The sequence below is a fragment of the Spea bombifrons genome, chromosome 4, assembly GCF_027358695.1.
Source record: "Spea bombifrons isolate aSpeBom1 chromosome 4, aSpeBom1.2.pri, whole genome shotgun sequence".
Classification (NCBI taxonomy): domain Eukaryota; kingdom Metazoa; phylum Chordata; class Amphibia; order Anura; family Pelobatidae; genus Spea; species Spea bombifrons.
Window position 1 is genome coordinate 106,492,534 of NC_071090.1, and position 59,076 is coordinate 106,551,609.

At 42.0% G+C, this 59,076-nt stretch overlaps 2 protein-coding genes across 2 annotated transcripts; both read left to right on the forward strand.

The window, feature by feature from the left end:
* The first annotated feature begins 203 nt into the window (after window positions 1-203).
* Window positions 204-20,059, forward strand: LOC128492693 (venom factor). The gene is made up of 41 exons (XM_053465348.1): window positions 204-305; window positions 1,908-2,100; window positions 2,461-2,623; window positions 2,727-2,797; window positions 3,226-3,317; window positions 3,640-3,722; window positions 4,135-4,222; window positions 4,674-4,776; window positions 4,883-5,003; window positions 5,449-5,564; window positions 6,041-6,187; window positions 6,440-6,652; window positions 6,926-7,129; window positions 7,793-7,954; window positions 8,152-8,281; window positions 8,644-8,718; window positions 8,836-9,036; window positions 9,321-9,432; window positions 9,774-9,859; window positions 9,951-10,090; window positions 10,242-10,454; window positions 10,703-10,769; window positions 10,888-10,974; window positions 11,368-11,571; window positions 11,835-11,910; window positions 12,476-12,635; window positions 13,004-13,102; window positions 13,335-13,485; window positions 13,663-13,826; window positions 14,405-14,563; window positions 15,295-15,354; window positions 15,458-15,548; window positions 15,792-15,849; window positions 16,151-16,238; window positions 16,397-16,486; window positions 16,921-17,026; window positions 17,159-17,248; window positions 17,844-17,930; window positions 18,383-18,466; window positions 19,513-19,648; window positions 19,799-20,059. Exons 1-41 carry the CDS (start codon window positions 214-216, stop codon window positions 19,938-19,940), a joined length of 5,004 nt encoding a protein of 1,667 aa, XP_053321323.1. The 5' UTR covers window positions 204-213; the 3' UTR covers window positions 19,941-20,059.
* Window positions 20,060-27,136: 7,077 nt separating this feature from the next.
* Window positions 27,137-57,163, forward strand: LOC128492694 (venom factor-like). The gene is made up of 41 exons (XM_053465349.1): window positions 27,137-27,240; window positions 28,336-28,528; window positions 28,742-28,904; window positions 29,333-29,403; window positions 29,657-29,751; window positions 30,149-30,231; window positions 30,777-30,864; window positions 31,240-31,342; window positions 31,438-31,558; window positions 32,251-32,366; window positions 33,150-33,296; window positions 33,678-33,890; window positions 34,302-34,505; window positions 35,832-35,993; window positions 36,128-36,257; window positions 36,445-36,519; window positions 36,688-36,888; window positions 37,253-37,364; window positions 37,857-37,942; window positions 38,571-38,710; window positions 39,946-40,158; window positions 40,810-40,876; window positions 41,089-41,175; window positions 46,499-46,702; window positions 47,402-47,477; window positions 48,064-48,223; window positions 48,765-48,863; window positions 48,956-49,106; window positions 49,281-49,444; window positions 50,132-50,290; window positions 51,094-51,153; window positions 51,441-51,531; window positions 52,031-52,082; window positions 52,352-52,439; window positions 52,668-52,757; window positions 53,314-53,419; window positions 53,511-53,600; window positions 54,484-54,570; window positions 55,317-55,400; window positions 55,656-55,791; window positions 56,652-57,163. Exons 1-41 carry the CDS (start codon window positions 27,176-27,178, stop codon window positions 56,791-56,793), a joined length of 4,974 nt encoding a protein of 1,657 aa, XP_053321324.1. The 5' UTR covers window positions 27,137-27,175; the 3' UTR covers window positions 56,794-57,163.
* Window positions 57,164-59,076: the final 1,913 nt, after the last annotated feature.

The following is a 59,076-nucleotide window of genomic DNA, read 5'->3' on the forward strand; positions in this document are numbered from 1 at the left end:
GTATCGGGTTCCCGGTTACTCGTCAGACGCCGTGTATCTTGTGCAACGTGTGTGTCTTTGTGAAGGCCACCATCGCTATGTACCCAGGAGCTGTTTACTGGAAATCAGTAGGGTTTGGAAATCCCATCAGCTCCTCCCGGTTACTGATAAGGAGGATTATTTGCAGATCGCTGCAACCCTCCCAGAGGAATCCATATAAAAACCCCATCCAACATGTGCTCAGAGCATCCTGACGGCATCATGGGGTGCAGAGTGCTGTGTGTGACTCTGCTCGCCCTCCTCGCAGGCTCCTACGCCCAGCCACAGTGAGTATCAACCGCCCAGCATGGGCTTAATCATATTTCTAAAATGCCATTCCGTTGTAGGGTTTCGTCGGTTCATTCTGTGGGTTTTCATGAAAATCCACAAAATTGACTCTTTTTTTTTTTTTTCTTTTCTAAATCTGCGGCAACGGACAAACAGCCTTTTGTGGCTATAGCACATGATTGTAAGCTCTGTAGATCAGAGCTTCATAGCGGTGATAATATTATTTGTTTTATATAGCACCATCGTATTCCGCGACATAGCAATTTGCAGAAGCAACGGGGCCTCTGAGCAAAGGAGCTTACAATCTAGATATATATATAATATATAATCAATGTCATAGATATAGCTATAGAGGAGAAGCATTGGAATTATCATCATGATAATATTCATTTGCGTATCCACCATACAAGGACTTTTAAGAGCTGGTTAGGACCCCCTATTAATCTGTAAAGATATGTATATATTACTTTACTGAGGAAGTGGGAGATACGTGGAACAGCCTCCCAGCAGAAATGGTAGAGGCTAACACAGTGAGGGAAAGTAAACATGCATGGGATAGACGAACGGCCCCTGAATCTAAGACGAGGCCAATGACTGATTAAGGTCCGAGTCTTTACAGCAGGAGAAACGGGCGACTAGGCGGGACAAATAGGTCTAAATAATATGTTTCTATAAATCTATTACTTGTGATGCATGCCGGTCTCCCTATTATCTTTTTTTTTTCCCATTCATTTTACTGGAAGGCATTTCCATGTATCCACCACATACAAATGAAATGGCATTTAAAGAATATAAATTCTGAGCCTGATAATCCCATTATTATATTATATGTTATTATATTATGTTATATGTTATTATATTATATGTTATTATATTATATGTTTCTATGTGTTATGCCAAACTTGATTGAAAACTTGTGTTCGGCCCTATAATTAGCGTGTGTTTTAGTCCAATGCTCTCAGTGTGCTAATGGAGCCGCCGTTATAACTAACTAGTATAACTAGTATAACTAATTGCATTTATTAACGCTACCTGTAATTCACTCTATTAATCTTAATCAGTGTAATTGCTTTGAAGAAATAAAAGGGACTATTTTTCTAAAGATGTCAATTAAAGGAACAGTAATGCCATTTTTTTGTACATAAGCTCAACAGCGGCTCTACCTCCCGATGCACTGCACAGCTTTTCCATGCGAAACAGTAACCTATTCGCGATATTCGGTCAAACCCCCCCAGTTGCCCCCCCCCGCTGTCCTCTTTGCAGACTGCTGCATTATGACATCATATCCCAGCACGCTATGTCTTAAAGATGCATGTCCTCCATAGGGTGTCAATGGGCAGGTCGGGTAGATTAGAGACCCCCGTTGTAAGCAGGCCATTCGGCAGCAGCGCGGCTGCTGACTCCCTCAACCTGCCACCCTACGCCAGAATTAAATGCCCTCCAGAGCCCCTGAGCTATACCTGCTCCAAGTTGGTAGCTTTAGAGCATACTCATCATAACCCTAATGCGTTTTATTACCAGTAATAAATATGGCTGAACAGGGGTGTATTAAGAAACATTTATCTATCTCTTTCATGCGGTCTGTTCTTGTCTCCTGCTAGATGTGTCTTAATCCTGCCCAACGTTCTCCGCGTGGAAAGCGAGGAGACCATCATTATAGACGCACAAGGACACAATTCTGCGTTTGAAGCCGATATCGAGATCCAAGACTTTCCTCAGAGAAAATTCATGCTAGCCAAAGCCAAAGTTTCCATCAACAGTGCCAACAATTACCTGGGGAGCGTCAAGATGACGGTGAGGTGATAGAGTAGCACCAAACGAATGCCCCACACCTTGTTAGCCATGTTGAATTTCACTTTACTTATGTAAATGGGTAGTTCTGAACAATGTGCAAGCAGATTTTCGGCCTGATAAGTAACCCCCGCGGCTGTCCTTTCTTATTTTATATCCATGGATCAATCTTGGAGGGTTTAGGTCTTTGTGGGCCTCGAGGACCATATTTAAGAAGCTCCAAATCTTGCTGTTTGATGCATCAATGTTCTCTTTGTACACAGGATTCCTATGCTGGAATGTTCTTGGTGTTTTATTGAATATGTATCATTGTTGCTTTGGTTTCTCTGTGATGAATATGAACGAATGACTCAATCCTCTCAGGTTCCTAGCAAAGATTTGCTGAAGGACACAAAGAAGAAACAGTTTGTCTTTGTCAATGTGAAGTCCCCCGTGTGTCCTCTGGAGAAAGTTGTCCTCTTGAAATTTCAGAGTGGATACAGTTTCGTACAAACCGATAAAACCATCTACACCCCGGGATCCACAGGTAATCCGCTTGGCTCTAAATAAACACATGGTAATGATCATTCTGTCAGGATCTACAGAATAGAACGCTACTACATTGTCATCTTTTCTCCATGTTCCTCTAGTCCTGTTTCGGATCTTCTCCATGAACTACAAGCTACAGCCGCTGCCCAGGGTCGTAATCTACGAATTCTTGGTAAGTCTTTGCAAAGCAAAACCTTATAGGCGGCTTCAACGAATTAATGTAGTTATGATAAAGGCTAGTCTAGCCTATTCAGGTCATCTGTGACATACTATAACATAGACGTAGGTCTAGAAGTACGCACCCCAGGGCGAGTGTTCGTGTGTGATGGGTTGGCCCGATCCATGTACCAAATGTGGTTTTGGTGTTACATGTTACTAAGACTTTAGCTAGATTTTGGCAGACATTGCATGTGACGCTAAGTTACTCTCTCTCTCTCAGTCTGTTTTTCATGATGTGGAGACCTAGACCTTAATCAGTCCTTGTCTTAAAGTTTAAAGGATAGCTTTATGTCTGTCCCATGCATGTTTTTATCCCCTCACGTTGTTAGCCTTTACCCCATCTGATGGGAGGCTGTCTCATTTATATTTTTTCTTTCTCAGACTCCAGATGGGATTATTGTAATGAGAGATAACCTACGTGTAACAGATTCAGGTATCATCTCTGATTCCTACAAACTACCGGAACTCGTGAGGTGAGAACTGGTGAAAAATAAATTTTTAAGAGATGCAAACTCACAGATATATTGAAAACATACATTCGTTTTCCGACAGACAGAAACGCAGATCAAACTGGGCCGCGGTGACACATGCCTTTTATAGCTACAATAATATTACCAATAAAGATGGAAAACACATAACACACGCAAAGCCATACAAGCACTGATATACAACATATACAAACCCACTACATGTGTGTACATGTAAGCGGTGTACTATCCATGTACACTTTCTATACATATTTCATGAGATCACTAAAAGGCAAGTATCTTCATCATTGGCTTATTACATTTTCAGTTTAGGGGTATGGACACTCTCTGTGAAATATGAAGAGTCCCCAGACCAGAATTATACCACAAACTTTGAGGTCAAGGAATACGGTAAGAGGAACATGTCTGTGTCTTGTAGGTATGTTACAAGCACAAGTTGATATATGTCAAGAAGGAGCTATGGGGCATGGAGTCTATCCCTCCCATCACATCTGTCCCTCCCATCACATCTGTCCCTCCCATCGCATCTATCCCTCCCATCGCATCTATCCCTCCCATCGCATCTATCCCTCCCATCGCATCTATCCCTCCCATCGCATCTATCCCTCCCATCGCATCTATCCCTCCCATCGCATCTATCCCTCCCATCGCATCTATCCCTCCCATCACATCTATCCCTCCCATCACAGGGTGACATAAGACAACAGTAGACAACCACAGCCCATTCGTTCATTACGCTTAAAACGTAACATCAGGTAGACCAGTACGATCTCCTTACGTTCTCTCAATATCTCTCCTCCAGTTTTACCCAGCTTTGAAGTTACCTTGTTGCCAGAGCAGAGTTTTTTTTACTTTAACGATGAAACTTTCAAAGTGGACATCAAAGCCGAGTAAGTAGCGTGTTTCTTTTCAATATTTTTTTCGTGACAGACCATCTACATGTTTCAGAATGCCGTACAATGGATACTTATTTTATCTACATATATATATTTACATATATTTTATATTTATTAGAAGGCTTCACCATAAGTATGCAAATAATGGTTATTAACTTAGTGGGTCAATTTGGTGGATGGGGTACAGTTTAATTACTGCTGCCGTGCAGTGGTATGGTCCAGCTCTGAGTCTGTGAACATACCTTCAGCCTGAGTATATTAATAAGGAAAAGCAAACCGGGTAAAGTACTATGGAGCCCGCAGGAATGGCTGGCCCTTCTCAGGATAGTGACTTCAGCATGACTATGCTCTATTAAATGATCTGCAACTGGACTCCACTATTATACTGTGTCCTCATGTGTGATCCTAACAATCCTGTCTTTTAACTATGATGTCTTCTCTTCAGGTTCCTCTATGGAAAGCCAGTGCAAGGCAAAGCCTTTGTACTCTTTGGTGTGATGAAGGATGGAGTGAAGAAAGGCCTCCCGGATACTTTGAAACTCGTATCGGTAATACGTCACCTCCTTATTGTCTTCTGTGCACGCCTCGCGCTCCCACGTTTTCCCGTCATTCTCAGGTGTCGGTGACATCTCCATCCATTTTTGTGTCCCTCAGATTTCTAACGGGATTGGCGAGTGTGAGCTGAAGAGGAGCAACCTTGTGAAATATTTTAAAAATGAAAACGACATGCTTGAGTATAGTTTGTACGTGTCAGCCACCGTCATCACAGACTCCGGTACGTACCTGGGGGTCACCTGCTCTTAATACTTTGTACATAGTGAGGTTAAAATCAGAAGGTCACCTTAGAACCATGTATTGTTCAAACTAGCCTGAACAGTCCATTTGTCTGATAAGACCACTTATGACCACGACGAAACCAGAGTCCCTTTGTAGACATAACCGTTGTACTTTTGGGCAACGACGATATATCAAATTTGTAGGCTGCCGTTATACTGGCTTTTTTGGATTTTTAGACATATTTTAGGATATTTTTTTAATAACACTTCATTTCCGGTGGGACCAACGCTAACTAAAAGCCCAAACGAACATAAATTAAATAGCGAAAACAGGTAATGTCCTTGTGTGATACAAAATAATGTATCAGACCTGTCTGTATGCCGGCCTGCCTATAATGCGTGTCTGTTTTTCCATCTATGATATGTCTGTCTGTCTTTTTGCAGGCAGCGACATGGTGGAGGCTGAGCTGGAAAATATTCACATTGTGACATCTCCTTATAAAATCCTGTTCACGAAAACCTCAAAATATTTCAAGCCTGGGATGCCCTTTGACCTCATGGTAATTATCGTATATTCATTAGGCTTCTCCTGCAGGAAGGGCTGCACAGGCCCTGTACAATGTATAGTTCAATGAAGGAGCGGTGACTTTCTCCTAATACCAAATATTGCAAGAGAAGCTCTCTGGAGTTGTCCTTTAAAATCCGTGAGCTGCAACCTCACAGCTTAGTGAATACAACCCCAGACACTTGATTTGCAATAAAGGGCATGAACAATAAGGGCAGTTGTATGGTCTTACAGCCAAGGTAGCTGGACATACAATCTGTGCTGATCTTTGTGTGGCGTCAGTCGCCTAAATGGTATACCTAATGAAGCTGTCAGTATTCTACCAATTATACATACCATGGGACATCACTTCATCCACTAATCGGATCGTCAGTGGGGTAGGAGCAACAGAATTCTTCGGCCAAACCCAAATCAGCTGAAACGAAATAGAGAGAGCTTTTCTCATGATGTCACTTTATATTTGTTCTGCAGGTGTTCGTGACAAATCCTGATGGTTCTCCTGCACGCCGTATCCCTGTGGTTGCTACCCCAGGAAAAGTTGAAGGAATCACTCAGGCAGATGGTACCACGAGGCTGACACTTAACACCGAAGCAAAAATAAACTCTCTTTCAATAACTGTGAGTCACTCCTGTTCACCTTTTACACTTTGGCGGAACTCAGAGTTGCTGGTGTTCCATGTAGAACCCTCAAAACAGCTTATTTAAGAAGGTCACTCTAGAACTTACCTCTCTTTGCATGTACAATGGGTCCAGAAGACCTGACCCATCACGGTTTTTATTGTATATATTTTATGCTGTCGGCTAGCTATTTTTAGAAGCGGTAACTTGTCTTGGAAAGCTGCCACACTTTGTCCTTTTCTTTACTCTTAGGTGAAAACGGCGCACCCTGCTTTGTTGCCCGACCGCCAGGCTTCAGAGACAATGACGGCCATAGCTTACAGACCGCTGGGTGGGCTCGAGAATTACCTCCATATCGGTATCGCCGCAGCCGAACTGAAACCTGGACAAAATCTCGCTGTGAACTTTAACATCAGGAACAGCGACATGGCCACGCAAAACCAGATTGCGCATTTCACGTACTTGGTAATGAACAACACACTCTGACCGAGGGCCTTCTATAACAAATATAAAATGCAACTAGCTAAGGAATATTATCACAGATGTAATCTTCGAGTATAAGACTCCAAAACTGATTAAAATTCCACCTGGGCTCCTGGGAAATGACCACTTGCCATTCAGAGTGTTTTATCCCCAGCTGTTACTTTGTTAATTATGATCCAATCTGCAGCTTACCGATACACGATGAAGATGTTTTTCTTGCAATTCGACAGAACATTTAATACTCTCTCCCCGTAGATCATGTCCAAGGGAAGAATATTAACCGTAGGCAGAGAATTACGCCGGCCAGGTCAGTCCCTCGTCACCATGTCGCTACCAATCACTGAAAACCTCATCCCGTCCTTCCGTATTGTGGCGTATTACAGCATTCCGACTAGCGCAGGACGTGAGATCGTGTCAGACTCCGTCTGGGTGGACGTGACCGATACCTGCGTAGGGACTGTAAGTAGACCTGTGCCAATTTCTAACAGGTTGGCATTTACTCTTCAAGCCGTTTTCCCTGTATCCTCGCCCATATTGAGCCAATGTGCCATCAGACAGCCCTGTTAATAGCTGCCGGTTAAGCCAACTGAGATGACTAGCACTTTATTAATATTATCATAGTCTGTAGAACTTAGTGGGCTAATGTATTCTTCGAGATCCGTTCTTCAGGCCTTTTAACCATGAATACTGATATCTTACATATTTAATACGACATATGTAGACGCTTGGTAACATGGCTCGCTCGGCAGGCTATAGTGTGGTCATGCAACAAATTTATAATGAAGTGACAATGTTTCTATCTCCTGGGAACCTACGTAGTGGAAGTAGAGGTTGGGATTCAGGCCACTCTGAAAGCTGGATGAGTATTTTATAGAGAAGGATAAGGTGTTTCTGATGACAAAAAGGCATTATCTGTCATTGCAACATATGCCGTAACTGTTCTTTTTGACGCTTGTCGAAGATGACACCTCTACCTAGAACCCAGTGGAGGATCTAGATTAAGGGATGTTACTTCTAAACAAACTGATAGATGTGTCCACAGATATTAACAACTTAGAAAATGTTGCGTATGCATGCGTTAATGTCTTTTGTGAGACTAATAAGCTATTCACATACACGCAGTTGGTGGTGACTGGTGATAAAGACAAAGACAATAAACCTCAGAAACCTGGCACCCAGATGAAGCTAAAACTGAGAGCAGACCATGGAGCCAACGTGGGACTGGTCGCTGTGGATAAAGGAGTCTACGTACTGAACAAGAAGTTCAAGATCTCCCAAAGCAAGGTGAGAAAACAACTAGGCTTGGAAGGACTGGTTCTATAATAAGAAAAGTGTGACGTTGCGGTCAAAATATGACATCTATATTTTGTACATCAAGTCAAGCCATTCCATGACGTTTACGTATTGTCGGACTTCAAGGACAATGGGCTATAACCATCCACCCTGTATAAATCGAGTGTTTCTGTGCCCCTTCTCTAAAGGTTTGGGACTCCGTTGAAAAGTCTGACATCGGCTGTACTCCTGGCGGTGGTGCTGACAGTGTGGGGGTATTCTTTGATGCTGGGCTAGCTGTACATACAAACTTTAAGATTTCCACAACTCAGAGATCAGGTATGTCTCAGTTGGGTTCAGGTCATGTATGTCTCAGTTGGGTTCAGGTCATGTATGTCTCAGTTGAGTTCAGGTCATGTATGTCTCAGTTGAGTTCAGGTCATGTATGTCTCAGTTGGGTTCAGGTCATGTATGTTTCAGTTGGGTTCAGGTCATGAGCTGAAAAACCCACAGCAATTGGAATACTAATTCCCCAGCCTCTTCTTCTTGATATGACTGAACTCCATGGACCATATGTGGCAAGAAGCTCTTAATCCCATCTGTCTCTATGTAGCCTAATTCTCAAATATGCTACTGTCTCAAAGTGGGGGGAACACTTTATTTTTCCTCTTTTTCATTTTAAAATAACATCTCATTCTTAGAACCAGAATGCCAGGCACCTCGTTTGAGGAAACGTCGATCATCAGCGGTGTTGCTCGAGTTCAAAGCCACTAAAGGTCTGTGTTTTAAAACTTGCTGTCTTCCCTTTCTTTACTTTCATAACCACTTAATGTGACCATTTCCATCACTCTTGCTGGTCACCGGGTTTCTTACCGCGCCATTCTGTCTTATAGCATCAAACTACAAAGGCTTACCCAAGAAATGCTGTGAAGATGGAATGAAGGAGAATCCGATGGGACACAACTGTGAGCGAAGATCACGCATGATCCTTGATGGGAAAGAATGCGTGGACGCCTTCCTGGAATGCTGCAATTACTTTACAAAAAAGAGAGACGAAGAGAGACACTTGAAAGTAACAGATGATCAGGGAAGAAGTAAGGAGCCTGACATAATGCACTAAGACTAACCAACATGACGCTATAGGGGGTGACCAAAGCGGGAAGAACACTGTAGACCTTACTGAACCGATCAAGCAAGAAATTATTATACAAAAACACGCTTTTTGACATTCACTGAAAAAGAGAGCCCTCAGACGGCATTGATGGTCTTCATTTTATTGCTTAGAAGATTTTAATAAGCAATCACATAGACAATTCTAAAGGAGATGACATTGTGACATCTGGAGAGCTTAACAAATGTTTTCCATTTTGTGTTCCAGGTGATGAGGATGATGAGTACTTGCCTGATGCCGAAATTGTGTCTAGGACTGAATTTCCAGAAAGCTGGTTCTGGAAAGTAGAGACCATGAATGAGAAGCCAGACCCTAATGGGTAGGTGACCTTCTCTGTGGGGTTGAGGCATTGAAAAGGTATTCGCGTTTAAATCAATTCACTAGACCTGTGAGTTTGCCTATTTATGAGCCAATCGAGAGTAAATCAGTTGCTGATTTGAAACATTTAAGTGCGGCCAGTTGGAGCAGTCACCGTTTTATAAGGAGGTCACAAAAGCGTTTGTAAATGGATGTTCAATCAGGATAATCAATTTTTTACATCATTCAAAAAAAAAATACAGAATTTTTTCTCCCATTTTAAAAGATGGGAAAGACTCTCCAACCTCAACCTACTACTACTGCAGCTCTCGAGACCTAAAAATACAAATGTTCTTTTCTCAGAATTTCCACAAAAGTCATGAATGTCTTCCTGAAAGATTCGATCACCACGTGGGAGGTCTTGGCCGTGAGTCTTTCCAAAGACAAAGGTGAGCGCTGGATACCATTAATGTTTAGACTAGTGGAAATCAAGCTCTCTATTTGGTTACAGTCTAAACAGAGACCCTCTAATATACGTAGGGATCTGCGTTGGTCAGCCATATGAGATCCAGGTCGTAAAGGAATTCTTCATTGACTTGCGGCTGCCGTATTCGGTGGTGAGGAACGAGCAGGTGGAGATCCGAGCCGTCCTCTACAACTATGGCGAGGATGCTATTAAGGTAACTTAACGTTTCACAAAGTAGATCTCCTGATTTCTGGTGATAACTGTAAATTGCCCAGTATCCCAATATTAGGGCCAGAATTACACCCCCCTAAGGGATGAACGCGTATACGTCAGCCCTGATAACACCACTTCGGCACATGTCACAGGTACGTGTGGAGCTGACCCACAACCCAGAGTTCTGCAGTCTTTCCTCATCGAAGAAGAAGTTCCGCCAGGAAGTAAGAATCGGCCCTCACTCTTCCACCGTTGTCCCATTCACCATCGTGCCACTCAACTTGGGACAGCATGACGTGGAAGTCAAAGCAGCCGTTGCTAATCAGTTTGTCTCAGACGGTGTCAGGAAGAAGCTGAAAGTTGTGGTGAGTAAGCACTAGAACTTGATAGAACGTAGGAGATATGAGTAGACTGAATGTGATATTGTCTGAACCACCAAACCAGAACTTTTATCAAAGTTGGACACCATTACTCGTGCAGTGTTTGGGGGGGGGGACTACTTTTGAATACTGGACGGAGTGACAAACAATCAATAGTCTTTGAATTTTTTATATAATAATTTGTACATTTCCACTGGATTTACATCACTGAGAATCTTGTAATCTTGTTCCAGCCTGAAGGAATGCGTCTGGCTAAAACCATCAAGTCCGTCACTCTCGATCCAGAAGGGAAGGGACAAAGTACGTATATATTTAATATTTTGGTTTCATTAACTTCTGTGGGCAATAGTTTTTTTTAAGGTTTTTGGATGTTACTGGATTTGTCAGTCACTTTCACACAAACTCTTGTTTACAACAGATGGAGTGCAGAAGGAAAAGATTTCGGCAGCGGATGTAAAGAATATTGTCCCCCGTACCGAGATCGATACCATTGTGACCGTACAAGGTACAGCAATAGGCCAAAATACAATTTGCTCTATCTCTCTGGAATTACACTTTTATCTCTACATCCTTTTCCAGGACCAGATTTTTTTCTGTCTCATCTTCGTCCAAAATGAATCCCCACTTTTTGCTTAAAGCCATAAACTTTTCAGAGGTTTGGTTAACCTGGTTTCAAAAATCACCATCGTGATACAGGAGTGTCTCATTCACAAAGCCTATTTCCGAGTAAATTTACCCTTCTTCTCATAAGGTCTGGTTTAATAAATCTAATCCATTGGACTGTTTTGACAAAACCCCATTCTCTTCCTTGGGTTAGAATTAGTAAATCTTATAACTTATGTCTTTGTGTCTGTTTTTCTGCCATTTTGTAAATAATTGAATTTTATTTTTTGTTCAGGAACTCCCATCAGTCAGATGGTGGAAGATGCCATTGACGGCTCCAACCTAAATCATTTGATTGTTGTGCCAGCTGGTTGCGGTGAACAAAACATGATCACCACCACGCCAAGTGTGATAGCCACCCTTTACCTTGATGCCACAGAGCAATGGCAGAAGATAGGACTATCCCGTAGAGAACAAGCCACCAAGAACATTAGAACAGGTAAGAGAGCAAGACGAAAGTATGCATTAACCCCCAAGATACCCCCCAAAAAAAAGACATTTTGTTTGTTAGCTTGTTCAGCTCGAAAATGAAGATCCAAAATGTAACTTTACACTGACGTTCTATCGTAAACGCCTTATTTCCTTAATGATATATGCATCCGATAGACTTGGTCAACATCACAATAATCAACCAGGTTTTGAACTGTTAGAAAATCTCGGTGTTTGGTTGTGTTATTATGCTTCTCTAATGTTTTTTTGCAGGTTACACGAGGCAGCTGACGTACCGTAAAGGTGATAACTCCTACGCAGCATGGATAGATAGGCCGTCCAGCACATGGTGAGTTCCTAATACCACCGGCCTCCAGATTCTGCTTATCTAGTTATGCGTTATACATGACTGCTCAATTGGTACTTCCCTCTGCCTTTGATTCGTTCATCCTCCGTATCCTCCGTTCCACAGTCCTCTGCGTACCTCCTACATACAACTGGTCTTTATTTATTTTTTTGCTAGTAAACCTGTCACTTTTTTTTAATAAAAAGTCATGTTTTTCCTGATTTTCTGCCAACTTGGAATGTGAAGTCACTCTTCTTCTTCTATCAGTCCAGTCCTCCCCTAATTGTTGTTAAATATCTCTAATATCAGCCCCCTTCTTTCTCAAACATTTCCCGCCATATGTAATTATTACTCACTCTGCCCCCATTTGACAACGTTTTCTGACACCTCCGGACATCTCCGCAAACAACAATGATCACTCTTCTTAGAAAAAGACAATTTTCCACGTAGACATTATACCTTTTTAAAATCCTATCCAACTTATCCAAGTCCTCCTCAACCGATCAGTATATTCCATCGTTCACTTTGGCCTCCCCTTTATACCGTTCCAATTGTGTCTCTTCTTCAGGCTCACTGCATACGTTGCCAAGGTTTTCGGGATGGCTAAGTCTCTGGTGGATATTGAAGATAAAATCCTTTGTGGTGCCATCAGGTGGCTGGTACTGGAGAAACAGAAACCGGATGGTCTGTTCCAAGAAACGGCTCCGGTCATCCATCAAGAAATGATAGTACGTGCCAAAGAAATTGTGAACCATTAACGTTTCTTAATTAGTTTGGTACCAACGTCCTGATTGTGATGCTTTGTTATTACTTAGGCCAAATGTTTGGTAACAGCAATTATCTTGATACTTCATGGAATTAGCCTTTCCGCTATTAATTTTAACGTTTTGTGGACTGATTGCTTCTTGGTTATAATGTGTGCCACTTAGGACCTTTGCGTGGCATAGAAGATAACTGGCAATGAGCGGCAGAACATGGTTCCTACAGAACTATCTCTTGCTGTCTCTGCATCGGCAACGCTCCCAATTCTCTTTTTGGCCCTAACTCTCACTCCACTTGCTCCCTATACTTAGCGAGTCTTTTCTCTGTCACGCAGGGTGGATTGCGAGGATCAAAAGAGCCAGATGCCGCCCTCACAGCTTTTGTTCTTATTGCAATGCTGGAGTGTGAGGAAGCCTGCACCCCACATGTCAATGTGAGTAATCAGCCTCTTCCTTCAGTTAATAGACTTATTGAAATAATGATCGGGATACAGAGCTTACAATTCCATTGACGCCGTCTGGCTTCTCATTATACTACATTCAAAGACATCACGATTCCTTCAGAGAAGATGATATCTCTGCGACAAGTGACTGTACGGCTTCTCAGGCCAGCTGCATTCAGTGACGCATAGGAACCCTTAAAGCAAATGATCCTTTTCTCCCCAGAATCTGAAGGGCAGTATTGAAAAAGCCACAAGCTTCCTGGTGGGTCAGTACCCAACGTTACGCAGACCGTATACTGTTGCAATCACCTCGTACGCTCTTGCTAAGGCAGGATTCCTGGATGAAACAAGGACACTCATGGCGGCATCCACAGGTACTTCTTGTAGTAGAGTAAACGTGTGCAGGGAAACTTAAAGGGATGCCCATTTTTTTCTGGATGAAAGTATCTTGTTGATTCCTATATAGGTGTCTGTAAGTGCTGTCGTTGTACGCTTTTGTTCTCTCTCGACCTTACTTTATATCAACCTCCGCTTTTATCTCTGATCCCCAGATAACACTCATTGGGTTGAGCAAGGCGCCCACTTCATCTCCCTGGAAGCCACGTCTTACGCCCTTCTCGCCCTCCTCCGTCTAAAGCAGTATGACCTAACAGGCCCCATCGTCCGCTGGCTCAACGAACAGAGATATTATGGAGCAGTTTATGGATCCACTCAAGTGAGTGATACTCACAATACCGAAAGTTCTAAACAGTCTCTATTTTTCTTTTTTTTGTGTAACTTTGTTAAATCCCAGAGCTCAAGGACCCCAGAGAGGCCGCGAGTTCAGGATTTACCTGATAAAGCATGGATAGATTAGTGAAAATTATTGGAACTGATGAATTAATCTATCATTCTGCCTATGAAATATATGGGTTCTACCATGAAATCTTGGCCGCTGTTGTCCAACCTGCAGGCCAGATGGAGCCCTAGACTTTGTTGGGGGTAAACAGCCAGTCTGAACCATAGGCTCTGTTGCATTATATGATTTAATAGCGTCTGACCAACTTCCCCGTGCTTTCCAATAAAGTACTGTCCTCCACATTAGAAAAGAATGGCGGCCTGATCAAGACTACTCCCATGATTCTTGACCGATCCTTTTTTTGTAATTTAAGATCATTCTGCATTTCTAATTATTTACCCCTATGCATTGTCTTAAGCCCAGATCATTTAACTTTGTGACATTAGGTAGTTGCCCTCATAGCCTTTGTAACCGTTGTTTTACCGCTAACTGGATCTAACTGTCCTTTGTTCTAGGCTACCATCATATTATTCCAGGCTCTAGCCCAGTATCAGATTGAAATGCCAGGATTAGGGGAGATAAACTTGGATGTTTCTCTTCACCTTCCTGAGAGACAACAACCCTTAACTTACCGCATTAATCAACAAAATGCCATGTGGGCACGATCCGCTGAGGTAAGGAAAAAACAAACTCTGGAAGTCTACATGGCTATGTGTGTGATGTTTGAGGCTGGTAGGTGAAGGTTCTAGGAGGGAAAGGAGGAAAGCCAAATAAAGGAATTTAATGTAAGAAGATGAAAAAATACACAATAGAAAAAACCGAGAGGCTGAACTCTAGGTACCCCCGGACCATTCCCATCCCCAGCTTTAAAAAGAATAAAGGCTTTGTAGGGGTTGGCTTCAAATTGGAAGCATATGAGCAAAACATGGATTACAAGCAGGTGGAGCTCATACTGAATGAGTTTTTGGGTCGGTCAGCATGCCCCTACCCATCTCCTAGGGACTTGGACACACAATGGGCAGTGGGATACCATAGTAGTTGTGCCTATGAGTGTGTAACATCTCAGCGGTTCAATGGCCCCATTACATAGTTACATAGTACATAAGGGTTCAACCCTTCTACCTAACCTAACCCTCCAAAAAAAAGGCAATACTGGACTCCAATGGTCAATAGAGGGGGGAATCTATGCCTGGATTTATCTGAATATTGCAATATTATCCTGTATTTCTTGCAAAAAAAAACATTGCGACTATATGGCTTAGGTTAATAAATCCCGTACCTTGCCGTGCTTTAGATTATGACTCTAATTAACAGAACGTCTATGTGTAGGAGACAGTCCTGGATGTATTGATAATATCATGAATGGTATACATTGTGTGCTAACTTATCACCCATCTCTTTACAGACCAAAATCAACAAAGACTTTGTGGTGGAAGCGAAGGGTAAAGGACAAGGCACTCTGAGGGTCAGTTTAATCATGTCCCCTTTTTTGCTTACGCTTATCTCTTCCGGATTTAATGTCACAGTCTGTGTGAGTTCACAAGTGCTTTTGGTGTCGTCTTGTGCAGGTGGTGACCGTGTATCATGCCTTAGTATCCGAAAAGGAGAGACAATGCAATAACTTCGACCTTTCTGTCAAAGTTGAAGAAGTAAAAGATGGTAAGAAGTGGGCTTTAGACCTTATGTACTGCACGTCGAGAACAAATAAGGAAATTCTTGTGTTCTTGCTTTATTTTTAACAATGATTTGATTTCGAAGTAACAATTTGAAGTCGTCTCTCCAGTTTCTCAATACCTGAGTAATTAGCTCAGTGATTTTGAGTGTATGGAGTGATCGTACGTTCGGGATTTGCTTTCCTCGACTCTGTTTATTTATCTCTGTTCTTATTCCCCCCCCTTTAAGATGCAGTTAAGAGACCGGACGGCTCCTTTTCATCCGTATCGATAGAGATCTGTGCCAGGTACGTGGTTTCCGTCTCTGAATCTTGTCCCGTGACAAATTTACTAACGCCGCCATTTAGCGCTGTCATCAGTTCTTATAACCCAGGGGAAAAAGAAATTTAGCGCCCCAAATGAATGGCGAATGGGTTCTAGAGAGATAGAAGGAGAGAGACAGCAAAATGGGCTGTAACTCCACTACCTGACCTACTGCCGCCATAAATACCGACTCATCACCTAGACCACTAAAGCCAACCACTGGTTCATCTCAGCGCTATGATAATATCCCTGGTGTGTAACATGTTCCTTCGCCTCTTCTTCTAGACATCTGAAAAATGTTGATGCCACCATGTCCATCATAGATGTCACCATGCTGACCGGGTTCGCTCCAGACGTGGCGTCACTTAATAAGGTGAGTGCCGAGCGCCAGGAATGAGCGTCGTCTTATTATCCTCAGCTCTGGCTAAAAGCTGAAAGCATATTAGCATTTACATAACAAAAAGTTGGTTTGCCATTTTTTCCGCCCCCATGCCATCTCCCTTCTGACGTTCCTCTTCTGATTGCTTACAGCTAACAAAAGGCGTGGACAAATACATCTCTAAGTTTGAGATCAACAAGGGAGCAAGTGAAAAGGGCACGCTCATCATTTACGTAGACAAGGTGAGGAGCGGTCGTCCCCCCATCATCCGATTTATTCTGTTATGTGGCCGACATAGGGGTGCGCCAGGTAGTGTGCGGGGAGCACTCGCTCAAGCGCTGGAGGACCCAAAGTCAGAAGGGGAAGGGGCATAAATACCCAGCTTGGCTCCAGCTGATACTCATCCTCTTCTGACAAGGATGGATTTGCCTGTCTAGGTTCAGTTGATACGGGCCCTTCCGGCCAGTGCTCTGTTCCTGTTAACTTGTACACCCTCTTTCTTTTTTAACCCTTTAAACCTTTCTAAGGGCCGTCATTGTGATTTAATGGATTTTTCAACCTAATAACTAGACATTAATGGTCCAATTGGGGTCCGTAAGTGTGCCAGTACTTTCCTGTACCACATGCCAAATCGTGTCACCCGACTGCACTCGTTCAAGTCCATTTCTGCCTTCAGATCTCGCACAAAGAGGAGGAGTGCGTGAAGTTTTATGCCCACCAGATCTTCAATGTGGGTCTCATTCAGGCCGCGTCTGTCACGGTATACGATTATTACAACCCAGGTAGGTGATGCTGCAGAGTATTTCATTTCAGTGCTTCTGTAGGCTATTGCATTTAGCTTAATGTGCAGAGAAATATAGAATTTGTTCCATGTCTTCAACTACATTATTATTATTTTTTTTATCTCAACACAGAAAGCCGCTGCACAAAATTCTACCATCCGGTGGAGGGCAGTAATCTGCTGGGCAAGATCTGCCAGGGAGACGTCTGCCGCTGCGCTGAGGGTAAGATGGAACCATACCAACTCTCATAAACAAGATGTTTTCTAGAATATATTAACTGGAAATGACAGATACTTAGTAGACATTGTCAGGATATTGTCCTTGTCGCGGAACCAAGCGTAGACAGTATGAAAATAGCAGTACGAGTTAAAGAGAGGGGTTATGTCGGAGCTGGAATGAATAATAGCCCCTAAAAGTTAGGAAGGGGCTGTATGGAGATGGATGGAGGGTATATGGAGCAATGGGGGGAAATATAGATGTTACTCGGAGTAATAGGGGGAGTTCTAAAGAGGGGTCGTATGGGAAATATTGTATGTAGTAACAGTATGAATGATAGGAAGAACCTGCAGATAGCAATAGCAGGAGGCCATTTCAGAAATAGAAGGTAATGGAAGATTAAAGACATGATAATATTCCGGGCCTGGCTGACTGGAGCGCTACCCTCTTCCGAGTTGCTTGGTGAGGGGTTGGGGGTTAGAGGTACATGGATGTGGGGTTAGCTACTCACAGGAGCGGCGCTAGTCCCAGACAGCCATAACCGAGCGGGTAACCTCGGATCTCCGTCTCCTGACCAGTCCCCTGTGACGTTGCCTTGCAGAGAACTGTTTCATGCAGCAGCATGTAGAGGAACCCATCACGGCAGAATACAGATTGGAAAAGGCATGCGAACCAGGCGTGGACTATGGTGAGCCACTAACTTGATAGAACCTCAGCCTCCTTTAATTTCTGGAACCCCTAGGCAAAAAACCCAGCAAAAATACAATTAATGTGGTCAACTGTCCGGTGGTCAGGTTTATGTCCCACCTAATGCTTTGGTAATGACCATAGTCTGTAATGATGCCTCGGGAGCTTTAAAATAGGTGGAGGAAGACTTGTGGATATTCATAGAAACGTAGGCATGGAATGGGTTGATTGATTAATTCTGCTGGATTTACCTGGAATTCAGAAGTCTGCCCCAGAGACCTGGCAATCGCCTGCCGTCCCCGGAGCCTCCAGGGCAAGTCCAGGTAGATCCTAGATATGGTAACCAATCCTGTCTCCGGCTAATTTTGAGTAAAAACCTCCCCTTCATAAAAACACCTAAATGAACCTAAACGGAACTTCATCCCTTTGCTTTTCTGTGTTCTTTCTCGACAGTATACAAAGCAACACTCGTAAAGATAGAGAATAGTGATAACTTTGATAATTACGTGCTGAGGATTCTCCAGGTCATCAAACAGGGTGAGTAGATAATGAAATAACGATATTTACATATTTCTTAATTGGATTCACCTTTACCGCTTATGCTGTGAGGCAATTCTCCGTACCCACCATTCTATTGGTTATCCCAGGATATTTGCATGGGAGGGTGAAGAGGACTATTCTCGGTTGACTTATCTAAGTCTTATTGGGTCCTACTTCAACCTTTGTCACATGTTACAGGAACCGTTTCTTGCTAAGACACCCCATTTAAGGGTACAATATATTCTCTTTAGGCAACTTAGATTTAGGGGAGGTAAAATATCTTGTCTCTTTGTATTATAGAACAAGCCATTTTAAGAAACAATCTATTGCTCTTAGTGGCAATGAACTTTCTTTGCAGTTTTAGTACATCCACTCACACCATGGGAGGGGGGTCAACCAGGGCATTTAAATACAAAGAGGCAGCCGGTATTGGTCCTTATGTTATCCAGGCCTTGGAGTGATGCCTTTTGCCATATCCATCTCATATTAAATTCTCCTTAAGTGGAGCGACTTGGGCATTGTACGGGTTGCCATGGTGATAAGACCACTTTTCAAAGAATGCCGGAATGATGTTGTATGCATAACCCTTAGTGTAAATTAATTATAAAGAACAATTATTGTACAAAGGTTGCAGAGAAACTCTTATCACCCTCACCATCACTGTAACCGATGAAATTATCATGGCGCCACATACTTCCCAAGTAGTCCTCTTTCCTAGCTTAGACTGAGCTAACCTGGTCTGGAGACCCCCAACATCCATTAAATGGGAGATGAGTGAGCTGCGCCAAAAGCCTCTCTCCCACATGGAGAGGAAAGGACTGCATACTCCCCAAACATTTATGTGTCCAAACTGGGACACTTGGGAGGTATGAGACTGCCCCAAGGCGAGCTAATCAATGGCTATTCCTTAGCCTCTGGACCAACCCAACAGAAGGATGTCTAGACCCATATTAATATAAATATATATATATATATATATATATATGGCATATATTTTTCCTGCTGTAGATGACATTGTGTTCTTCTGCCTATTTTACCACCAGGTACTGATGAAGCCATCAAAGATAACGAACGTAATTTTGTCAGTCACAAAAAGTGCCGTAATAAATTAGAAATGCAAGTCGGACGCGATTACCTGATCTGGGGTGTATCCAATGACCTCTGGGACCAGCCTTCTGGGTAAGAGACCCAATTAAATAAATGTTGTTGATTGTAGAATTTAAGAATGCCAAGATTATAGATTTGGCCATTTAGCAATAATGCTCCATTAAGTTTCCAACCGGGAACTGAACATTCTAGGGTTAGTAAAGCTGTGTCTTCTCCCCACAGTTACTCCTACATTATCGGAAGAGACACGTGGATTGAATGGTGGCCGACGGATAGGGAGTGTCAGAATCCGGAGAACCAGGAGCTTTGTGAAGACTTCTTTCAAGTCTCTGACCAGCTTGAGCTGGCGGGCTGCCCATCATAAAGACCCCATTACCTTAACCTTTTCCAGACTCTCCACACCCATCCCAAATCCCACTATGATGTCTTCCCTGTAAATGTATTTTTGTGTTTTACATTCTATTAAAGCCGATGCTTCTTTTACGTGTTTGCTTATTCCTTTTACTGCATTCATGCTTTTGTTATTGCTTGGGAGGGCTTAATGAGATGATCTAACATTTTAGGTAACATGATGGGCTGATGGTAGATTGCGACAGGCCTCCCAAACTGTGATTATTGCTCTGCCAACCGAAAAAATGTCAGGTGGCAGCTGCAGGGCTGCAGCATTAAACTTCACTGTTAATTTACTTTCTTTCTCTGTGGAAAAAATCTGGCAAAAAACGTATCCAAATGTTGTTTTTTTTGTGTGGATAAATGCGGATATTAACTAATATATGGGACTATATGGCGTATGATGGGATTATTTAAACCCGGGGCAATACACTGGAAATAAGAAAATCAATTACTTTGGAGGTGACCAAAAGAGCAATAAAGTGGAGAATTCCACCTCTTTTAGTATTATTCGGCTTTATCCACTAGACCGTAATGAGGTTAAAGATTTCAACTCCTTGGTAAACGACTCCTGCAGAATACACTGAACTAGCCCTGCATAGAGCATACAAAATAAACACTGATTTAAATAAACCAGATTATTCTTTCCTGGAGTTTTGCTGTCTCTTGTAGATCATACAAGACTTCTAAAACATGAGAACTACAAACTTCAGACCGGACAGGCTGTTATCCAGAACCACACCAATACAACCTCTGGATACAACAACCACCATTGCAGAAAACCAGCCTTAATGACCAAGGTCAATGCCCTTTGTAGGAGAGGGTAACATGTCATACACCTCTCACATGAATTACCACAATATGGGGCACCCCGTATAACCAAATGACTCAACAACCGATCTAGCCACTCTCAGCCTTCTGAGGCCTCACCGACCATCAAAAATACAATTTGATGTCAGATAAGAACCATCCGCCCCATCTGGTCTGCTCATTTTTCCCATTCTCTTCACTGGCTGCCTACATCATGATTCCACGATAAAAAAGAGACTGTGCAAAAAATAGCATCCATGAGAGAATTGCAAGGATAAAATCACTGCTTGAATTTGCCAGAAAACATCTCGATGACCGAGGACTTTTGGGATAATAGTCTGTGAACCCATTGGAAGACTTCAGACCCACAATCAAACACGGTGGTGGTCGTGTGATGGTTGGGGGTGGTTTGCTGCTTCAGGACCTGGGCGACTTTCCATTATTGACGGAATCACAAATTCAACTCTCTACCAGAAAATCCTCAAGGAGAATGCCGGCCATCATCTTATAACCTAAAGCTCAAGCGCAACAAGCAAGTCCACCCCTTGAATGGCGGAAACGAAACATAATGAAGGTTTTGGAGCGGCCGAATCAAAGTTCTCACTTGAGATGCTGTGGTCTGAACTTAAAATGGCAGTTCATGCTAGAAAACCCTTCAATGTGGCTGAATTAAAACAACTCTGCCTGGAAGAGCGACCAAAATTACTCCACAACGATGGAGACTCATTGTCGGTTATCACAAACGTTTGATTGCAGTTGTTGCCACCAAGGATGCCACCCAAGCTTGCCTTCCACCATATCTGCCGACTAAACATCCTTTACGGCAACTGAAATGTGTTTCTGCTGCATCAGTTCTTGCGAAGTCCGACTGCAGACCCACTGGGCCAGTTGGCTGTCACACCCGCCGAAGCCAATTGCCCCTTTTCCTTCCTAATCTGGACACCCCGATTTGCACCTACCCTACCCTACTGGGGGAATCAGCAAGCAGGGTGCTGGGTTGTATAGCTAGTGGCATTAGTAGCAGAAAGAAGAAGGTGTATATAGTTTGGAGGAGAAACGAGAAAAGGGGGATGTCATATAAACATTTAAATACACGAAGGGATTCAATAAGTACACGAAAGCCATTAAGCAGTCACGTATCAGACATCCCATACATACATTGCTTGCGTATGGGATTTGGATGCCATTTGCAGCATGTCTGGGGGTTCCAACATCAACACTTGAGCTTTGTGATTCGTATGAAAATCAACGTGGCATACAGGACAAGGAAAAAGGGCCTCTTATCAACACCTTTTCAAAAACATTTTACCAAAAAATGAATTATAATTATGTTATGTAAAGGAAGGATGAAATCCACAGATATTTTTGCAGGTGAAGGCGACAGGTTTTACATTTAGCTACTAGGGATGCACCAAAATGAAAATTATGGACCGAAACGGAAACCAAAAATTCAGCATTCACTTGGCCGAAACCGAAAATGACACCCACCTTTAAAAAACAATTTAAAAACACACCAAAATTGGACAGAAAAATTCAAATTTCATAATGTGCCCAGAATTGTACGGCATATTCAAGGTGAGGTCTTACCATTGACTTGTAAAGAGCGAAGATGATATCCTCCTCCCATGAATCAATACCTTATTTTATGCATGCCAAAACCTTATTGGCCTTCGCGGCTGCTTGCTGGCATTGGGCACCGTTGCCAAGCCTGTTGTCTACCATTATTCCTAAATCCTTCTCATTGGTGGTTTTTCCCCAGGTATATTCCATTCATAGTATAGGTTGCATTTTTTATTATTTTTACCATAATGCATAACCTTGCATTTATTTATGTTGAACCTCATCTGCCACTTGCACTCCCAGTCCCCGACTGTCTAAATCACCCTGCAAACAAGAAACATCAAGATTAGTCTGAATTACCATGCCTAATTTTGTGTCATTTATCAAAGGTATCCTCAAAGAACCACTGAGAATTTTTTTTATGTTGATACAGCATTAGGATTGGTATATTTTGTATAGTAAATGAACGTCAGACTTGGCAATGCTTTTTATTGTGTTACTATTGACTATTGAGTTAAAATTTTACCAGGGTTAGCAGGTATCAAGAACTACCTGGACCTTAGGAAGTTGTGTATTCCATGTTGTACTGTGGATCACAATATCATCCAGGTATGTTCTAGCCAGTAAGTTAGTTTGACATGACCTGTTAGCCATAACTCCATGTTGACTATGTGTAATAATATTATTACCTGAAACAAGGTCCTGTATTTCCCCTCTTAACACTCCTTCATACAGTCTTCTCACTATGGACCTTGGGCTTTCCGGACGATAGTTTCCCAGCTCCTAACGGGACCTCTTCTTGAACAAAGGCATCACATGTGCTATTCTCCAATCCAATGTCACGTTTCCAGTCAAAATTGAATGCTTATGTAACCCTTTTTTTACCTTGCTCCGCTGTCAGGCTGGTAGTTACATATTTCAGTGACGCTGGTTACAGGAAACCTGAGCCTCCGCAATAGCTGGGAGATCGGGACATTCTTTCTTTACACAGTGCCTCCACTCAGTGATTTGTACTATGTTGAGTAGGGGAACCCACCCACTGAGAAATGGCCCCTTTCACACAAGAAAATAATACACACAACTAAAATGCAAATTATTTATAGAATATATTGAAATAAACAGGTATTATAATATAAGGACCGCCAGCTGCTGTGCCTATGCAGTTCAGTTCTAGCAGTGGGTGCACAGTCCTGAGAATATATAACACAGATAACTGATTAACTTGCAACACCAGCTCCCCCACCCCAAATGTAGGTGTTCTTCCCACCCAGATGTCCCAGTGTTTGTGCACTGTTGGGGCCCTTGATGCAGGTAGCGGTACCTAGGGAGACAACGATATATATGTTGGTATATATATATATATATTAATGAAGTACCTCTCTTTAGTGTCTTCAGGCAGCTCTGGGATGCTGCCCCTTTAACCTTCTGGACTGAGAGTAATAACTGTCTTCACAGATGTTTGTCTGCAGCTCTGCTTTCACCTCACTGGTACAGGATGCAGGACTTGGACGCTCTGGGTACTTGCAGTCTCTCACACTCACTCAGCACCATGCTGTATTCTCTGCACACTTGTACTTCACTTCAGTGTACTGCTTGGGTGTCAGCAGTACACACACTAAAGGCAGCAGGCTTACTTCAGGCCTACTTACAGGGAGGACAGTCTGTCTCTCTTCCTTCTTCACTCCCCTGCTTAGCTCTTCTCTTCCAGAAGTTTCTTCTTAGATCCTCTCCTCTGATAGGCTGAGAAACATTTCCCTAGCTCAGGAAGACTGACATATGTCCCATAGAGATACTGATTGGCTCAAAGGAGACAAGTGACCTGGTGCTGGAAGGAAAGGTCAGTATCCATGACAACCCAGCTGCAATGTTACTAGACAGAATAACTGCACTGGTTTACACTTAAAATGAAATATAATGGTTTGTCTACCACTGAGGTACATAAGGTTGAATCCCATCTGGTAATAGAAAAAGAAAAGAACAACCTTCACGTGATTGTGATACAATAAAAAAAAAAAAATATATATATATACCCCCACAGGTTCCGCAGCTCCCAAAATAACACTCCTCACAAGTGTTCCAAAGAATCGATATACCGTATTGGCTCGGATATAGGCCGCCCCCGTATATAGGCCGCACCCTAAAAGTTTGGTGCTTTTTTAAAGAAAAAGTTTTTTTCTTTAAAAAAGCACCAAAAAAACATGCTGCCACTCTGTCCCCCCCCCCCCCCCGAGATATGCTGCCACTCTGTCCTCCCCCCCGAGATATGCTGCCACTCTGTCCTCTCCCCCTCCCCGAGATATGCTGCCACTCTGTCCTTCCCCCCCCGAGATATGCTGCCACTCTGTCCCCCCCCCCCGACTTACCAGAGCAGACTCCCGGGTGTCTTGCGGGGCCGGAGGGGGACATCTATGCAAATCGCGTATACAACTCCCGGTGCCGGCACTCAGCGGAAGTGCCGGCACCGGAAGTTGTATACGCGTATTGCGTAGATGTCTTCCTCCGGCCCCGCAAGACACTCGGGAGTCTGCTCTGGTAAGTCGGTGGGGGGGGGTGTTCACCGGCGATGCGCTTAGACAACCTCTCGTGCCGGTACTTCCCTCGTGGAAAGTGCCGGCAGGGGAGGCTGTCTGAGTGTATCAGAGAGTAGGATACAGGTCCCCTGCACCGCTGCGGGGGATCTGTATCCTAACCCCGCTGCCTAGACCCCGAATATAGGCCGCACCCCCACTTTAAAGACTTAAAGTGGGGGAAAAAAGTGCGGCCTATATTCGGGCCAATACGGTATCAACAAGAGGGGCGCATGAACATGTGGTGAAAAATGTACAACACAATAGTGTAATAAATTCAAAAAATATATTGTGTAGTGAATAATCTAATGCACTCACATTAGATTATTCACTACACAATATATTACACTATTGTGTTGTACATTTTTCTCCACATGTTCATGCGCCCCTCTTTTTGATATATTGAATCCCATCTGGTCCAGGAGTTTTATTGCCCTTCAGAGTATTTAAGCGCTCTTCTGTTCTGGCCTGTCAGCCATAAATATAAGGTAGGTGATAGTATGGGCTCCGTTTTTGTGCATTTCCTGACTCGGAAAAACTTACCGGCTACAGAGGAGGAACTACTGTAAGAAAAAAACATTCAATACACATAGTAAGCATCTCACACATTTCCTTGCATAGGTTCTGTTGGCCGGTAGGCAGTCTTCTACACAATGTCCATATGGCACCGGAGACACTTAACCTGTGTATCTGCTGGTCTCTGGGGCCATTTCTGAGAGTGTGGGGACCATCTTCCATCCTTGAAGTTCAGAGTTCCTCATCGGAATTCCCACACCCTTATAGCCAGTCTTATCAGGTTTGTTGCAATTCTGGAATTTTGTGTCCAGCGCTCAATTGTTTCCACCATATATCTTTCCACATGGGCACTCAACTCGACAGCTCTGTGAGGTTTCCTTGGATGATCCATCCGTAATCAACAGAAGAAGGTAGGGTCATTATAAAAATGATCCATTGTCAATTGTTCTGCTACTCTATGGACTTCTGTGTTGAAGCAGTTTGCATGCTGGATGAATCGGATTATACATATGCAACAGTCGTGCTTTATCTTGTTGGAATGTCCAACCTGCCACAATTCTGACATACTGCTACTGCAGCATCACGTATGACCCCACTTAACGTCCACTTCCAGGCTACAGCAACTTAGGTATGTGTCTATTGCTTTATCTACCATTGAACTTGCATTAATAAAATAAACACTATTCTTCTAAATACCTAAATACTCGTTTACTCGCTGCCACGGGTCCAGAAGTCACATGAAAAAGTCTTGGTAAAAGCCTAGCTCCATGCCATGCTTCTTACACAGCCACTTGCAACGTTCTATGTATATTTTTTTACATGAACAGTAAAGAATCGTGTTGGACGTAGAGATCAGAGTACAGGATTCTACAAACATCACAGAATTTATTAAACAAAGTGAAACAAATGCAAACAAGACAATCTATTCAAGTGAACAACCTGCCAATTTTTCTAGCAAAAACCGGAGCCTTCATCATGACCGGGCGTGAACCACCCAGGCATGGATCGCGGGTTGACTGGGTGCCCCTCACAGACCCCAAATGTTGTATATCGTCTGTTACACACATGTCACCAAGACACATGACAGGGTATGGGACCATAAGCATTGGATGTCCCTAGGGAGGTCTCACCAGTTTCACCCTAAAAAAACCCTCCAGTTGGAATCAAAATGATGTAGAAAGCAAGGTCAACATAGAATGTTTTTTTAATACATGTAGTATCTTACATGCAAAGCAAATCAATCCCCACAGTAGAAGTAAAAAAGGTCATCAAATATCCTTAGAAATCCAACTATTGCACCACTCCAATATCACTGGTTTAATATAAATACCTGTGAAATGCATTGCTCCAGTAGACCATCTTGTTGAAGCCCCAAAGGGCGAAACGAGTAGCCATTTTGGCGTTGTTCAATTCTTGGATTTCTATGGATATTTGATTAACTTAATTACTTCTACACCTGATTGAAAGTAAAAATGAGCTCCCCAATAATAAAAAAATGGACCCGTTTTTGGCTGTCATCCATCCCGTTACTTCTACATGGAAATCTCCAATGTGTCTTTTGCAATGTGTGTATTTGTACATTTATACTGTTGTTATGACGCAACTACTGTTAGCTGAGAATCAGGGAGTTTGGAAATCCCATCAGCTCCTCCCAGTTAGTGATAAAGAGGATTATTTACAGAGAGTTATAACCCTCGCAGAGGAATTCCTATAAAATTCCCATTCAAATGTGTGCTTGTGGCATCCTGACGGCATCATGGGGTGCCGAGTGCTGTGTGTGACTCTGCTCGTCCTTCTCGCTGGCTCCTACGTCCAACCGCAGTGAGTATAAGCATCCCGTATTCACTAAGAACACTCCTGCTGCAAAGTTCTAAATGGGGAATACTCAGCGATGGCCCTCGCTCCATCTGGAGAACTTCCCCTGTATTTTCTTGTTGTCCCTTAGAATAATAAATGGTGCTTTTGATTATAGCACTAGATAGTAAGCTCTGTGGACCAAAGCGCACCCTATATCCTGTACTCCTGAAGAATAATATTTGTGGGTGGCTCTACCATATAAGCAATTTACAAAGCTACCATGGGTCCCATTTACCAACGGAGAGGAGACCCCTATACTAGTGTGACCGCAAATGTGTCATAAAGTTAAAATCACTATAACACAATCGTGTGTACTGTGAAAGTTATTATTATTAGTATTAATTATTACGTAGCAGTATTGGTATTAATTAAAGTTGAGATTGGTATTAATTGTATGATTTACGGTAGCAGTCTGGAAATATATATTTTGTTCTCCCTTTTCCATTGGATAGATCTACTTTGCACCCAGATGAGTTGTAATTTTAACCAGTATTTTATATTTAATGTACTTTTCCTACTTTATTTACATGTATTTGATTTTTACATGTATTAGGTCTTGGACATCTGACCCACTTTGTAGATGATATGTGTGTTTTTTTGTTTTTTTCTGTATGTTTAAAAAATGCTTAAAAAAAACATGGCGAGCAAAGTGTTAAAAGTGGAAAAATCGTTATTAATAAGATGTTGGTAACTCGACAACTTCTGCCGCATTGCATCCGCAACGTCTCTTCATATATAAGCCATGTAGTATTTTGCCTGTTCTTGGAATGCCATGAAGAAGAAGATCTTCTGATGCTGCCAATGTTCCATTTCTTAATGTGTTCTAAAATTGCTGTATCTCAGGTTAAAAGACCATCACAATGCTACCTTTTAGGCTATTTAGTTTTCCAAATATTCCTTTATGACACCAAACTCAGCTAGAACGTTACGCGTGGACGTCACATGCTGAGTACTGGGAAGCCGACAGGTTTTTTTTAAATATATTTGTTGAAATCTCATATGCGTCTGTCTCTATTCTATTTTGCCCTATTCCATCATCTTTATGTCTCTAATGGCTAGATGTGTCCTCATCCTGCCCAACGTGCTTCGCGTGGAAAGCGAGGAGACCATCATTCTAGATGCACAAGGAAAGCATTCTTCATTCGACGCTGACATTGAGATCCAGGACTTCCCTCAAAGGAAATTCTCCCTCGCTAGCACCAAGGTTTCCATTAATGGTGACAACAATTACCTGGGGATCGTTAAATTAACGGTGAGCAGTTCTGCTTAGAGAAATCTCATCGGTCAGTGCAACAGGTTCTGAGATTTAGGCTAATAAATGGTGTCCACAAGAGTAGAATGGACCACTGCAGGTCTTTAAGGGTGTGGAAAAGATTCACTGATGCTTAAAGATTCCTTTCTGGATTCTGTAGCGGAATGTTCTTGATGTTGTGCAGAATAGGCGTTGATTTCTTTCTCCTCTTAGGTTCCAAGCAAAGATTTGCTGAGAGACCCAAAGAAAAAGCAGTTTGTTTATGTCACTGTGAAGTCTCCTTTCTGTTCTCTGGAGAAGGTCGTCCTCTTGACGTTCCAGAGTGGATATATTTTCCTACAGGCCGATAAGACCATCTACACGCCAGGATCTCTAGGTAACCTATAACCACTTCCTTCAGCATCGCCAGATAGGCTGGTTACCTTTAAATAAAACAAATGATAGCAAAAGTCCATGGGTGACTCTAAAGGTTGTGTCAACAAATTGCATTAACATATTTACACTTGGCATATGACACAATACATGGTTTAACATTGTGTATGCACAAATAATGAAAGTTAAATTCAGGATAGCGTGAGTTATGGAGTGTCCGTGGTGAAAGGACGCTTACACTGAATAGTGCAACTTTGAGGTCCAAGCGGCTTCAAATTTCCACCAAGAGTTTGATGGATACTCAACTTGGTCTAAGGTATTGGCCGTTCCGGGCCATGTTGTGAATAGTCTGAGAATGGGCCAATTCAGATCTTGAAAAAATAATATATGCTAATTACTTATTTACCATAGTTTCGAAATCTCTCTCCTTAGTCCTTTATCGTATCTTTACCATGGACTACAACCTACAACCATTGTCCAAGGCAGTAATCGTCGAGTTCCTGGTAAGACTGCTATATTATAAGGACAACATAACGTCAAAATGTATAAAATGTTTATTAATCAATACGCATTCATACATTCTAACAATCAATTTAAAAGGAGAGCGCCATTGGAAAAAATATCTGATAATCTTTTCTAAGTAACTATTACATTTTTGCAAATTTCTGCAAAACGTCAAACAATTCGATCACTCTAAGAAAACGCTTCTGATGTATATTTAGCCCGTTTTATCTGGATCTCTTCCACCTTTCTCAGCATCCGGACGGGATCATTGTAAAGAGAGATACTGTACGTCATCCCAGTAAAGCAGGGATTATCTCCCTGTCCCATCGGCTGTCTGAACTTGTGAGGTGAGCCCATACGTGCTAAATTGGCTTGATGCACGCTACATCTATGTAACTATGTAACACGCATGGGATAGGCATATGGCCCCTGAATCTGAGATACGACTGATTAAGGTTTGAGTCTTTACACCAGAAAGAGACAAGCTTAGTCGAATGCACCCTGATAAACAAAGAAATGAAACTCTTGACGCTGCTGAAGGTGTGGACCTCAGGAATATCCTAAAGCTCTGTATCATAATCCTGTAGAACAGGCTTTCTATCCAGACATTCAGACTCTCTACAGGCACAGGGAACCCAAGGTGAACTTCAAAATGTATTTAAGTTCCAGAAGGGGACGTCTTCGGAGACTTGTATAGTGAAACGTACCAGTACTGTATGTAACATTGACTTATTTGATTCTCAGTTCGGGGATATGGACAATCTCTGCAAGGTATGAAGATTCCCCTCAGCAGAATTATACCGCAAAGTTTGAGGTCAAGGAATATGGTAAAATATATTTATTAGTTAGATATAGTGCCTGTCTCTTACACAGTAGGGTGTCACAAACAGAATGGAGCTATTGTATATGGAGTCGGTTTATCCCACTTTTGAGTGGCACAGACTGGAGGGAGCTATCGGGCACGGAGTCTGTCCCTCCCACCGCAGGGTGACAGACAGGAGGGGGCTATGGGGCACGGACTCTGTCCCTCCCACCGCAGGGTGACACAGACAGGAGGGGGCTATGGGGCACAGAGTCTGTCCCTCCCACCGCAGGGCGACACAGACAGGAGGGAGCTATGGGGCATGGAGTTTGTCCCTCCCACCGCAGGGTGACAGACAGGAGCGGGCTATGGGGCATGGAGTCTGTCCCTCCCACCGCAGGGTGACAGACAGGACCGGGCTATGGGGCATGGAGTCTGTCCCTCCCACCACAGGGTGACAGACAGGAGGGGGCTATGGGGCACGGAGTGTGTTCCTTCCATTACCAAACTCCACTGCACCTTCAAACCATTGCACACATATTGATCATTTGACTTTGTGCTTTCTGACAGTTTTACCCAGCTTCGAAGTTTCCTTGTTGCCATGGCAGAGGTTTTTTTACTTTGATGATGAAAACTTTGAAGTGGCTATTAAAGCACAGTAAGTAGCATTGCGGGAAGAATTTTCCACACAATAATTGTTGGTTATGGAGGACCTTGGTTATGGAGGACCTACAGACTCTATGATGCTCTACACGGGGTGAATCTCTGTAATACTTGTAATTCATAATTTCATTATTATTTTTTTAAATTATTTTGCATTGGAGGGGCTGCTCAACTTGATCTGGAGTATTAGCAGTACATGGTTTATGAAGTATGTATTGATTTTGGACCTGCTTAACCAACTGGGACCAAAGAGAGTCCCTTTTTAGAGATACGCCACATGCTCATGTTCAAAGGAATCGCAAAGTGAATCTTTGGAACCATTGATGTTTTGTTGGAATCATCTTACGTGTTCTTTGTGTTTTCTCCTTAGGTTCCTCTATGGAAAGCCTGTGAACGGCAAAGCCTTTGTACTGTTTGGGGTGAACGTGGATAATATAAAAAGAGGACTCCCAGATACTCTGAGAAGAGTATCGGTAATATTCTCATCTTCGGTGCACCCGTCACCTATGCACACTTGCGCTTCATTCCCATGCGTCTCTGATATGTCAATCCATCTCGTGTCCTACAGATTTCCGAAGGGGAAGGAGAATGCAAGCTGAAGAGATGTGATCTTGTTAAATATTTTAGGCAAGAGGAGGACATGGTGGGACGCACTTTGTATGTGTCAGTCACCGTCATCACGGACACAGGTGGGTGCACGGGCGCCCATTCCTACAGACGGAGGGCATGTAGGAGAAGAACTTCTAGTACAAAATGGTAAAAGTGTAGCAATCAACAAGAACGTTCCGCTGGTTGCTATGGTGATTGCATGAGAATTGTTACGCATGTACTACTCCCATAGAGGACATACTTCCTATACTGTTCAGTTGCTGATTGGTTCGGTTTAGTCTTTGAAAGGGTTGGTAGAGGGTAATGTTCCGCAACAGAATAAGTGTCTGGGGGCATCTAGGCCTAGCATGGCAGGATAAAATTGGGGGCAGATCACCCTATTGGGCAATCGGGATTCTTGGTGCGCTGCTGCTCAATGAAGGGGCTGTGTATAGCTGACACAGCCATGGTGTTCCCGGGGTCTGCAAGCGATTGATGCTGTATTTATCTTTGGAGCTGAGCTAGGCCCAACCCACGGCAATGCAACTGCTGCGCCTGACTTGACATGGTGGCCCTAGGATATGATGTCATATTTCGAGACTCAGCAGTAAGGTTGCCCGGGGAAGCTGCCCTGGGTCAGGCCTATGGCAGCACTAAAGATAAATGCATCGCTGCACACTTTGGTGACCATGGCAGGTTCCGTTAAAGATTCTAATTGCGAAGTAATCATTTATTGAACGCTCGCCTGTCTTTCTATGAAGTCCACGTGTCTGTCCTGTGTTTTGTTTTGCAGGCAGCGACATAGTGGAAGCTGAACTGGACAATATCCACATTGTGAAATCTCCTTACAAAATCCTTTTTACGAAAACCTCCAAATATTTCAAACCCGGGATGCCCTTTGATGCCATGGTAGTTCCCTTAGTCTCTATGTTATTTGATCATCTGGTTGTGTTAGTATGAGTGAATTCAAAACAACGTGTGCATTTCCTTTGAGGTTAATACAGAGAGGGAATTAAACACGCACACGATATCTAAGACAAGCCCAAAATTACGCTTAAGGACACATAGTAAGTGGAAAAATAACAAGATTATACGGCCAAATGGCTGCTATCTGCCATCAAATGACATGCTTCTATGACCACTTAATAGAATACTCTGAGTAGAGACACAACTTTCTCCTCGGGGGTCAAGGTTTCCCGTTGGCATGGACTCTTTCTAAGGAGTATTGACTTGGAGCAAGAGATGCCGGAGACTCTGGTATTGGAGGAACAGGAGGAGGTATCCCTGAAGATCACTTAAGGCGTTGCTCTTGTAGTCTTCTGTCTGTCTCTAGCATATCCAAGATCCAAACCCCAGCAAGTTCATTTTTAGGACCTCAAAATCCAAACTTTACTGATCCTGTAATGTTGGATTTTTTTCCCCAGACAGTTTCTATAGCTGACATTCAGACACATAGTCCTCTACAAGTCTTCAGCCTTGAAAATAAAATCGGACAGATAGTAACAAAAGAGCAGAATAAATCTTTCTGAAAGTAATCTAAAAGCTAGACCCGGCCAAACTCGCATTTTTAGCCAACTTAAGTAGTCGTAGGTTGGTGGATGGACTTCTCTGTCCTCACCTTCAATGTTCCTGAGAAGGTTTCATGGAATACTTTCCATTTCTTTATTTACCTTGGGATTGTTTGTTCTGCAGGTGTTTGTGACAAATCCTGATGGTTCTCCTGCAAGTAACGTACGTGTGAGGGCCGAACCCGAAAATGTCGAAGCAACGACTCAAGCAGATGGTACCACGAGGCTGACCGTTAACACGCCTACAGGAATAAACTCTCTGACGATAACCGTGAGTGGCGTCTGCTCATTTGGTGGCATGGAGGTGTGAAGTTAAATTTTAGGTATATTCATTCTTTTCTGCCTAGTTATGCAATTTATGGACATTATTTAGGGTCACCCCCTTAGGAAAGAAAGAGAAAAAAATCAGCAAATATTTTTTTTTTTTTTTTTTTTTTTTGCGGTTTCCTTCCAGAATGTAGTATTAACTTTAAAATGGGCATGACGGATGAATGACCTGAATATGTATATACTATAAGACTATATATATACTATATAAGACTGCTCAACAGATATTTCAATTAATGAATACTTCTGTCTATACCTGTAAATAATCATTGCATCCATCTTTTTCTTCTACTTTTCGTTTTGACTTTTTTTTCCTTACTCTAAGGCCAAGACAGCAGATCCTGCTTTACTCTCAAACCGGCAGGCTTCGGCAACGATGACAGCCACGGCTTACAAACCACTCGGTGGGATTGAGAATTACCTGCATATCGGTATCGCCGGGACGGAGCTGAAACCTGGAGAGAGCGTCGCCGTGAATTTTAACATCAGGAACAGTGATGCAGAAACTCAAAACCAGATCTCACATTTCACCTACTTGGTAATCAAACAAATAAACGGTTGGCTTTACAAAATATATAGTCAAAAGGGAACCGGAAGCCAAAGTGCCACTTAGTGCCATCTTTAGTGGAACCCTGAGCCAGGTTAGGATTCTTCTAGGTTCTAGGAAGGGTAATATACCAGAGCCTTCTATAAGAAGGCACAGAGAGAATGTATAGTTCCAGAGTTCTTGCTATTGGCCTCAGAGAGCCACCTCTTTGACCGGGAAGTCAAGGTTGTGTTGTCAGACAGAAAAATTATAAAAAAAAACATAAAAAGTTATTAAAAAAAATATGTACAAGAGGAAGCCTAGTAGGTGGATCTCCGATTGCTTAGGAACTATAAACTCCATAGCTATAAGGACGTCTCTGTGACACATACTTCATATCCAAAATGATCTTGTACTCCGCAGATCATAAACAAGGGCAGAATAATATCTGTAGACAGAAAGATTCGGCAGGCGGGTCAGTCCCTCGTCACCATGTCACTGGAAATCACCAAAATCCACATCCCGTCCTTCCGTATTGTGGCGTATTACATCGTGCAGACCAGCGCAGGACGTGAGATCGTGTCAGACTCCGTCTGGGTGGACGTGACCGATACTTGCATGGGGACGGTAAGCAGCTTTTTGTCTTCAGGAGTCTTTTTTTTATGGTCTACTTCATTGACAGATAAGTGGAAGAGCCTCCAAGCCGTAAGAGTGGACGGTAATAGAGTTAAGGAGTTTAAACAGGTATTTGGATACAAGACAAGGGACAAAATAAGATTTGAGGTCTTCACACTGGGCCTATCTGGCTGGACTATAAGGACCAAATGGTTCTTATGTGCCATCAAAGTTTATGTTTTTATGTACAACAAACATGATAATATCTGGTTCTACTGTAAAAGGCATGACTATTTTGCGATTTAAAGATGGTGAAGACAATAATAGAAAAGGAAGAGGAAAAAGGTAGCGAGTGATTGAAATGGAAGAGAGTGAGAATGACAGAGAAAGAAAATTTTGGGAAAGAACATGCATTTTGAAAGTGTTTATGCGAAGGATTTTTGTACGATAGGGCAACTGTCTGTGTAAGGACAAGTAGGCATATGTGCAAATGCTAGGATGTTTGTGTGTAAGGGCAAGCATGAGTGTGTGCGTGTGAATGAGCAGGCATTTCTAAGGGTAAGTGTATGTGTGTTTATGTCAACAGACTTTGCATTACTATTTCTGTTTTGGGCCTTTGTGAAGGGACATTATTATTCAGTCCTATTAAATTAAAATTGTATGGTGTAATTTGCTGAGTCCAGTAATTTTACAAATGTTTGCCATGAACCATTTTCATGATGTATGGGGTGGGTTGTTAAGAAATGATCAGTCCTGGGTGTCACATGTGCTCGGTACACCACTGTGTTCAAGTGCCACGTGACACGTCCAGCCTGATCATGTCGTCATATGTACAGTATATAACATAGAAACATAGAATTACTCAACAGATATGGTCCCTTCGGCCCATCGTGTCTGTCCGTTTTCCTTAATGTAAGACTCAAGTCTTAATCTGCCCCAGATCTTGTCTCAGATACAGGATGGATTTACCCCTATCCCATGCATGGTTAACCCTTTACATCCCATGCCATCTCTGTTTTCTCTTCCCCGAGCCAGGCATATTCGGATCGCTCAGTATTTTCTCATGATTTTTATCCGGCAAACCATTCCCCATTCTAGTTGCCCTTCTCTGAACTCTTTCCAATGTATCAATATCCTTCTGGAGATGGGGGTCTCATGTAGTAGATTTAGGAGATCTGTAAAATGATGGAACCTCCTCCCTCTTCAGGCTACTAATCTCTCTCACCATACAACCCAACACCCTGGCTGCTTTTTTTGCGACACTTCCTTGCATTGCCTGTAGTAATATTAGGGGTTAAAAGAAATCTAGCGTAATAATATATCTACATCTACGTACAGCTGGTGGTGACCGGTGATAAGGAAAGTGACAATAGAGTCCAATTCCCTGGATCCCAGATGAAGCTGAGACTAAGAGCGGACCACGGGGCCAGCGTGGGACTGGTCGCTGTGGACAAAGGTGTCTTCGTACTGAACAATAAGCTTAAGATCACACAAACCAAGGTCAGAAAACGTGCATATTTTGGCATAAATAAAGTGTTATTGAACTGCAAGACCCCATGGGTTATAACCATCCGTTTTAAGATGAAGAGACGCACAAAATAGGACCTGTTTGTAACCGCTGCCCCTTTTCTAAGGTTTGGGACTCCGTGGAAAAGTCTGACATCGGCTGTACTCCTGGCAGTGGCGCCGACAGCATGGGGGTATTTTTTGATGCTGGGTTGGCTGTCCAGACAGACTTCAAGATTTCCACAACTCAGAGATCAGGTATATCTGAAGCAGATTCATGAAGTTAGATTAGTCATTCTCCAGATTTTCTTGATGTCCCTTAACTTCTTGGGATGTATCTGGCGAGGAACCCGCGTCTATCCTGTGGGACTTATTCTGCCTTAAGGGAGAGGGTAAATGGGCTTAATTACGTTTCTCCATTTTAATAACATTGTCTCTTTCTTAGAACCGGAATGTGATCTCCTGCAAGCAGTGAGATACCGATCATCGGCGGTCCTGCTCACGTTTAAGGCCACAAAAGGTCAATGATTAACTTTTGTGTCCTTCCTTTATCCTTCATTTATCCTGGTGGTTCCATCTTAATATTCTCTTGCCATCCAGTTAGCTAGAACCCACGAATTCTCTTACTACTGTGCCCTTAATATTTCTTAAAAAGTAGTCCTACATAATCATCCAATCCTTATTTTAGCCTCAACCTACAATGGCCTGCCCAGGAAATGTTGTGAAGACGGCATGAAGGTAAATCCGATGGGACACAGCTGCCAAAAGCGATCGGGCTTAATCCTCGATGGGAAAGAATGCGTGGACGCCTTCCTGGATTGCTGCAATCACTTTACGAAAAAGAGAGAAGAAGAGAGACGCTTGAAGGATGACGACGACATGTCGAGAAGTGAGGAACTCATGATGGCGGTCCAAAACAGAAGCAGAGGCGCCATAGTGACCCAAGCAAAGATGCCGAATTCCAGTATTATTTAATATTTTCAGATAATTATAGCGGGCTAAATATACAAATGGTTTGTTCTCTTACTTTATGTTATAGTAAAAGGGCAAAGAAAGGTTTAAAATGATAGGTGGAAATCTAGGTGGTGCCATTCTGGTTAATGTTCTTCTAATCAGGTATTACATGGGCACTGCTACCCATGGGCATTGTGCCCATTACATATATCTTTGAAGAGTCATCGTGGTTTTGTTCAGTACGACTTTAATGACGTAGCCTAGCCAGGGAACTTAACATTTGCCATTGTGTGTGCCAGGTGAAGAAGATGATGAGTACATGCCCGATACTGACATTGTGTCCAGGACTGAGTTTCCAGAGAGCTGGCTCTGGAAAGTAGAGCAGATGTCGGGGAAGCCAGATGCTAACGGGTAGGTGACCTTCATCTCCTTGCTATGTCATCTTAATGAGGAAATATAAGAATTACTGTAGTACTACCGTGTATCTGAACTGGAAAACCACAAGCAGAATGTTTGAAGGCAGCTTGTCGATAATGGGGACTCTTGTAGCTGAAGTGCATTGGGTCGCCAACTGACAGGTTAATTATTACGTTGACCCAAAAAGGAGGGAGCGCGAGGTCTGTTTATACAGACCTATGTTTGACTGCTCCCTTGCGCAGCATTCTGGCTATTGATGCTGAGCGCCATGTGATGCCGTGATGATGTCATAACTTTCGCCATCACTGTTCTAACGCTACCTTCTCAGAAGAATACGCATCAAGACAAAACTGAAACATTCCAGGAAGAAGCCTTTAAGCCAGTGACCGATGGCCTAAAACACAAGACTTGGATAAACCACTAAACCCGTCGTCCATCTCAGCCTCAGTTATTGTACGTGCAAACATTTCTTTCTTTCCCCCCCAGCATCTCTTCAAAAGTCTTGAACATTTTTCTGAAAGATTCAATCACCACCTGGGAGGTGCTGGCTGTGAGCGTGGCTGAAAACAAAGGTAAGTGTGGAAAGACCCATACAAATTACATATATTTTTTTCAGGATAAACCATATACATCTAAAGAATTCAGCATTTCATATGAAAAACATTTTTTTTTTAAATTCTTCTCTTTTTTTAATTTTATTTTCTAATTATTTTTTTCTTAATATATATATATATATATATATATATACTTCTAGAAGAAAGCAGTGCACCATAGCTAGAGATTCCAACGAGTGTTATCAGAAGCAGGGAAAATTGCTTGGAGACCCCGGATGATGTCAGCGATGATGTCACCAGAAGGGGAATGCACAAACAGAAGTTAGGGCTTTTAAATTCCCATTAATTAAATAGCTGGGCAGGGATTTAACCGTGCTGATGCTTATAGCGACAGGACATAATAGTATGTCCTCTGGTGCCAACTGCTGGCGTTTGCCGATGTAATATTACGTCCTTCGTCACAAAAGGGTTAGCATCAAAGATACCTGTGATCAATAATATATGTATAACAATTTCACTGTATATTTATGGCATTGAAGGATGTGTATGTAGCCCTGTTTCCCCATCTAGGGTGTGTGATTTAAGTTCAGGGTACCCCGTTTCTTCATTTAAAGTGTTTATTGTTTTCTCTGCTTATTCTTCACAGGGATCTGCGTTGGTCAGCCATATGAGATCCAGGTCATGAAGGATTTCTTCATCGACTTGCGGCTGCCATATTCGGTGGTGAGGAACGAGCAGGTGGAGATCCGAGCCGTCCTCTACAACTATGGCAATCTCAAGATTAAGGTAAATTAGAGACATTTTTTGAGTCACTATATGCCGTGATGTCATTAAGCATGTCGGTTTTAACTTCCAGCGCTGTACCTCAGAACATTTTGTCTCCATTTGTGAAAGTACGCACAGAGAGAGTGCAAAAATTACATTTTTTGGGCATGTCTTTTTAATGTTTTTTTTTCCGCCACTATGGGGAGATTATTATATGCTACACGGTACACTACTATTTTTTTTTCTATGGTGACACTATTACGGTATTTTTTGAACACAATTTCTGCATGAACAGTGGCATTCATACATATTCATATATATATTTATGCAGTATATATATATTTTCTTAAGCAAGAAAGACAGGCACAGTGTGACTTTCTCCATTCTCTTCTCACGATGTACATTGAACCTTGCAGGAAGCAGCGCTTTACTCAGAGACTCCCCAGATACGTATATATATATACGCACATACTAACACATAAATTCGCTCGGACACCAACTCTAACACCACACACTCAGATTTACACACATCATCTCCCTCACTCCACTAACCATAGGCTCACCCCTGGTGCTCTAACACCAAATGCTGACACACACTCTCAAGGTAACACCATCTGCTAACACACACATATGCTGACAACAATTACCAACACGCGCACTCATGTTAACGCCATATACTAAAATACATACATTCGCTAACAGCATCCACACATACATTCTAACCCTATACACTAACACATGCTGCACTGCCATACACTAATGCACACTAACGCTAACGCTATACATATACGTATACATACTCACTCTAATACCACACACACACACTCACTCTAACACCACACACTTACACAAACATTCATACACACACTCTAACACCATACATTTACACACACATACTGTACATACACAAACCCACTCTTAACATCATACACTTGGCGCACATTACGTGACCTCGCTGGGTGCCTCGGTTACCATCATCCTATGATGTATGTGTGTTTATCATACACCAACATTTCAGGTGTGGGGAAGGGTGAGACTGAGCCCAACGCAGGCAGGTTGGGAGGCATGGCCACCCACCCTTCTTACCTGAATAGCCATAGCAAAGTGAGAGCTGGACAGACCGCCACTGACTTTTCCCAGAGTATCTCCCCAACCGATTCATGCTCCCCAACCCCTGCTAAAGGGGAACGGTTGCCTGAAAACCAGGACTGTTGGGAGATATGATGTATGACAGTAACATTTTCTGCGCATGTCAGGCACGAGTGGAACTGACCTACAACCCCGAGTTCTGCAGTCTCTCGACACACAAGAAGAAGTTTCGCCAGGAAATTTGGATCAAGCCTCACTCCTCCACTGTCGTCCCCTTCATAATTGTGCCACTCACTTTGGGACAGCACGATATCGAGGTCAAGGCATCCATCGCTAATATGTTTATGTCGGATGGCGTTAGGAGGAAATTGAAGGTTGTGGTGAGTAAGCCTCAAAAACATTTTGTGGCATGGAAAGGTATCGCAAAATCTTCCGACACAGGGCAGATTATAGAACATTATAATTAGTTGCGAAGCTCTTCATAGTGGTTTCCCTACTTACATATCCTCCTTCATCTCCATATACGCTCCAGCCTGGTCTCTCCGCTCATCGTAGCCCGGTAATTCTCTTCAATACCCTTCTCTGGCTTATCAGACTCTCCATTGAGCCTTAAAAATATCCCCCAAGACCCACTTTTTAAGGGATGCCAATCAACCGACATGTTAATTCCCTTCCCCCACCTACCTCTTCCTTAACTTTTCGAGTCCCTCTCAGCCTTCCGAGCTGTACTTATATCCAGAATGTTATTAGTTAATAATAATCGCATCACTATTTATTATAGGATAACCCACCAAACTAAGCATTTTCTTACCCCCTATAGAAATATTGTTCTAAAGCAACATGTAAATTGTGTGCAAACAACAAAACATAGAACAGGAGATTTGGGGGGGGTAATCATTCATGTGCTAAATTATAGAAAAGTAACAAGTAATATTTCTGTTACATCTTATTTTCACAGTAAATTCACACTTGTAGTCGGGTATTGGGTTTCGTATACTGAGAATTCTGTACTCTCACATAAATTGTTGCAGCCAGAAGGACTTCGTCTCATTCATACACTCAAGTCAGTGATTCTGGAACCCGAAGTAAAAGGTACAGGTGAGTTCTTTCAAAACTTTTAAGGCGCCATTCTCTTTGGGTTTGAGCCTTCGTGGGTAACTCGTTTTCTTCTGCAGTTTGGTAAAACTGTGTACCGAGGGTATTAGCTTTTTGAGGAATGTAGAGACATATGGGGTTCGAGTAACAAAGTCTTTGAAGATTAGCCGGTTGGCCGGTATTTCTCATACAAACCCTTCTTTTTTTTACCATAGATGGAGTCCAGAGAGAAAAAGTTTCCGCGCTGAACGTGAAAAACATCGTTCCCCAGACAGACATTGAAACCATTGTCACCATTCAAGGTATTGTATAAGAAGCATAGCCACTAAATCCAACTCTCTGCCTGGATCCTTTAAGCTTCTCCTCATTGCTGTCTCTCAAACTTCTGATTTTGCTCTTCCACTCCTCCTCGTCCACAAGGGTGGTCCTCAGAGAAGTGTTTAAGCTCCATCGTCCTTGAATGAGACTTTCTGGGCTGGTGGCTGTATGAGACCAGGCTGGCGGTGGCTTTTCTTACGACATACCTGTCTAGATCCACTGATTTCTTCTCTTTTTTCTACCCCTTGGTCTACCCCTTGGTGTTCTGTGGTTAGACGTTGTCATACTTCCAGAACCCGCATTGTAATAAGTGTCATGTAGGTCTGGAACCTCACGTTTCACTATTGTCCTTTGTTTTGAAATCTTCATACCTTACTCCCTTTGTTCCGTATGTAGATGTTGTGAATCCTGCCGACTACGCCAATTGTTGTGGTTGTGGCCTGATTCTAACTTTAAATTATTTAATTAAGGTAATCAGGGAACCTTAATAACAACAATAAAATTTATTTAATCTATATACACTCTGTATCTTGATATACAAATGGTATATAATATGAGGTATTCCAGTCGATCATATGGTGAGAAATACTTAAATACTGTGGTGAACGGTAATTATACTTTAATGATCAGCAGAATTAAAATCACAGACCAGTCTTAACAGATTGCAATAACATAACAATAATACTTAGCTTCGGTAGATGGTCAGCTTACAGAGATGATGAAGAAACCCAGCAAAACAATATCAAGTGGAACTCCGTTGGTCATAACGACTACTTGATGAAACGTTGGAAGGATTCCGGTCTATAACCCAGGGCGCTTACAAACAGGTGAAGCCCTCTGGATCCAGGCACCATCAAGCCCTGGATTGAAGTTCCCCTAGCATATGGTGTATCGTTCTTTTTAAGGTGTTTTTTACTATAGTATTGATAGGTTGCTATGTAAATAGCAACCGTATCAATTGTAAACTAGTAACAGTTTTTTCAGTTGAAAGGTGTACAATATTTCGGTTGTAACCATGCAAACCAGAATCACTAACACATCCTATGCCTACACACATGTGAATAAAACAAAATGTGCCTCTGCCTATATGTAACTAAGCAACACCAATCACACAAGAACTGGCTGTTATCGCCTCAGGCTAGGATAGGTTGTATAGCAACTTTGTTGTTGTTGTTGGTGGGATCCTAGGACAACTATTGACCAGTAGGTCAATATTTATATTAAATTAATTCTACTGTCATTCTGCTGTCTATGACGTAAATCACAAATTAGGAAAATCATTTTCATAACAAACCACCTGTTGGTTTTCGTCATATAACACAAATTACAATAAACATTCACATAGCTGCAATTGGAATAACCCAACTGGGTAGCATTATGTCCATTTGTACTTGAAGTGACAAAACAGTTCCTTCTTTAGGGATGTTCAGAATACGCAGTCTCTCAGTAGGGTGTGGCACTCCCTCTTCTCTGTACCAGCCGAATCCAGTTGTGCTGGTTCATTACAAGTCTTTGAAAGTCCACGGAATACCGATAAATGGGTATCCACCTTCCTCACTGAAAGAAATGGCTCCACATATCCAACGTTCAGTGCTATTTGATATTCCTCAGTATCTCTCTAGTAAATTCATATGTGAAATATGTAATGTCCCATTTTAAAGGCATCCCTCATTTAAAATGAGCCTTCTCAAATAAAAGGTACCTTTACCATTTGTGCGTTGAAAGACTATGTTTTCACTGAGACACAAGTGACCCGACAACCACAGATATTTAAAATTTAGGGCACTGTGAGGCCTAATTTAACCGAATCGTAGAGGCCATCACAGTTAACATATTTCACCAATAATTTGAATTCCTTCAGCCATATCTTTAACCTTTCATTACCCTCACAGACTTGGCATCACTGCAACCATTTGCGTTCACTCCCATCACTCTTAGGTACCTGTGCCACCAACACTGCTCCCACCATAGGTTCATTTAATTCTTTGAATTGCATGCCTTGTTTTAGGCCTCTGACCTCTGTCCACTGTGACATCTGGTGTATTTTCACACCAACAGCATTCTCTTTGCTGTTCACTTACACAGTGTATTATAGAGACCACACAAGAGAGAAACTCGGTTTATTGATTGTATATAGTGGTGATACTCATGAAGGTGTTTGTGCACGTTTACTGAAACCTGTATAGCTGGAGTGGGTTTGTGCTTCAGCCCTTGAGGGTGTTTGATATTTTGTTAATTCGCCCATGGCTTCTGGAAATTAAAAGATACTCTACACAGAAAGGGTGTATGGTTATCTTGCCCAAATTACTAGTGGTTCTCTTATCACTCTTGTCTCAGCATTAATACCCGGCTTTACAAAATGGTCATCTAAGGCATTGTAAACATATAAAATACACAACATATACATACATACATAACAGATATGAAAATCCTAAGACTTCCCATAACACTAACGTTGTGGTTACTTCTGTACCCACCCTAAGAAAAAATTAATTTTCAACAATCTCTATGAAAATGGAGAGAGAACAAAAAAGGAGATTGAATGCTACCATTAAATTCAGAGTCAGACTAAATGACTTGGCAGCATGCAATCTAAATAAAATATAAAAAGTCTGTTGCCATTCAGAAAAATCAGATTGAGGCTGTATTTTGTTTGTAACCAAAAATTAAAACAAAACAAAAATCTAGAACAGCAAAAATATATAATGCTGAAGACCAACAATAATGTTACATAATCACATCTCTCCACTGTGATCAAAATATAAACCTCATATTGGCAACAATTCACCTAATCTATGACTTTTAAATTATTTAATCCAACAACAAACAAAAAATATAACAATAAGTCTGTAGCTGGCAGTGCAGGCGTCCTAAACTAATAACAAAAATAATTTGAAATTTGGCCCACCTGACTGTACTGAACGAATTTAGAGGATTATCCTTAAGAAAAATAAAAATAGATATTAAGGTCCTCTATTAATATTTTGAAAATGTAAATTTCCTGCAAGAAATCACACATGTTAATATCCCGATCTTCTCACAGGTTTATTTCCTTTCTTTTTCTTTTCTTTTCATTTAGTATCGTCTCCTTTTTTTTTTCTGAAAAACAAATACTTTAAACAAATAGATTAGTACCATATGTTATAACAACAAATTAAAACAAATCTAGAAGAGCACACTAGTTTTCTTCTGATTTAGCTATCTTTTTGTTTCCTAACATTCCTCTTATTCTGGACACTTCTGTCTTTACAGTGTCCAGCTCCTTCATATACACTGCTACTTTACGCTGTAGCTCATTTTCAAATCTTTCTTTCTGTGCCTTAATAAAATGGTAGGGAATCCAGGGCTCCGTGTCGTCTTTCCTAGCACCATTACCTCTTCCCTGAAATCCCCACCTAGCATAATTAAAACAATTCGTATCTCCCTGCCTCCAGCTACCAACCATGGCTCTTTCCTGAACATGGTGTCCTTTGGCAGAGTGATAGTGGCAATTTCTGGCAAAATGTCCTACTTTACCACATGCAAAACATTTAAAGGCTTCCCTTTTACCTATGGGTCCTTGAAATTTGTGTAGGAGCCTGCTCTGATACAACTGTCTCTGAAGCGAAGGGCTTAATACAGACACAGGCTTTGCAATAATTTTGCTGTGATTTCGGATCATTTTATGATTACCATTACTTTGCTTCTCATCTAACACTTTGACTGCAGCCACAACGTCCTTTATTTTATGTAGCTTTACATTTGACTTGTTACTCATAGCTGTGCAATGCATATGATCAGCCTCCCTCTTACTGCAAGTTGCAAGGGTCCTAAATTTATTTTCATTAATCTTGTTAACAACTATAGTTGTACACTTATCTTCCAGCTGTGTAACCTGTGAAGCATTGCTATGCATACATTCTTTAGTCATTAGCAACTCATCTTGCACAAATTTTAACTCATTTTCTAATTCTAACCTCTTTTGCACTTCTCTCTGCAGTGCCTGCATAATAATCCATCCTGTCTCACTCGCAGCCTTTCGCTCATTTTTACCATACACACTCAGATTCAACCTTAAAGCGTGGTTCCCCAACTCTGTCCCAGTCTCAGGGTATATTGGGGCGGCATATTTAATCAACTCTTGAGCTACAGACTGCCAACAACCGAAACTAGCCCACTCAGGAATAGTTCCATACTTAGACCGTTCTTGCCTTCCCACAGCTGGTGATCTCTTTTTAAACAAAGCAAACATCTTAAACTAACACACCGTAACAACAAGCAATTGTTACTGCAAAACAACAAATAATTCTCCCAACAATCAAGTGGATCCTGCCGACTACGCCAATTGTTGTGAATCCTGCCGACTACGCCAATTGTTGTGAATCCTGCCGACTACGCCAATTGTTGTGGTTGTGGCCTGATTCTAACTTTAAATTATTTAATTAAGGTAATCAGGGAACCTTAATAACAACAATAAAATTTATTTAATCTATATACACTCTGTATCTTGATATACAAATGGTATATAATATGAGGTATTCCAGTCGATCATATGGTGAGAAATACTTAAATACTGTGGTGAACGGTAATTATACTTTAATGATCAGCAGAATTAAAATCACAGACCAGTCTTAACAGATTGCAATAACATAACAATAATACTTAGCTTCGGTAGATGGTCAGCTTACAGAGATGATGAAGAAACCCAGCAAAACAATATCAAGTGGAACTCCGTTGGTCATAACGACTACTTGATGAAACGTTGGAAGGATTCCGGTCTATAACCCAGGGCGCTTACAAACAGGTGAAGCCCTCTGGATCCAGGCACCATCAAGCCCTGGATTGAAGTTCCCCTAGCATATGGTGTATCGTTCTTTTTAAGGTGTTTTTTACTATAGTATTGATAGGTTGCTATGTAAATAGCAACCGTATCAATTGTAAACTAGTAACAGTTTTTTCAGTTGAAAGGTGTACAATATTTCGGTTGTAACCATGCAAACCAGAATCACTAACACATCCTATGCCTACACACATGTGAATAAAACAAAATGTGCCTCTGCCTATATGTAACTAAGCAACACCAATCACACAAGAACTGGCTGTTATCGCCTCAGGCTAGGATAGGTTGTATAGCAACTTTGTTGTTGTTGTTGGTGGGATCCTAGGACAACTATTGACCAGTAGGTCAATATTTATATTAAATTAATTCTACTGTCATTCTGCTGTCTATGACGTAAATCACAAATTAGGAAAATCATTTTCATAACAGTAGATCACCTTGTATTTATTTATCTCTTCGGGAATTACCTTTTTTTTTGGTTTGCCCAGGAACTCCTATCAGTCAGATGATTGAAGATGCCATTGACGGCGCCAATCTAAATCATTTCATCAATTTACCGAGGGGCTGCGGTGAACAGATCATGGTCACAATGACGTCCTGTGTAATAGCCACGATTTACCTCGATACCACAAACCAATGGGAGAAGATCGGATTAGATCGCAGGGAAAAGGCCATCAGCCACATTAAAAGCGGTAAGAGTGAAAGTAAACAGGCTTGGAGCAAGAATCATATCAAACACTCCAAGTGATGGAATAGCGAGATGAAACTCGGGAGAAGCCATTGTTTTATTTTGAGGAGTGTGTTTGATGGTGTTAGCTTTTGTAAACGATGGAAAATGTCCACAATATTCTAGGACACTATAGGGCTTCTCTTTCGGTGTGTTTGCTAATAGGACATGCACCAAATTTTGTGGGAAATGTAATATGGAAGTTTTAACTTCAGGAAAAAAAACACAGAGCCACCGTACAAATGGGATTTTCACACGAATCACCTCCTATAAGTCAAGGGCATGTTCAAGTGACATACTATTACGTCCTGGCACTTTAGACATCGACGGGACTAAATCCCTGCCGGTGGACAGGGGACCAGGCTTCCAATCGGCTCTGCTGGCTGAGGCCAAAATGTAGCGATCGAATATGACTGGTTTTTTTTTGCCCTGTTTTATTTTTTTCCATGTTAAAGATAGCGCATAAAAATGAAAATCATCTTTCCCTAAAAATAGGAGGAATTATAGCAAAAATAATGCCCCCCCTTGTGTCCTCAAGTGTAAAATACCTGCACCTTTAAGGGATTATACCCATGCATATGAAAGCATTTGTTCCACCACCTGTAATATTGCCATAATCTTCCCAAAGCTCTCATAATTCTGTTTCTCACCTAATGGTTTTCAGGTTACGAGGGAGAGATGGCATTTCGCAAAAGTGACAACTCCTATGCAATCTACCGGTCCAATCCGTCCAGCACATGGTGAGACGCTGATAATATCCCAACCCTGCCACTTCTCTCTGATGGCCCCACTGCCATTTAATAGTCCTTGGAGAAGCTGTTTGCCACCTTCTTACAGTCTCATCCAAAGAACCTTTCCATCTTTTCCCATAATTCATATCTCTACCAACAAAACTCCCTTGTGCCAACTTTTTTAATGACAATAATCACTTTATCCGTCTTCCCATTCAAACCGACTCCAGTTAACCTCATCTGTTGTGCAGCCAGAATGCCCCCTATTGCCACAGCTTTGGCCCTACATTGAGGCCCCAAGCAGCTTAATGCGACTAACACTGCATTCTAGATCTTTGGTCATACTGCCACGTATTCACTTAACAATGAGGAATTCTTTGTATCCCTTTGGAACAGAATGTTGGCATAGGTTGAAAATATAATACAAAAATCCCTCTCCTTATCACGAGAACAATAACCATAGCCAAACGACAAGAGATCCTTCTCAAGAGATCCTTCTTCAAGAGATCGTTGTGTACGTTCTATTGATCACTCTCGCGCTTCTTCATGCCAAATGAGAATCCTGATGTATTGATACTTGACCATCTTCTCTCAGGCTCACTGCGTATGTTGCCAAGGTTTTTGCCATGGCTCAGACCCTGATAGATATTGACAGCAATGTTCTTTGCGGTGCAATCAAGTGGCTGGTGCTGGAGAAACAGAAACCAGATGGCCTATTCAAGGAGACGGCCCCGGTCCACTCTAGAGCCATGACGGTACGTATTCAAGAGGATTACTCTTGTACCAAGGACCTATGAGTAGTGTTTTGGAAATACATTGGCCACACATTTGGTGACGTTGGGTTCCTCTGATTGTTATAGCCTCTGGTACGAATATTGTAAAAGATTTTTCTAGTATATCTAGTGTTACAAAGTGACCTTGGGTGAACAATTATGTTTCTGAACAATTTATGGGTATGTGACCCAGAGAACCATCTACATAAAAAGTGAAATACTAGGTTTCAAGGGTACTTTGGGTTAGCCGTGGAAATAATAATCCTGGCCATCTGTAATGTAACGTGAAATCAAAGCATAACGAAATACTCCCCATAAACTATACAGGGCCAGTCTGGAGTTGACCCTTCATAATGCATAGTTTACTTCCATAAGATCCTTCTAAGATTCTCAACCAGTCAATGGTCATCATAAAAGAATGCTTCTTCTGTGATGACAATGCCCATCTGACCATGTGAGGTCCTTGAGTAAACCATCGCGGCCGTCCCACTCCCAATAAGTAACTTGTATGCCCTTCATTCAGGGTGGATTGAAAACGACGACAGATCCAGATGCGGCCCTCACAGCTTTTGTTCTCATTGCAATGCTGGAGAGCGAGAAAGTCTGCGGCGATTACGTCAATGTGAGTATTTAGAAGACAGCTCCAGCGAGCGCCACCGTGGTGTCCAGGGACGTGCACTGACCCGTGAAAAAAAATATATTTTTATTCCACAGAATCTGAAGGGCAGTATTGAAAAAGCAACAAGCTTCCTGGCGGACCGATACCCAAAGTTAACAAAACCATATTCCGTTGCCATCGCCTCGTATGCTCTTGCGATGGCCGGAGTCCTGAAAGAGACAAAGACGCTCATGGCGGCGTCCACAGGTGCGGCTTGCTGAGGAATTGAATAGAATTAATAGAAAATACCTGACATAGAATCATGTAAATTAATGCTTTAGAGAATTCTATTGCCCCTGTGAAGTTCATGATATACTTTTTTCTCTCTCTCCCCCTCTCCCTCTCTCTCTCTCTCTCTCTCCCTTTCTCTCCCATCACCAGACAATACCCATTGGGTTGAAGAGGGTGCTCACCACATCACCCAGGAAGCGACATCTTACGCCCTCCTCGCTCTCCTCCGCATGAAGGAGTATAAACTGACGAGCCCCATTGTGCGCTGGCTCAATGAGCAGAGATTTCAAAGGCCGAGCGATGGATCCACACAAGTGAGTGATACGTGTAGCACCCGTTTGCTTAAACACCGACTATATCTGTCCTTCCCTTGGTGAACTCTAGGCTTAGAAGACCCAAAACAGGCCCAGGTGTTGAGATCTCTCTAGAGTAAAGGTGGGTCAGTCAAAATCAAATTGATTGAACCTGATTGACTCACCTGTGTTTAAGCAGAGCTATCCAGAAATATTGGCCTGTGTGGTGAGAATCCCAGGTCTTGTGTCTCTTATTTCAAGGCCGTGTTACTGTTGTACTAACTTAACTATCACTCACCATTCTTATTACATTAGAAAAAGGGCCCACTGAGATCTTTATGATTACAGCAATAATATTTATTATATATAATTTACATAAGAGGAAATTTACAATATAATAAATAATTTATTAGGCTATTAAAGATGGGAAATTGGAAGGATGATTATTTATTTCTATTTATATATCTATTTATTATATATATCTTCCCTTTCTGCTTCCCCCTGGTAAATATCTCCACAACAGTGATTGACAAAAAACACAAGCTATAGGCAGTTTTGATAAATTAATGTGTTTATGCTAAGATCTGTGATGGCGTCAGTGCCACTTTGACATCATTCTGCCATTTGTAATCCATTTTTGGCTCTGTGGTTTATTCGACGTTACCATTGTTTTTACCTCTAACACGGTCTGATTGTCCTTTGTTCTAGGCTATCATCCTATTGTTCCAGGCTCTAGCCCAGTATCAAACAGACTTCCCAACGGTTGCTGATTTAGCGCTTGATGTTTCCATTCACCTTCCCGAGAGACAGCAACCATTAACGCATCGCATTAACCTGCAAAACGCCTTGTGGGCACGATCCGCTGAGGTAAGAACTGGGTAAGGGTGACGAAAACAAAGGACTTGCTCCTTGTGTGTATGTAGGCCTATGTCTTGGGGATAATAACAGGATTTGGAGGTGATGGTAAGGAAAATTTAGCAAGAGAAGTGAAAATGTGAGGGCGATTTTAGCATAGTATCCTGCTTAAGCATACCTAGGGGCTTCTCAAGGTAGGCTTCCTGGAGCCCTCTTGCTTTTGGGGTATGGCTTAAGAGATTTTAAAGTTTAACCATGCGCAGGGATGGCGCTAGCTGCACCTAGAGAGATAAACAGTAGGCAGGACCTATACCCTGCTCCCCTGCCCGGAGAATGAACAAAGCGACCTGGAGACTCTGGGTCAAACACGCAGAGCTCCCGGTATGGTGGGAGGACTGACGGAGTGGTGTATAAAAATAGGGCAGGGGGTGGGCAGAACTGGGGTAAGATAGATACCCCTCGACCACGCAGAGACTAAAGAGCTGCCCGAAAGGGCTGGTAACCAGCTGTAAAACTTAGAGCCCCTGGGGCAAATATGAATCCAAGCTCACATGTGTCAGATGATGGTCATCAGGAAACCTAGACATGGGCACAAAATATTTTTACGCTGTCATACATATTTTAAACACAAACTTATGAGTTTATGTATAATGAGGTCTGTAATCGTAACTTTAGATGGCGTTTCCTAAATTGTTCAGCTGATGGTACTAAAATCGCTGCCCTTGGCACTACGCGTAGGAGACAGTCCTGGATGTATTGATAATGCCCTGCTTGGGGGTACATTGTGTGATAACTTATCACCCATCTCTTCCCAGACCAGAATCAACAAAGACTTTATGGTAGAAGCAAAGGGTAAAGGACAAGGCACTTTAAATGTGAGTTTGGTCGTGTGGCCCCTTGTATGGTAACATCTCGTGCTCCTAATATGTCTAATAACAAGAGTTTTTAGCTAAAACTTTTATCCTAAAATACTGTGAATTAAGTATGGACCGTATTCCCTCATACTCTTCAAAACGTCCACTAGCTGCCATCGTGGACTGGCGGTGGACTGGCCCATGTCCTCACCACTTTATGGCCAAGATATGCATGTTATTAAAGACTTATTTCATGGATTTAGTGTCGGCATCGGTAACAACGTGTGATTTCAACGTGTCCTGCGCAGGTGGTGACAGTATATTACGGCCTTGTGACGGAGAAGGAGAAAGAATGCAATAACTTCCACCTTTCTGTCAAGGTTCATGAGGAACATGATGGTGAGAAAGCACTTTATACCGTCTCTATTTAACATATTTAAAATATAACATCTTCTATCACGCAAATAGGAGCATTATCTGTAGAACTCGTGGTGGAGGCATCATATGACGAGACTAAGTGTCTCTTTTGATCATAAGTATTTAATTTTTTTTAGTTTATGTATAATTATTATTTTTATTACTACAGATCGGGACCCTTAGGGTCAATAAAAAACAAGATTTGCCCCAAGTACATTTGAACGACCAAAATTAAGTAAAATTAAGGAAATTAAGTATCAAGTATTCATATTCTTGGGAGGGGGGGGCTTGTTTCAAACCTGTAGTCATGGGGCTTATTTCAGGAAGGGGTGCAAATGCGGCAGACCTGCTGGGCCATATAACATCTGTCCGCAATGCTACTCGAGAGTCAATAACATTCAAAAACAGCATTTTTTCTGGTTTTTGTAACATTTGTATAAGTTTATCACTGTTGGATTTTTTTTTTATTCTTGATTTCCAGTTAGGCAACCCGAAGGCGCTGTTTCGACCATATCTCTAGAAATTTGTGCCAGGTATATGGTTCTGCTTTCTGATTTGTTTGTCCTAATACCAACAATCCCCCTTAGCCCCTTTCATAACATCAGTTCTTATAACTCCGTGGAAAATAAATGTAGCATCGAAACGTGGGAAATGGAAAAGGTCCAAGTGGGCTACGCTACCCCAGCGACCACCGCCATTAAATACCGACTCGTAACCCAGACCATGTTGTTGTACAACCCGCCACTAGTTAATCACAGCGATATCCCTGGTGTGTAACATGTTCCTCCGTCTCTTCTTCTAGACATCTGAAAAATGTTGATGCCACCATGTCCATCATAGATGTCTCCATGCTGACTGGATTTGCCCCAGACGTGGAGTCACTTAATAAGGTGAGTGCCGAGCGCCAGGAATCAACCAACTCTTTCTAGCCAAACTCTGACAGAAAGTTTTTTTTATGACTGTAGAAGAATTAATTGTAGAAAAATGATAAAAAACTTCTGGAAAAGTGGGGTAAATATTAGTTAGAGGGCAAATTTTGGTTGTATTTGCTCTTTGGTTCTTTTTTTTTATTATTCATACCATATGTCCTCTAACTTTCCTCCGTTGATCATCCACAGCTAGCGAATGGCGTGGACAAATACATCTCCAAATTTGAGATCAGCACTGAAGAAAATGACAAAGGCACCCTCATTATTTACCTAGATAAGGTGAGGAGAAATGGTGGCTCTCTACAACCCTGCAACCCCATTTATGTGGGTTTTAACTCTCCAATTCAGCCAACGAGGGTCATATATTGGTAAAAAAGACAAAAAAAACTAACAAAAAAAAAACAAATAGTAAAAGTAACTCAAACTGAGTAACTTTTTTTACTCTTGCATTCTCTTGATGCTGAAGTCCATATGTGGACATCAAAAGTTATATTTTAAAAAAAACATAAAAAAACACCATTCTTGGAGCTGTTTAATGCTCTAACCCTATGTAAGATTTTGCTCATTCATAATTCTTGCTGGAACACAAATTTGACATGTGACACAAAATCAGGCTCTGATTGGTCATTGCCATAGAACCTGAAAAATCTCTCAAGCTCTTAAATGCGTCCGTTTAGTTTTCCTGCGATTAAACCTTCGGAGGAAATAATTAAATGTAGTTTCCATTTAATGACTTCATTCATGAGCATATACCCAGACTTTTTAACCATGCTCTTCTCTCCCTCATTCACGTTGTCCCCTGGATACACTTACTCGGGTCTGTTTCTGCCTTTAGATCTCACACACGGAGGAGGAGTGCATAAAGCTTTATGCCCACCAATTACTCAGAGTGGGTCTCATTCAGCCCGCGTCCGTCACAGTGTATGATTATTACAGCCCAGGTAAGTTTTCATGCAGACGACTGCATATTACCGAGAGTATATGATTCTACTGCTATCCAACTGCATTTTTAAAAACTTTTCCCCTTCACAGAGAGCCGCTGCACTAAATTCTACCATCCGGTGGAGGGCAGTAATCTGCTGGGCAAGATCTGCCAGGGTGACGTCTGCCGCTGCGCTGAGGGTAAGATGGACCGCAGGAGGAGAAAGAGGGGATAACCTAAGACTAGAGGGCCAGAGGCTCAGAAGTAATGTCAGGATGTTTTATTTTACTGAGAAAGTGGTAGACAAGTGGTAAAGCCTCCCAGTCGAAGTGGTAAAGACGAATACAGTGCGAGGATTTAAACGTGGGTTAAGTAGGTATAAAGGTATCCTAAATCTAAGATGAGACCAACGACTGATTAAGGTGTAATTCTTTACAACAGGAAAAAAATGGGCGAACTAGACGGGCCGAAATGGGTCTATAGTTATAGTTATACGGAGTAATGGTGGGTATAAAGATGGGGCTACAAAGAGCAATAGGAGAATTTATAGGGGCTGCCGTATTGAGCTTTAGCAGGAGTTATAAAGAGGGGCTATGAAGAATAATAGGAGGGATTATAATGAGGGGCTATATATATAGAGTAATAGGAGGGATTATAATGAGGGGCTATATGGAGTAATATGAGGAATTATAAAGAGGGGGTATATAGAGTAATAGGAGGGATTATAATGAGGGGCTATATATAGAGAGTAATATGAGGGATTATAAAGAGGGGGTATATAGAGTAATAGGAGGGATTATAAAGAGGGGGTATATAGAGTAACATGAGGGATTATAACGAGGGGCTATATATAGAGAGTAATATGAGGGATTATAAAGAGGGGGTATATAGAGAGTAATATGAGGGATTATAAGGAGGGGGTATATAGAGTAATTTGAGGGATTATAATGAGGGGTTATATAAAGTAATAGGAGGGATTATAATGAGGGGCTATATATAGAGAGAGTAACAGGAGGGATTATAATGAGGGGCTACATGGAGCCTCCACCTTTTTGACGCGTCCCCTTTGATCTTGTCTCGCAGAGAACTGTTTCATGAGGCAGAGAATAGATGAAGAAGTCACAGCGGAATTAAGAATGGAAAAGGCATGTGAGCCAGGCGTGGACTACGGTGAGCCACTAACCCCACCGACCCTGTCCTGTTACATTGTAATCTCATCTACATGCGTCTGGAATTCTTTATTATTTTGTTCTCCCTAGTCATTTTGGGTGTATTTAAAATACAGCTCTTGGGGCTGGTCAGGGGAAATCAGAGAATCCCCCCAACCCGTTTTGATGCCCACCGCCCAGAAAAGTACACAACGGTTTCTCTCTTTCCCTTTCTTATAAAACAAATCCTTTTTTATATCTGCAAATTCATGCTTTCTCCTTCTTTGCCTATGATTTAACTTATTTATAAAAGTTTTAAAATTATTTTGTTCTTCATATTTGGTTATTTTAGCATCAGGGAGATAGGACTGGCACCCACCTTCCCAACAGAGCTGAAACTAAACCAGCCTGAACTCCGGCTCCACTTTTGGTCCTCGTCCATGTCCATATGGACCCGTCCATGTCCATAGAGACCCGTGCATGTCCATAGAGACCCATCCATGGCCATAGAGACCCGTCCATGGCCATAAGGACCCGTCCATGACCATAGAGACCTGTCCATGTCCATAGTCCATGAGTGAGGTCTTTGCTTATACAGTGGCTCACTCTTGGTTTGATGAAGTGGGAGCACAAGGTGTTATAGGGCTCAGCTTAAGCTAAATAAGAAAAATGTGGAGCTTTAGAAGACCATGGGTGGCTAACCCTTAGCTACCGTCACAAATTTTTCATACATCCAGCCCAGTGCTTATCCGAATTTTCTCTCTACAGTGTACAAGGCAGTGCTCCTAAGGATAGAAGAAAAGGAAAACTTTGACAACTATGTGTTGAAAATTCTTCGGGTTATTAAACAGGGTAAGTTTTCCAGAACATATTAGCAATATGTTATTACAGGCCACGTAAGATCTAGGTGGAGGTGTCATTGGATGGGAGATGGTTTGGAGCCAGCTAGCCTTCTTCTTCTAAAGTGCCAGCTCAATATTTTTTATAATGTGCCCGTCTGCCCATGAAAATAAATAATTTTAACATTTAGGCCCATAAAAATATTCAGCTACAGGCCCACAAACCCCTCTTTTGGTCCTTACAATGTCTTGTTACTTTGGCCCCTAGGTACCGATGAAGACGTTCAGGATAAGGAACGCTATTTCATCAGCCACCGGAAATGTCGCGACAAATTGGAAATGCAGGTCGGGCGAGATTACTTAATCTGGGGTGTGTCGAGCGACCTCTGGAGCCAACCATCAGGGTGAGAGAGACGATAGAAGAAAAAAAAAAGTGTATTGATGATATAAGCGCACGAACGTTTTCACTTATCATTCATTTTACTTGAAACAAATTATTGACGATTGATGGATGCCATTCAATGAATTCTCAATAATTTAGAATATAAGCAGAATAGTATTTTTATGTTTTTTGTGTTAATGTCACTTTTTCAAGTTCTGCATTATTTAGAGCCCGCTATGCTTTCTAAGCCTAGGTAGATATAAACGTAGAATTTGCCGGCAGATAAGAACCATTCGGCCCTTCTAGTATGCCAATTTGTTCCTGGAGACTCCTTTCTTAATCAGTCGTTGGTCTCGTCTTAGATTCAGGAGCCATATGCCTATCCCATGCATGTTTAAATCACCTCGTTGTGTGTCTCTACCTCTTCTGCTGGGAGGCTGTTCCATTTATCCATCATCCCCTCTGTAGATGAATATGAGCATTAAACATATCGTTAATTGAGTTATTGTTAACCTGTGCTTTATGGTATAAGCATGCTTGTTTGTGCTACAATGTTTCTACATAGAATACATTTTAATAGGATGATGTGCTGACCCGTTTTGTTTTTGTCGATTATTATTGGGTTACTTTTGGGGAAGACAACCTCTTTGGGTTTTATCACCCTATATTGTAAATTATTCTATGGGAGCGGCCATCTTGACTTCCTGTTCCAAGAGTCTGGACGATTAGTCCTTCCCTTTAGGGTTTTTTATTTTTTTAAAAAAAAGAGTGATTTAATCAATAAACATTTTTTTTCAATTTAAGCCTAAATCGTATGGTTAATTGTGCAGTCACATTAATTGTTTTAAGAGAAACATCCGCTTTCTGTGTTTCTCTCTACAGCTATTCCTACATCATCGGGAAGGACACGTGGATTGAATGGTGGCCGACGGACAGGGAGTGTCAGAATCCGGAGAACCAGGAGCTTTGTGAAGTCTTCCTCTTAGTCTCGGAAAACCTGGAAATGATCGGCTGCCCAACATAAGGACTCCGTTTGATCTAACCTGTTAGGGATTTTTTTATGATCTAAAATATGCAAAACCAATATTTTATCAATATTAATCCAAAGAGACACTCTATATTTTGTCTCTGATCCTAAATTCTTTCGGATCACGCCAAAATGTATAAATCAAAATAAGATATTATATCTCCACGATCATCAAGATATTATTTATTGTGAAAACACAATCTACAAAATATCGGTATGATCCGTGCAGTGAAAACAAGTCAAAATAAATAATGACATGCGTGTTATTGATCGGTTATCAGGTGTGAATTATTGGCTTGTGGATCCAGCGCATGCAATAATGCAACAGGTGAAACGTATCACATGGTATAAACATCTCACATCTATCAGAATGATATCATCTTATATAAAGAGCATGTGTTCATATCAAACCAGTTGACTTCCAATCCACTCGGCAACCACAAATAAAAGAAAAAGGAATAATTAGGGTGGTAACCAAGAGAATGATTTACCAGAAACAACAATTTTCAAAGACAAGTACTCCGTTTTTGTGTTTAAAACATATTGGAATCAATGGCGTCTGCTGTAAAGTTTGGTGTGGGGGGGGATAATGGTCTGGGGCTGTTTTTCAGGGTTTGGGCCACTAATTTCCAGCGAAGGGTAATCTTACCATCCGCTAAGAAACATCAAGCTTTATTTTATTTTTACCAATTACCATAGAAATTCTGTGCATTACTTTTAAATATTCATTTCCATCATTATCGTTTGGGAACGAGTACTAGCGTAGGAGGCGTATATGCCCACCGGACTCCTAGGACCTTAATTTGCAATCCTACCCCGGACTCTCTATCTCCCAGGGTATTTAATTGTCAACTTTGTTTCATTTTAGCCAAAAACAAAACCCCATGATTGTGATAAGTATTTACAAACTGAATTACTATGGGTTGAACTGACTTGTCCTTCTCGGCAATGTTCAGGGTGGAACTCAATGATATCCAGAAGTTTCTAAACTACGACAATTATGTGATGAGTTGTCTGGGTCATTAAGCAAGGTAACACAAGATGGCGCTCCATCTCTTGGAGATGATCGGTTGGAAAGGCGTACCTAAAGAGCGTATAGCTGTATACTTTGCTATACTATAGCTATACTTTGTGTGACTCTGGATACTGGTGGTGGAACTTTTGGGGGTCCATGTACCGGAGGGTATTCCTGATATTTACCAGGTTTTTTTTATCCCCTTTTAGTTAAAGGTGTTAAACAAAACAGTTATAAGCGTAAGCAGCTGCAAGGCACATATGGCATTATACACCCATCAACCATAACATTCTGGTCAGCTGCCTAAGATTGTGTAGGTCCACCTTTTCCCGCCGAAACAGCCCTGACTCGTCGAGGCCTCTGAAGCTGTGTGAAGGCGTCTGGACCTCTGAAGCTGTGCTGTGGTATCCGGCACCGAGATGTTAGCAGCAGATCATGTAAGTCCTCTAAGTTGCGAGGTGCCGCGTGTTCTCCAGGTAAGTGACGCACCCGGCCATCCACGTGATGTAAAAGAAAAGCGTGATTCACCAGGCCAGCCACCTTCTTCCATTGCTCCGTGGTCCAGTTCTTATGCTCACGTGCCCATTGTAGGCGCTTTCGGCAGTTGACTGGGGTCAGCATGGGCACTCTGACAGCTCCGCAGACCCATAGGTAACAAACTGCGATGCACTGTGTGTTCTGACACTAAGTCTTTCAGCAATTTGAACTACAGTACGTTGTCTGTTGTATTTGGCCACATGGGCAGCCTTTTCCCTCCACGTGCATCAATGAGCCTTGGATGCCCATCACCCTGTCGCCATTTGCTGCCTAATATATCCCACCCAGTCACAGGCGCCATGATAACAAGATTATCCGATTATTATTCACTTCACCTGTCAGTGCTCATAATGTTATGGCTGATCGGTGTATAATGCAAGAACAGTGTCACATATGGCATTATTTACTTCCAGGATTTGCATGATTATTCCCCCCTATTAAATAATACTTTGGTGGAAGCTCCATTCCATTAAGAAACACTGTAAAGAGGCTTTGTCCCGATCATTTATTGTTGACATGTGGATCTGTATAGGAGTTTGAAGAGGTTTGTGATAGATGAGGTAGACGTTTATATGACACCATCCCATATCCTTTAACCGGTGCTCTACTTAATGGTCTTTGGCCTTTCCGTCTTTGGAAGCAATACATTGACATTGCGTCACTTTAAAGTTGCATCTGCTAATTTCATTGTTCTTCCCTTTTCTTCCCTTAGATTTTCTTCTGTCATC

What these genes read in the sequence shown, in the direction of transcription:
- LOC128492694 (XM_053465349.1), top strand. Translation starts at nt 27,176, where the DNA reads ATGGGGTGCCGAGTGCTGTGTGTGACTCTGCTCGTCCTTCTCGCTGGC. An exon ending in TCCACTCTAGAGCCATGACG is followed by an intron (nt 48,224 to 48,764) that starts GTACGTATTCAA and finishes CCCTTCATTCAG; the next exon opens with GGTGGATTGAAAACGACGAC. An exon ending in TCTCTAGAAATTTGTGCCAG is followed by an intron (nt 52,083 to 52,351) that starts GTATATGGTTCT and finishes CTCTTCTTCTAG; the next exon opens with ACATCTGAAAAATGTTGATG.
- LOC128492693 (XM_053465348.1), top strand. Translation starts at nt 214, where the DNA reads ATGTGCTCAGAGCATCCTGACGGCATCATGGGGTGCAGAGTGCTGTGT. An exon ending in AAAGTGGACATCAAAGCCGA is followed by an intron (nt 4,223 to 4,673) that starts GTAAGTAGCGTG and finishes TCTTCTCTTCAG; the next exon opens with GTTCCTCTATGGAAAGCCAG. An exon ending in ATACGATTATTACAACCCAG is followed by an intron (nt 17,027 to 17,158) that starts GTAGGTGATGCT and finishes ATCTCAACACAG; the next exon opens with AAAGCCGCTGCACAAAATTC.